Below are 72089 nucleotides of genomic sequence, written 5' to 3' on the forward strand. Positions count from 1 at the left end.
TATTAAAATGATTCCATTATGACACATATGTAAGGAAGGGGAGTTCTTTAAAGGAGGTGCATATTTCACATAAGATGAAGAGTTGAAAATGTACAAGGTTTATTAGTAAAAAACTATGAGCAATATTAAAATGATTCCATTATGACACATATGTAAGGAAGGGGAGTTCTTTAAAGGAGGTGCATATTTCACATGCTTGAATGAGTTTTAAACTCATAAAAATTGAGATATTTCATCTCTCCTCTCTCCTCATTCAAGTCTAGTTCCAAAAAGTTAGCTTAACTGACCTAAAAATGGTCAAATATTGACCAAACTGATTTAGAAAATTCTAGAATCAGTTTGTTTGGTTAGGAGCTCAATTTTTCCTATAAATAGAAGCCTCCCCCTTGTTGAAAAATATATAGTGTTTATGCATCGTTACTCTACTCCACCTAAGCCAAGAACAATGAATTCATTAATAATTCACTAGTTTTTGGAGCTTCCCTCTTTCTTCAATCCCCATTGGTGGCTCCATCAACATACTTAACCAATTGATTGGTTGGGGGCCTCTACCGTGAACAAAGAATCAAGCAATTTGTAAGGTAATTAGTGAATATTGTTCTTTTCTATAATTTCTCAATGTTTCTCTCTTCTCAATCCCTCTCACGCTTGAGAAGCTTAATTGGTATGGTTTTTTAAATGCTATTGAAGTTAATTGGTGAATAGTAGTGAAGAGTTACATAATTTAATAAATGCTATTGAAGTTAATTTTTATTTATGTTTAAATTCTAATGGTTTTTATGTAATTTCTCTCTCACTCAAGAAATGGTCATACTCATGACCCATTCTCAATCCAAATCAAGCTTTTCATAAAGCTTTTTCTTAACCCAAGATTAAGCTATGCTTGAGGCCAAATTAATGGCTTTTTTCTATGCTTTTAGTTTATGTATATTGATGATTCAATCCATTATGGATTAATGATCCAATTAGAGATCATTTTAATTATTTCCTTAATGATAAGCTTTATCTCTTAGAAAAATTGAGATTTATCAGTCATAGCAGCGGAGCAATGGAAAAAATTTTATAAAAATTATGCATAAAATAATTTCATTCAAAGCATAAAAAGAGAACGTCCTACCATATTCTAGGAATTATCATCCTAGATTAATTGAAAGAATTTCATTATAATCATGGAGAAATTGAATTTTAATAGCATGCATAAAGGATAAGTTTTTATATCAAAAGTGTTATTTTTACCATTTTTATTTCATGCATAGAAGTATGCATAATGGTTAAATTTTTATATCAAAAGTGTTACTTTTACCATTTTTATTTTCATGCATAGAAGTATGCATAATGGATAAATTTTAATATCAAAAGTGTTATTTTTATCAATTTTTATTTTCATGCATAGAAGTATGCATAAAGGATAAATTTTTATATCAAAAGTGTTATTTTTATCATTTTTATTTTCATGCATAGAAGTATGCATAAAGGATAAATTTTTATATCAAAAGTGTTACTTTTATCATTTTTATTTCATGCATAGAAGTATACATAATGGATAAATGTTTATATCAAAAGTGTTACTTTTATCATATTTGAATTTCATGCATAAAGGTATGCATGAAAGTTGATTATTTTATCATAAAAGTGTATCTTTTATTATATTGAATTTCATGCATAGAGGTATGCATAAAGGTTGATTATTTTATTATAAAAGTGTTACTTTTATCATAATTGAATTTCATGCATAGAGGTATGCATAAAAGTTGATTATTTTATTGTAAGAGTGTTACTTTTATCATATTGGATTTCATGCATAGAGGTATGCATAAAAGATATTCTTTTTATACTAAAAGTGTGATTTTTCTCATAAATGGATTTTATGCATAACTTAGATGCATAAGAGAAATTCTTTTATTCTAAAAGTGTAATTCCTACCAAATTGAATTTATGCATAAGAAGATGCATAAAAGATTGATTTTAATTTCGAAAGTGTTAGTCTCCTTAAATGGAATTTATGCATAAATAAATGTGTAGAGAAATCTTATATCAAATATAAGAATTCTCTTAAAAAAGATATGAAATGTGATAAGATGTGATAAGAGGTGTATGAGATGTGATAAGAGGTGTATGAGATGTGATGAGATTTGATAAGATGTGTATGGAAAGTGATAGGATGTGATAAGAGGTGTAGGAGATGTAAAAAGATGTGATAAGATATGTATGAGATGTGATAGAATGTGTTAAGATGAGTTAGGATGTGTTAAGATGTATATGGGATGTGTTAGGACGAGAATGGATGTAATATGGTTGTATGAATGTGATGTGGATGTATACATGTAGATGTATATGTATGAATGTGAATGTTGATGTGGATGTGGATGTATGGATGTAGATACGGATGTGTATGTATGTATGTGGATGTGTATGTATGAATGAGGATGTGAAAATGGATGTATGTATGTAGATGTGGATGTATGGATGTATGTATGTAGATGTGGATGTATGGATGTGAATGCGAATGAAGAGGTGGATGTAGATACGGATATGGATGTATGTATGTGAATGTGGATGTATGAATGAGGATGTGAAAATGGATGTATGCATGTGAATGTGGATGTATGAATATGAATGTGGAAATGGAGGTATGGATGTATGAATGTGGATGTGGATGTATGCATGTAGATGCGTATGTATGAATGTGAAATTGGATGTATGATGTGGACGTACGAACATGGATATGTATGTAGAATAATGAATATGAAGGTGTATGTGAGATAATGTGTAGTCTATATGAGTGAATGGATGATAACGAGTACACATTGAATGGAATGTGGAATAAGTAATGTGGTCCGAGAGTGGATAATATGGAAAGACAAGAGTTCGTTATAGAAACTGTATTTTGTGACTGTTTGTAAATGACTGTTTTATGTCAAGAATGCTGGAGAAGCATTTTGACCGTCTTGAGGATTAAGGTCATGAAGACCGAACTGATAAAGTTGCAACTGCTGACGGAGAGTCAATGGAGGACGTCTCGCGTAGCAAGGTCGATCGAGGTCTTGACCAGCCTCGGTTCGATTTAAATGGTGAGCTTCCGGTACGGTGGATGAGGGACCAAGGAAGCGGCCTATGAGTGAAGCGCTAGGTCACCTGCGAAGGATCCTAGAGGGTGCTGACCATACGGTGCTCGGGCTCTGGGTCGTCGAAGATACCCACACGTGCGTCGTGGAAGATATTGGAACAAGGAGTAAGAGTTGTTTTCTGAAACCGGGCATGAATCTAGTTGATTGACCTTGCTGGTCCTCAACGGATGAGTCCATGGCTCTTTTATATGGACCTGTGGGTTGATCTAGCTGATCTTCCACGGAGATTCCATTCTATTATATGAATATATTGCCGGTTACTATGAGCTAGGAACTATGGAAAAGGCCCCTGAGCGAACAGGTGGTGAGCGTTCTGGTTGCCAATGATGCCATAAGTATACCAATGAATGAATGACTGGAAATAAGGATTCAACCAGAGACTTTGAGGATTGTCATCAGTGACATAATGGTTTTATTAAAGGATTGTTTTAAAGCTAGTTGATGCTAAGAAAAAGGCAATTTCATATTGGGTGTGTAAGTGGTGTGACTAGTTTTATGTTTGCATGAACTTCCGGCTAGGGGGCCTTGGAACTCTTTTCCTTGGTACCCGGGACAAAACCTAACCAAATTCTTAATTGGATCCCATCACTACAGTGGTTGGGCGGTTGGCTAACCCATGGGACTGGATGGGGTTAGGCTGGACTGATGGATCCGTAAATCGCGATTTAATTTCTATTATTACGATAGATGAAGTAAATCCCGGATAGAAATTGTTCTATGGATAGGAATCAACGGCTGTGCCTCTTGATGGGGAAAAAAGCGTTGATCCCAATGATCCAAGTGCAAGTTTCTTCCTTGATTTGACCAAGTACCGTTAAAGGTGCAGTCAGATCAGTTAATCCGTAATGATCTTGACTACGTTAGAGTAAAGAGTTATCCTGGTGGAATCGCCCATGCTTTCCGGGTAAAGGAAGTTTTTCCGGTTTCGGTTTTGGACAAACCGACGGATTAGTCTCTTGTCCGGATATCTGTGGGCGAGGCCCCGAGTGTGAGACCCCTACCCACGCATGATATGCTACTTCCGCTGCTAGTACCCCGAATCCGTTGCGCGGTGGAGACCGGGATCTCACAAAAAGCGTTACTTTTATCATTTTTATTTTTATGCATAGAAGTATGCATAATGGATAAATTTTTATATCAAAAGTGTTACTTTTATCATTTTTATTTTTATGCATAGAAGTATGCATAATGGATAAATTTTTATATCAAAAGTGTTACTTTTAGCATAATTGAATTTCATGCATAGAGATATGCACAAAAGATGAATATTTTATTATTTTATTATAAAATTGTAAAGAAAAAAAATGATTATTTTATTATAAAAATGTTATTTTCATCATATTGAATTTCGTGCATAGAAATGAAAAAAATAAATAAATTATTATTTTATTATAAAAATATTACCAAAAAATTATTATTTTATTGTAAAAGTGTTACTTTTATCACAATTGAAATTCTTGCATAGAGGTATGCATAAAGGATAAGTTAGGATATGATAAGAGGAGTTAGAATGTGATAAGAGGTGTATGAGATGTGATAAGAGGTGTATGAGATGTGATAAGATGAGATAAGATGCATATGAGATAAGTTAGGATGTGATAAGATGAGTTAGGATGTGATAAGAGGAGTTAGGTTGTGAAGAGGTGTATGAGATGTGATAAGATGAGATAAGATGCATATGAGATAAGTTAGGATGTGATAAGATGAGTTAGGATGTGATAAGAGGAGTTAGGTTGTGATAAGAGGTGTATGAGATGTGATAAGATGAGATAAGATGTATATGAGATGAATTAGGATGTGATAAGATGAGATAAGATGCATATGAGATAAGTTAGGATGTGATAAGATGAGTTAAGATGTGATAAGAGGTGTATGAGATGTGATAAGAGGTGTATGAGATGTGATAAGATGAGATAAGATGTATATGAGATGAATTAGGATGTGATAGGATGAGATAAGATGCATATGAGATAAGTTAGGATGTGATAAGATGAGTTAAGATGTGATAAGAGGTGTATGAGATGTGATAAGAGGTGTATGAGATGTGATAAGATGAGATAAGATGTATATGAGATGAGTTAGGATGTGATAAGATGAGTTAAGATGTGATAAGATGTGTATGGGATGAGATAAGAAGTGTATGTGATGAGATAAGATGTTTATGGGTTGTCATAAGGCGAGAATGGATGTGATGTAAAAGAATAGATGAGAAGGTGTATGGGGCTATATGAATGGGAAGGGAAAAAAAATAGATGTATGTATGTGGAGTATGGATGTGAATGTGCATGTAAATGTGGATGTATGGATGAAGATGCATGAATGTGCATATAGATGTAGATGTACGAATGAGGATGTGGATGTATGCATATGGATGTGTATGTATGGATGTATGCATGTAGATGTGGATGTATGCATGTGGATGTGTATGTATGGATGTATGTATGTGGATGTGGATGTATGAGTAAGGATGTGAAAATGGATGTATGCATGGATGTGTATGAAGAATAATGAAGATGAATGTGTATGGAAAATAATGTGTCGTTGATATGAATGAATGGGTGAGAATGAGTACATATGAAGGGAATGTGGAATAAGTGATGTGGATTGAGGAGGGATAATGTGGAAAGATGGAATTTGATATAGAAACTGTATTTTGTGACTGTTTGTAAATGACTGTTTTATGTCAAGAATGCTGGAGAAGCATTTTGACCGTCTTATGGATTAAGGTCATGGTGACCTAACTGATAAAGTTGCAACTGCTGACGGAGAGTCAATGGATGACGTCTCGCGTAGCAAGGTCGGCTAACGGAGAGTCAATGGATGACGTCTCGCGTAGTAAGGTCTTGACCAGCCTCGGTTCGATTAAAATGGTGAGCTTCCGGTATGGTGGATGAGGGGCCAAGGAAGCGGCCTATGAGTGAAGCGCTAGGTCACCTGCGAAGGATCCTAGAGGGTGCTGACCATACGGTGCTCGGGCTCTGGGTCGCCCAGGATACCCACGCGTGCGTCGAGGAAGATATTGGAACAAGGAGTAAGAGTTGTTTTCTGAAACCGGGCATGGATCTGGTTGATTGACCTTGCTGGTCTTCAATGGATGAGTCCATGGCTCTTTATATGGATCTGTTGGTTGATCTTGCTAATCTTCAACGAGAGTCCATCTTGATAAGTGATTATATTGCCGAGTATTATGGGCTAGGAACTATTGAAAAGGCCCCTGAGTGGACAGGTGGTGAGCGTTCTAGTTGCCAATGATGCCATAAATACTCTGATGAAGGAATGATGGGAATTTGAATCAACCGGATAAATTGAAAGATTGTCACCAGTGACATAATGGTTTTCATTAAAGGATTGTTTTAAAGTTAGCTGATGCTGAGAAAAAGACAATTTCATATTGGGTGTGTAAGTGGTGTGACTAGTTTTATATTTGCATGAACTTCCGGCTAGGGGGCCTTGGAACTCTTTTCCCTGGTACCCGGGACAAAACCTAACCAAATTCCTAATTGGATCCCATCACTACAGTGGTTGGGCGGTTGGCTAACCCATGGGATTGGATGGGGTTAGACTGGACTGATGGATCTGTAAATCGAGACTCAACTTTTGTTATTACGATAGATAAAGTAAATCCCAGACAGTAATTGTTCTATGGATAGGAATCAACGGCTGTGCCTCTTGAATGGGGAAAAAAGCGTTGATCCCAATGATCCAAGTGCAAGTTTCTTCCTTGATCTGATCAAGTATCTTGAAGATGCAATTGGATCAGCTTGATCAGAAATGATCTTGACTACGTTAGAGTAAAAAGTTTTCCTGGTGGAATCACCCGTGCTTTCCGATAAAGGAAGTTTTTCCGGGTTCGTTTTTGGAACAACCGACGGATTAGTCTCTTCTTTGGATATCCGTTGGGTGAGGCCCCGAATGTGGGACCCCTGTCCCGTGCGAGAAGTGCTACTTCCGCTGCCAGTATCCTGAATCCGTTGCTCGGTGGGAACAGGGATCCTACAAATCTGACATCACCAGCATGTAGATCACGCTTGAAAACCCTTGGGGCCAAGAGGAATTATACCAATTCCTTATGTGTGAGTGTAGATCTTCAATTTTCCTCAAACATTTGGCGCCAACGATTTTGCAATTTTATGTAGCTCCCGATGGCGGTTTGGTGATTTGATGCAACTGGTTGATGCATGGGGAGTGTAGCTAGATGTGGCTAGTAGCTTGTTGCCTAATGTTAAGCCTGGAGGGAGATCAAGCCCCTCCACTAGGTGGGGGTGCAGAGAGCTTGTTGAAAAAGACTAAAAAAGTGATTATCTCTCAATCCTAATTAATAGGGTGATTAGAAAGAAAATAAGCTCATAAACTGGATGGACCCTAAGCTGGGCTCTAATACCATGTTAAAATGAAAGCAAAGTGATGAGCTATGGTGGATCAAATGCAAGAATCAACATCATTAGCAAAGTGATTAGATGATTATTAAGACAAGATTAGTGAGCAATTAACTGATAGCTTAATGTAGGCATGGATACTCAAAAACCAGCAGATACTCATTAGGCCAACGCCTCAATTTATAGTGTTTATATCCACAAGATGCCAAGTGATAGGCAAAATTTTGAAAGGTGTTTTGGGCTTGTGTACATATGGGATGCATGGCATGTAAAAAAGCTTTGCCCTCAATGCCCTGGCAGATGTACAGAGTGAATGGTTTGGTAGTAGGCTAGTACAGGCTTGTCCGGAGTGTGGTCTGCTGGAGGTGGTGTCAGTCATTCGGTTGCTCTGTATGTGTGCGCGTCCCAAAAAAATAAAATGGGCACTTGTAGGCTGTATTCGAAAGTGTGCATGGACATGAGGGCAATCAATTATTGAGGGGGCTAATGTTATATGTATATGAAAGGTGAAAATGTCCAGGGTTTAAGGAAATTCGAGAAGGTGGCCACGTGTATGCATGGCAGAGAAGGAAATGGCGCAAGAGCATTCGATAGAAGAAGGATGCCGATTTGGGCCAGGATGGCAGGTTCTTCCAGAACGAGGGCACGACGGCTGGCGAAGAGGGGAGCGTGTACGTCAACAATGAGAAGGGGGAACTGCAGAGTGCAGCGAAGGAGAGAAAAGCCGACTATGGGCAAAAAGGAGAAGGGAGTTTTCCCTGGTGGGCTTCCCCTCACTTCTCTCTCTCTCTCTCTCTCTCTGTTTGCAAGAGAGAAGCGATCATCAAGGTGTGAAGCTGAAGGTGGTTTGTTGAGGTAGTGATGGTGATTGTGTATGTGAGGTGGAAGACGATGCCAAGTACAAGTGGGGATGGCAGCACGTTTCAAAGGGATCTTGAGAGCAAGCTGCAGAGGTGTGAGTGAAAGTTGTTTTGTTGGGTTGCTGCTACTACTGCAAAGGAGAGAGGTGGTTGTTCTTGTTTGTATTATTGCCTCTGAGTGCAAAATATGAGTGTGTGTGTTGTTGGGATGCTACGGCTGGTGTCTGAGGGCTGCTGGAGGGCTGAGGTGATGATGTTCTAAGAAGAGGTGAGAGAGGGATTAGCCAAGATGAATGGGAGACAGCCTTGTGAGTATACACCTTGTGTGTTGATTTGAAAGTGTCGTGTATGTGAGGTTGTGTGAGGAAAATCTTCTGTGTCGGAAGTGTTGAGATATCGAGCCCTAGTGAGGTGGTAGACACTGATGACCCGCCTGGGGGATAGGCCCCACACTTACACCACTGGCATGGTTGGTGAGATCATGGGTGATATGCGGCCAGTGGGATGACAGAATATGTGACAGCCATTCTAGAGACTGGCATAGTTATAGCGCCAGCTCATTTAGTTGGGTTCACACTATAGAGAACCCGTGTATGTATTGGTTGAGTACCTTTCATATTATTGTGTACTCTTATCTTGTATATGGTGTGTTGAGTGTTGAGTGAAGAAGAAGAAGATTTTTAGCCTCTCGCCTTGTGTGTTCTCTATTAGGGTTTTGTGAGAGTGTGTGTGTGCTTGCAAGAGCTCAAGCTCTCTTCCCCCCTGCATCTTTTCATGGTATCAGAGCCTGGTTCCTGCTAAGGGCTGAGTTGCAAGCAAGAGAACCACAAGAAGCGGTACGAGGGTAAGAACTGCAACTACTCTTCCCTATTTGTGTTGGTGACTACAACCTTGTCGGGAGCTCTATGGGAGGCACCGGCAACGATCTCTGATTGAGGAGCTTTCTTCGCGGGAGTAAAGCTATAGGGCAACTATATTGTCCTATCGTGAATGCAGCATGTCTGAAAATGTTGAAGCAGCACAAAAAGATGATGTATGGTATGTGGATTCAGGTGCTTCGAACCACATGACAAGTCATGGGGAGTGGTTCAAGGAGATGAAAAACCCAAAAAGACCAGGTTTTGTGGAAACAGGGGATGACACTCCTCATCCAATTGCCCATGTTGGAGGTGTGCCATTGTCTATGCAGGATGGCAAAGTGAAGTACCTTGCAGATGTACTTCATGTTCCGAACATAATAATATGGTTTCAGTTGGCCAAATGATTGAGCAGGGTTTGCAAGTTCGGTTTAACCCTGATGATTGTTATGTTGAAAACTTTAAAGACAAGTGCAGGTTGGTTGCAAAAGGCAACAGAGTGGGCAGAATGTTTACATTAAATGTAGACATGCCTGAAATGAGTGCTGCGATGTTTGCAAATGGTTCAGGAATTGTTGCAGACACAGACATTTGGCATAAAAGAATTGGACATGTGAATGTGCAGCGAATGAAGTCTATGCAGACTAAAGGAATTGTGACAGGGCTGCCAAAGTTTAAAGTGGAAGGTATGCAGAGAATATGTGAAGCATGCCAATTTGAAAAGCAAACAAAGCATGTATTTCCATGTAATAGATATGTGAGCAGAAATGCACTAGATGTTGTGCATTCAGATGTATGGGGCCCTACAAAGACCATGCCTATGGGAGGCTGTAGGTATTATTATTATGTGACATTCATTGATGACCACACAAGGAAAGTGTGGGTGTATTTCATGAAGGAGAAGAGTGAGGTGTTCACTCACTTTCAGAATTTCAGAGTTTTGGTTGAAAAGCAAACAGGGAAATATGTAAAGTGCCTAAGGTCAGATGGAGGGGGAGAGTACTTCTCCAATGAGTTCTCTGAATTTTTGAAGAAGAATGGTATTCGGAGAAAATTTACATGCAGATACACTCCGCAGCAAAATGGAGTTGCTGAGCGGAAAAACAAGCACATTGCTGAGATTGCGCGAGCATTGATGGAAGAGAAAAATATGCCGCATAGCTATTGGGTTGAGGCTATTTCTACAGCAGTATACATCATGAACAGGACTCCAACTGCAGCCATACATGATGTAACTCAAGAGGAGAGGTTTACTGGCAAAAAACCTGATTTGTCTCATCTAAAAGTCTTTGGTGGATGCATTGCATATGTGCATGTGTCAGATGAGCTGAGAACTAAGCTGGATCTGAAAGCTGAAAAATGTGTGTTTATTGGATATTCCCTTGAGCAAAAGGGATACAGGTGTTATAACCCTGCTACACGTGAGTTGAGGGTAAGCAGGGATGTTGTCTTTGATGAGATGAGCAGCTGGTATGCTGCTGAAAAAGAAGCTGTTGGGACTGATGTGAGTGGAAGTGTGGTTGCACAGAATGCAGGTCAGCAATCACAGCCTTTGAGTGGACCAGGAGAGTCCTCATCTAGTGGGTCTATTGATAGACCATGGAGTGGCAGGCTGCGTCATAATACCAGTTCTGCAAATGTGATTAGTACATCACGTAAAGGAAAAGAGAAAGTGGTTGAGCCCCTTGGTATGCCTGACATTTGTACAGGGCATTCTCATGTTGATGGAGAGTCTAGTGGCTCAGATATGAGCCTTGATGAGGAGCTTGGGATCCCAGCTATGAAAACACCTGGTGTAAAGAAGGCTATGGAAGCCATGAATGAAAAGCTGCGAAGATCTGGGAGAGTGAAAAATCTTGTGCAAAGATTTACCTATGATGGTTATGTGGCACATCACTATGCATATATGGCAAAGGTTGTGCAGGTTTTTGAGCCCACATGCATTGATGAGGCTGTTAGAAATGTGTGTTGGGAGAAAGCTATGGATGAGGAGATGAATGCACTATGTGGAAATGAAACTTGGGACTTAGTGCAATTGCCTGAAGGCAAGAAATCCATTGGATGCAAGTGGGTATACAAAGTAAAACATAACAGTGATGGAAGCATAAATAGGTACAAGGCTAGATTGGTAACCAAAGGATATGCACAGACATATGGCATTGATTATGAGGAAACTTTCAGCCCAGTTGCCAAGATGGCAACAGTGAGAGTTGTGATAGCAGTGGCTGCGTCGAAGCAATGGTCTTTACATCAGATGGATGTAAAGAATGCATTCTTGCATGGGGATTTGCAAGAAGAGGTGTATATGTTGCAGCCACCTGGTTATGAGAGGATGTGAGTCACCCTGAGCATGTTTGCAGGTTGAAGAAAGCCTTGTATGGCTTAAAGCAAGCACCAAGAGCATGGTCTGACAAGATTTTTGAATGTCTTGTCATTATTGGCTTTCATGTAGCCAATGCAGATTTCTCGCTGTATGTGAGACATGGTGATAGAGGGGTTGTGCTTGTTGTCATCTATGTAGATGACTTGATCATTACGGGGGACCATGATGCAGAGATCTTTGATGTAAAGATCTTACTTAGACACAAGTTTGAGATGAAGGATCTGGGGGAGCTCAGATATTTCTTAGGCATTGAGGTGATTAGGTCACCACATGGTATTGGATTACTGCAGAGACAGTATGGCTTGGACATGTTGTCCAAGTATGGTATGATAGGCTGTAAGCCTATCTCAGTGCCATTGGATCAGAATGGCAAGTTGAGTGCAGATTCAGGAGAGATTTTGGAGGATCCTACTATGTATAGGCGCATAGTAGGAAGCTTGATATACATGACGATCACCATGCCAGATTCGAGCTATGCTGTTGGGTTTGTGAGTCAGTTTATGCAGGTTCCACGAAAACCGCATTTGGATGCATTGAGACGCATACTGAGGTATGTGAGGTCTACTTTGCATTGTGGACTATTCTATGAGACTGGGACAGAGATATGTGTACATGGGTACACAGATGCTGATTGGGCCGGTAGTATCTCAGATAGAAGATCTACTAGTGGATTCATGTTTTCTTTGGGGAGTGCTGCTGTGACTTGGAGCAGCAAGAAGCAGCCTACGGTTGCTCTATCCAGTACTACAGAGGCCGAGTACAGAGGAGCTGCTATGGCAGCATGTGAGGTAGCTTGGTTGAGAAAGCTACTTGCAGATTTGGGTCTATCAGTGTGGATAGACAAGTTGTCATTTTTTGTGACAACATTAGCAGTATACAGTTGGCCAGGAACCCATTTTTTCATGCTCGCACGAAGCATATAGAGGTCCACTACCATTTCGTCAGAGCGAAGGTCTTGGCAGGAGACCTTGACCTTGTTTATGTCAGCATAGAGGATCAGGTAGCTGACATCTTCACCAAAGCATTGGGTACAGAGAAGCTCTGCAGATTCAGGGCTTCGCTTGGTGTACATGAGATGGAGTTGAGCTCGAGGGAGTGTTGAGATATCGAGCTCGTCTAGTGAGGCGGTGGACACTGATGACCTGGGGGATAGGCCCCACACTTACACCACTAGCATGGTTGGTGAGATCATGGGTGATATGTAGCTAGTGGGATGACAGCCATTCTAGAGACTGACATAGTTATAGCGCCAGCTCATTTAGTTGGGTTCACACTATAGAGAACCCGTGTATGTATTGGTTGAGTACCTTTCATATTATGTGTACTCTTATCTTTGTATATGGTGTGTTGAGTGTTGAGTGAAGAAGAAGAATATTTTCAGCCTCTCACCTTGTGTGTTCTCTATTAGGGTTTTGTGAGTGTGTGTGTGCTTGCAAGAGCTCAAGCTCTCTTTCTCGCTGCATCTTTTTAAGATGGAGATGGGTATTTATTCATATGAAGGTGTTGTGTCTGCAAGGGATATGTGTAAGATTCCTCCTTAGCCTCTCAAAATGTCCAACATATTCCCCTGTAATCAATTCCCTCTTCAGAAATATAAGAGATCTCGTCTCTGCCTGTTTTGACATAGAGAGAGAAAATATTCTAGAGAGAGAATATTCAGATTTTGAATATTTTTGGATAGAAAAATATTCAAAAAGAACTTTCCAATGTGCAATTAGAATTAATTGAAAATGGATATGAAGGACCTTAGCCTAAGGGTCTAGATTTTCAGAAATTTTTGGATTATGGTCCAATTAAGGTTCCTATGGGCCAATAGCATCAATCCATGTGTAGGGAGGAGATAAATCCAATTTTGTAAAAGAAGATACCCAAAAATGAGTAAATGCTCACATAAGATAAAGAGTTGACTATGTACAAGGTTTATTAGTAAGAAACTATGAGTAATATCAAAAATATGAGATATTTTGGGTATCCAAAAATGAGTAAATGCTCACATAAGATGAAGAGTTGAAACTGTACAAGGTTTAGTAGTAAAAAACTATGAGCAATATTAAAAATATGAGATATTTTGGGTATCCAAAAATGCGTAAATGCTCACATAAGATGAAGAGTTGAAAATGTATAAGGTTTATTAGTAAAAAACTATGAGCAATATTAAAAATATGAGATATTTTGGGTATAATGATTCCATTTTGACACATATGTAAGGAAGGGGAGTCCATTAAAGGAGGTGCATATTTCACATGTTTTAAACTCAAAAATAATGTGATATTTTTATCTCTCCTCTCTCTTGAACCAAACCAAATCAAAAAGGAACCAAACCAAATCAAAAAGGAACCAAACCGAATCAAAAAGGAATCAAACTAGATCCAAATCTAGTCCAAATTCAATCAAATTAAAATTGGAAAATTCTAAAAATCAGTTAGCTTTGGTTAGAGCCTCCCTCTCCTATAAATAGAACATGAATCCTTTGAAAAAAAAGGAGGAGAATTTTACTATTCTAGAACTATACTGAAATAATGCTAATATTTACTATTCTCTAAAATTCTCTCCAATTTGTAAGAAATTGGAGCTTCCCTCTTTCTTCAATCTCCATTGGTGGCTCCATCAACATACTAAACCAATTGATTGGTTGGGGGCCTCTACCGTGAACAAAGAATCAAGCAATTTGTAAGGTAAGTGTGGTGAATTTTGATCTTTTCTATATTTTCTCAATGTTTCTCTCTTCTCAACCCCTCTCAAGCTTGAGAAGCTTAATTGAAATGGTTTTTTTTAATGCTATTGAAGTAATTAATGAATGATAGTAAAGAATTACATAAATTTCCATTTATGCTTAATTCTAATGGTTTTTATGTAATATCTCTCTCACACTCAAGAAATGGTCATACTCATGACCATTTCTCAATCCAAATGAAGCTTTTCATAAAGTTTTTTCTTAATCTAAGATTAATCTATGCTTAAGACCAAATTAATGGTTTTCCCTATGCTTTTAGTTTATGTATTTCATGAATATTGATGATTCAATCCATTATGGATTAATGATCCAATTGGGGATCATTCTAATTATTTCCTTAATGATAAGCTTTATCCCTTAGAAAAATTGAGATTTATCGGTCATAGCAGCGGAGCTATGGAAATTTTTTTATAAAAATTACGCATAAAATAAATTCATTCAAAGCATGAAAAGAGGATTTCCTACCATATTCTAGGAATTATCATCCTAGATTAATTGAAAGATATTCATTGTAATCCTAGAGAAATTGATTTTTATATTATGCATAATTGATTTTCATGCATAGAGGTATGCATAGAAGATGATTATTTTATTATAAAAGAGTTACTTTTAGCATAATTGAATTTCATGCATAGAGGTATACATAAGAGATGAATATTTTATTATAAAAGTGTTACTTTTAGCATAATTGAATTTCATGCATAGAGGTATGCATAAGAGATGAATATTTTATTATAAAAGAGTTACTTTTAGCATAATTGAATTTCATGCATAGAGGTATGCATAAGAGATGAATATTTTATTATAAAAGAGTTACTTTTAGCATAATTGAATTTCATGCATAGAGGTATGCATAAGAGATGAATATTTTATTATAAAAGTGTTACTTTTAGCATAATTGAATTTCATGCATAGAGGTATGCATAAAAGATAATTATTTTATTATAAAAGTGTTACTTTTAGCATAATTGAATTTCATGCATAGAGGTATGCATAAAAGATATGGGAAGTGATAAGATGTGATAAGATGCATATGAGATGAGTTAGGATGTGATAAGATGAGTTAAGAAGTGATAGGATGTGTATGGGATGAGGTAAGAAGTGTATGATGTTGAGATATCGAGCTCGTCTAGTGAGGCGGTGGCCACTCTGATGACCCGCCTGGGGGATAGGCCCCACACTTACACCATTGGCATGGTTGGTGAGATCATGGGAGATATGCGGCCAGTGGGATGACAAGCTGTGTGACAGCCATTCTAGAGACTGGCATAGTTATAGCGCCAGCTCATTTAGTCGGGTTCACACTATAGAGAACCCGTGTATGTATTGGTTGAGTACCTTTCATATTACGTGTACTCTTATTCTTGTAGGTGGTGTTGAGTGTTGAGTAGAGAAGAAGAAGATTTTCAGCCTCTCACCTTGTGTGTTCTCTATTAGGGTTTTGTGAGTGTGTGTGTGTGCTTGCAAGAGCTCAAGCTCTCTTCCCCCCTGCATCTTTTCATGGTATCAGAGCCTGGTTCGTGCTAAGGGCTGAGCTGCAAGCAAGAGAACCACAGGAAGCGGTACGAGGGTAAGAGCTGCAACTACTCTTCCCCATTTGTGTTGGTGACTACACCCTTGTCGGGAGCTCTACGGGAGGCACTGGCAACGATCTCTGATTGAGGAGCTTTCTTCGCGGGAGTAAAGCTATAGGGCAACTATATAGTCCTTTGGACTGAAATTTTCGGGCCGAAAACGCGTTTCGGGCGCGTCTGGACGTCCGTTTTTCAGAAAGCAGGCGATTTCGAGCACTGCGGGTAAGTCATCGATTCTCTGCAGAACTTTGTTTTAAGTACTGCAGGAAGACAGATTGACTGTGCAGACACTGTGGGTGCTGCAAAGAGGTCTACAATTGCCATTGGGTGTATGTATGCACATTGAGGTCACTGGTTGTGACATTTGAGTGGACTGCAGTACCGCTGTGCAGAAAATACAGTAGTTGTGCAGGAAAAACCAGAGTGCAGTTTCTGGTAAAATTGTGTGTTTGGCAAGATGTCTAATGATGGCATAACACAGATTGTGGCTGAGAAACTGGATAAGAATAACTTCCATGCTTGGAGGTTCAGGTTGACAAATTTCCTGATGGGAAAAGGCTATTGGGACTACATAGAAGGTGAGCATGAAGAGGCACCGGAGATACCGGATATAAATCCGACTGCTGCAGATGTGAAAGAGTTTAAAGACTGGAACCAAGGAGCCAGGAAGGTTATGTATTGGCTTTCCATTAGTATACAGGACACCATGATTGGGCACATTCAGGATGCCAAGTCCCCCAAGGAGGCGTGGGACACCTTGGTAAAGCTTTATGAAACAAATACCAAGGCTCATAAGATACAGTTGAAGAATGAACTTCATACTGTGGAGAAAAAGAGCATGTCTGTGAATGACTATGCGCTGAAGATAAAGGGTATTGTGGAATCCCTTGCATCTATTGGTGTGTCAGTAGATGATGATGACAAGGTGGAAGTCTGTCTACGTGATCTCGGGCCACAATACAAGGCGTTCAAGACGTCTATCCAGACTCGGGAAAACATTCCCAACTTTACAGATTTGGTGTCTATGCTGATTATCAAAGAGAAGAATTTGGGTGAAGACCAACAGTCTTCACAAAGTAAAAACAGTTCAGAGCAACAGGCCTTCTACATGAGTTCAGGAAGAGGACGAGGTAGAGGAGGCCGTGGACGCGGTCAAGGAGGTGGCCGAACAAGTAATCAGAATTATGGCCAGCAGCAGCAGCAACAACAACAGTCCCAGAACCAACAACAACAACAAAAACACATAGGTAGAAGAGACAAATTCTCAGAGGCAGGGGGAGTCAAAGAGGCCGTGGAAATTGGCAAAGGCAGTATAATGATGCATGTGAATGTTATTATTGTGGTAAGCCTGGACATGTGCAGTCAGAATGTTATAAGAAGCAGGCTGACATGCAAAATGGAAAAGTGCAGCAAAACAACTATGCATCCTCAAGCAGAAATAATGAGGATAATGAAAGGTTGTTTGTTATGCAGCATGTTGTGAATGCCATGTCTGAAAATGTTGATGCAGCACAAAAGGATAATGTATGGTATGTGGATTCAGGCGCTTCAAACCACATGATGAGTCATGGGGAGTGGTTCAAGGAGATGAAAAACCCAGAAAGACCAGGTTTTGTGGAAACAGGGGATGACACTGCTCATCCAATTGCCCACATTGGAGATGTGCCATTGTCTATGTAGGATGGCAAAGTGAAGTACCTTGCAGATGTACTTCATGTACCGAACATAACAAAGAATCTGGTTTCAGTTGGCCAGATGATTGAGCAGGGTTTGCAGGTTCGGTTTAACCCTGATGGGTGTTATGTTGAAGATTTTAAAGACAAGTGCAGGTTGGTTGCAAAAGGCAACAGAGTGGGCAGAATGTTTACATTGAATGTAGACATGCCTGAAATGAGTGCTACGATGTTTGCAAATGGTTCAGGAGTTGTTGCAGACACAGACATATGGCATAAAAGAATTGGACATGTAAATGTGCAGAGATTGAAGTCTATGCAGACAAAAGGAATTGTGACAGGGCTGCCAAAGTTTAAAGTGGAAGGTATGCAGAAAATATGTGAAGCATGCCAATTTGGGAAGCAAACAAAGCATGTGTTTCCACGTAACAGATATGTGAGCAGAAATGCACTAGATGTTGTGCATTCAGATGTATGGGGTCCTACGAAGACCGTGTCTATGGGAGGCTGCAGATACTATGTCACTTTCATTGATGACCACACAAGGAAAGTGTGGGTATATTTCATGAAAGAGAAGAGTGAGGTGTTCACTCACTTTCAGAATTTCAGAGTTTTGGTTGAAAAGCAAACAGGGAAATATGTAAAGTGCCTAAGGTCAGATGGAGGGGGAGAGTACTTCTCCAATGAGTTCTCTGAATTTTTGAAGAAGAATGGTATTTGGAGACAGTTTACATGCAGATACACTCCGCAGCAAAATGGAGTTGCTGAGCGGAAAAACAGGCACATTGCTGAGATTGCGCGAGCATTGATGGAAGAGAAGAATATGCTGCATTGCTATTGGGCTGAGGCTGTTTCTACAGCAGTATACATCATGAACAGGACTCCAACTACAGCCATACATGATGTAACTCCAAAGGAGAGGTTTACTGGCAGAAAACCAGATTTGTCTCATCTGAAAGTCTTTGGATGCATTGCATATGTGCATGTGCCAGATGAACTGAGAACTAAGCTGGATCCGAAAGCTGAAAAATGTGTGTTTATTGGATATTCCCTTGAGCAAAAGGGATACAGGTGTTATAACCCTGCTACACGTGAGTTGAGGGTAAGCAGGGATGTTGTCTTTGATGAGATGAGCAGCTGGTATGCTGCTGAAAAAGAAGCTATTGGGGCTGATGTGAGTGGAAGTGTGGTTGCACAGAATGCAGGTCAGCAATCACAGTCTTTGAGTGGACCAGGAGAGTCCTCATCTAGTGGGTCTGTTGGATAGACCATGGAGTGGCAGGCTACATCATAATACCAGTCCTGCAAATGTGATTACTACATCACATAAAGGAAAAGAGAAAGTGGTTGAGCCCCTTGGTATGCCTGACATCTCTGCAGGGCATTCTCATGTTGATGGAGAGTCTAGTGGCTCAGATATGAGCCTTGATGAGGAGCTTGGGATCCCAGCTATGAGAACACCTGGTGTAAAGAAGGCTATGGAAGCCATGAATGAAAAGCTGCGAAGATCAGGGAGAGTGAAGACCCCTGTGCAGAGATTTACATATGATGGTTATGTGGCACATCACTATGCATATATGGCAAAGGTTGTGCAGGTTGTTGAGCCCACATGCATTGATGAGGCTGTTGGAAATGTGTGTTGGGAGAAAGCTATGGATGAGGAGATGGATGCACTATATGGAAATGCAACTTGGGACTTAGTGCAATTGCCTGAAGGCAAGAAAGCCATTGGATGCAAGTGGGTGTACAAAGTTAAACATAACAGTGATGGAAGCATAAACAGGTACAAGGCTAGATTGGTAGCCAAAGGGTATGCGCAGACATATGGCATTGATTATGAAGAAACTTTCAGCCCAGTTGCCAAGATGGCAACGGTGAGAGTTGTGATAGCAGTGGCTGCGTCAAAGCAATGGTCTTTACATCAGATGGATGTAAAGAATGCATTCTTGCATGGGGATTTGCAAGAAGAGGTGTATATGTTGCAGCCACCTGGTTATGAGGATGTGGGTCACCCCGAGCATGTTTGCAGGTTGAAGAAAGCCTTGTATGGCTTAAAGCAAGCACCAAGAGCATGGTCTGACAAGATTTCTGAATATCTTGTCACTATTGGCTTTTATGTAGACAATGCAGATTTCTCATTGTATGTGAGACATGGTGATAGAGGAGTTGTGCTTGTTGTCATCTATGTAGATGACTTGATCATTACGGGGGACCATGATGCAGAGATCTTTGATGTAAAGATCTTGCTTAGACAAAAGTTTGAGATGAAGGATCTGGGGGAGCTCAGGTATTTCTTGGGCATTGAGGTGATTAGGTCACCACATGGTATTGGATTACTGCAGAGACAGTATGGCTTGGACATGTTGTCCAAGTACGGTATGACAGGCTGTAAGCCTATTTCTGTGCCATTGGATCAGAATGGCAAGTTGAGTGCAGATTCAGGAGAGATCTTGGAGGATCCTACTATGTACAGGAGCATAGTAAAAAGTTTGATCTACATGACGATCACCAGACCAGATTTGAGCTATGCTGTTGGGTTGGTGAGTCAGTTTATGCAGGTTCCACGGAAACCGCATTTGGATGCAGTGAGACGCATACTGAGGTATGTGAAGTCTACTTTGCATTGTGGACTATTCTATGAGACTGGGACAGAGATATGTGTACATGGGTACACAGATGCTGATTGGGCTGGTAGTATCTCAGACAGAAGATCTACCAGTGGATTCATGTTTTCTTTGGGGAGTGCTGCTGTTACTTGGAGCAGCAAGAAGCAGCCTACGGTTGCTCTATCCAGTACAGAGGCCGAGTATAGAGGAGCTGCTATGGCAGCATGTGAGGTAGCTTGGTTGAGAAAGCTACTTGCAGATTTGGGTCTATCAGTGGATAGACAAGTTGTCATTTTCTGTGACAACATTAGCAGTATACAGTTGGCCAGGAACCCAGTCTTTCATGCTCGTACGAAGCACATAGAGGTTCACTACCACTTCTTCAGAGAGAAGGTCTTGGTAGGAGACCTTGACCTTGTTTATGTCAGCACAGAGGATCAGGTAGCTGACATCTTCACCAAAGCATTGGGAACAGAGAAGCTCCGCAGATTCAGGGCTTCGCTTGGTGTACATGAGATGGAGTTGAGCTCGAGGGGGAGTGTTGAGATATCGAGCTCGTCTAGTGAGGCGGTGGCCACTGATGACCCGCCTGGGGGATAGGCCCCACACTTACACCACTGGCATGGTTGGTGAGATCATGGGAGATATGCGGCCAGTGGGATGACAGGCTGTGTGACAGCCATTCTAGAGACTGGCATAGTTATAGCGCCAGCTCATTTAGTCGGGTTCACACTATAGAGAACCCGTGTATGTATTGGTTGAGTACCTTTCATATTACGTGTACTCTTATTCTTGTAGGTGGTGTTGAGTGTTGAGTAGAGAAGAAGAAGATTTTCAGCCTCTCACCTTGTGTGTTCTCTATTAGGGTTTTGTGAGTGTGTGTGTGTGCTTGCAAGAGCTCAAGCTCTCTTCCCCCCTGCATCTTTTCATATGTGATGGAATAAGATGTATATGGGTTGTGATAGGGTGAGAATATGGATGTGAATGTGGATGGGTATGTATGGATGTATGCATGTAGATGTGGATGCATGAATGTGGATGTATGGATGTGAATGAGGATGTGGATGTGGATGCATGGATATAAATGTGGATGTGTATGTATGGATGTATGCATGTAGATATGAGTGTGAATGTGGATGTATGGATGTAAATGAGGATGTGGATGTAGATGCATGGATGGGATGTGGATGTATGCATGTAGATGTGAATGTACGCATATAGATGTGGATGTATGGATGTGAATGTGCATGTAGATGTGGATGTATGGATGAGGATGCATGAATGTGCATGTAGATGTGGATGTGAAAATAGATGCATGAATGTAGATGTGGATGTATGGATGTGAATGTGGATGTGGATGTGGATATATGTATGGATGTGAATATATGATATGGATGTGAATACATGATATGTGATGTGAAGGAATCTGAAGTGATGAGATGGAAAATGATGTGATGGGATGAGTACACATATAAATAGAATGTGGAATAAGTAATGTGGATTGATGAGGAATAATGTGGAAAAATGAGAGTTAATATAGAAACTGTATTTGTAAACTGTTTGTAAATGCTGTTTGTAAATGACTGTTGTATGTCAAGAATGCTGGGAAAGCATTTTGACCGTCTTGTGATTAAGGTCGTGGAGACCTAAGTGATAAAGTTGCAACTGCTAACGGAGAGTCAATGGAGGACGTCTCGCGTAGCAAGGTCGGCCGAGGTCTTGACTAGCCTCGGTTCGATTAAAATGGTGAGCTTCCGGTGTACGGTGGATGAGGGACCAAGGAAGCGGCCTATGAGTGAAGCGCTAGGTCACCTGCAAAGGATCCTAGAGGGTGCTAACCATACGGTGCTCGGGCTCTGGGTCGCCTAGGATACCCACGCGTGCGTCGAGGAAGATATTGGAACAAGGAGTAAGAGTTGTTTTGTGAAACCGGGCATGGATCTGGTTGATTGACCTTGCTGGTCTTCAATGGATGAGTCCATGGCTCTTTATATGGATCTATTGGTTGATCTTGCTGATCTTCAACGAGAGTCCATCTGGATTTTTATAAGTGATTATATTGCCGAGTATTATGGGCTAGGAACTGTTGAAAAGGCCCCTGAGTGGACAGGTGGTGAGCGTTCTAGTTGCCAATGATGCCATGTATGGTTGTGAAGAGATGCCTATTTTACAAGAGTTGGAAGTGCTTGTGGACACTGCTGTTGGAAAGGATCTGGATTTTTGTGTGTATAAAGGTCAGAATGTTGGAACTTGGCCTTCACTGGTATTGATGAATTGGATGCTAGATGTTGCAATGCCACAGGTTTTGAAGACAAGGAGGTTTGTTGTGAGTAAAGTGTTCTTTCATGATTTATTTGAAGAGCAAAGGCTTGAGGGTGATGCTGCGTGGTCAGAGTCTTTGAATGTTTATCAAATGATGGACGGAAATGATTTTATGACACATATAGTTGACGTTTGGTATGTAGTGATGCAGCCATTTTGTTTCATAAATGTTGGGAAATGGGATGGTGAGTTATAGCAATTTCTTTTTGATCCTGGTGGATAGCTATTGGACTTTATCTTTTTACTGCTGAGCATAAATGCTCTAGCAGACATGGGGGTTGGCAAAGTATGATAGGCAAAATTTTGAAAGGTGTTTTGGGCTTGTGTACATATGGGATGCATGGCATGTAAAAAAGCTTTGCCCTCAATGCCCTGGCAGATGTACAGAGTGAATGGTTTGGTAGTAGGCTAGTACAGGCTTGTCCGGAGCGTGGTCTACTGGAGGTGGTGTCAGTCATTCGGTTGCTCTGTATGTGTGCGCATCCCAAAAAAATAAAATGGGCACTTGTAGGTTGTATTCAAAAGTGTGCATGGACATGAGGGCAATCAATTATTGAGGGGGCTAATGTTATGTGTATGAAAGGTGAAAATGTCCAAGGTTTAAGGAAATTCGAGAAGGTTGCCACGTGTATGCATGGCCGAGAAGGAAATGGCGCAAGAACATTTGACGGAAGAAGGATGCCGATTTGGGCTAGGATGGCGGGTTCTTCCAGAACGTGGGCACGACGGCTGGCAAAGAGGGGAGCATATATGTCAACAATGAGAAGGGGGAACTGCAGAGTGTAGCGAAGGAGAGAAAAGCCGACTATGGGCAAAAATAAGAAGGGAGTTTTCCCTGGGGAGACGCCTCTAGTAGCGGACAGTCTTGGAGGTATTGCTGGTTGGCGCGATGGCTACAGTGAAGTAGAGTGAAGAAGATGATGCCGACTACAGTGAAGCAGTGAAGGAGGGGGAGGCACGTTGACAGCAGAGAGGAAGCAAGAGGTGGTGTCGACTGCAACGAAAGAAAAAAGAAGAGCACGTCAGCCAACAAAAGCGCAGTAGAGGAGGGGAGGAAGGCGTCCACTGCAGCAAAAAAGCAAAGCTAAAGAAGTTGGCGTACTGCAGAGAAGAAGGGAGCATGTGGACTGCAGGCAAAAGCAGAGGAGAATTGGTGGCGGCGATTGCAAGCCAAGAGCGAGGATGAGTAGTGGAAGTAGGTCGCTGTGGGCTTCCCCTCGCTTCTCTCTCTCTCTCTCTCTCTCTCTCTCTCTCTCTCTCTCTGTTCGCAAGAGAGGAGCGATCATCATGGTGTGAAGTTGAAGGTGGTTTGTTGAGGTAGTGATGGTGATTGTGTATGTGAGGTGGAAGACGATGCCAAGTACAACTGGGGATGGCATGTTTCAAAGGGATCTTGAGAGCAAGCTGCAGAGGTGTGAGTGAAAGTTGTTTTGTTGGGTTGCTGCTCTGCTACTGCAAAAGAGAGAGGTGGTTGTTCTTGTTTGTATTATTACCTCTGAGTGTGCAGAATATGAGTGTGTGTGTTGTTGGGATGCTACGGCTGGTGTTTGAGGGCTGCTAGAGGGCTGAGGTGATGATGTTCTAAGAAGAGGTGAGAGAGGGATTAGCCAAGATGAATGGGGGATAGCCTTGTGAGTATACACCTTGTGTGTTGATTTGAAAGTGTCGTGTATGTGAGGTTGTGTGAGGAAAAGCTTCTGTGTCAGAAGAAGCTTGTATGGAAGTGTTGACTGGGAATTCAAGGATGAATGCTTGGTGATGTATCTGGCTATGGTTGTGTATTGGTATCCTCTGTGTGTTGATTTGCAAGAGAAGGCGTGATTGACATGTTTGATGGTGTAGTCCATAGGTTTACACTCTCACAGCGCACCTTGTGCTAGCCTTCGATTACCTCGTCATGCACACGGTGGAAGTGTATGTGTTTGCTGGGTGTTTACTTTGACTATGGTGCCCCTGTTTTGTGCTAGTGATTTCAAGGATTGGGGGAGTGGGAAGCTATAGAGGCCTGTTCCCGTGTTCTTTTTTCCACTCCACACCAAGGATCTAATCCCATTTATCTCTCCTTGATTCACTCCACCTCTTCACTTTTCCGAGAATATCTCCACACATCCTAGAACTTCTCATGCTACCCTTTATTCTCTCACAGTAGATATCTCTCACCTTTTCACTCCTACTCACTCATTTATAGACTCTCTTTTATAGCCTCTTGCTAAGGGCTTGTCCCACACACACCCATTCACTTGTATATTTCAACATATTCTAGGAGACTAGGCCAGTGGCTCTGCCTTGCATGGTTGCGAAAAAACACGTTGTCTCTAGGAATCAAGATTAGTAGTTACCCAAATTATGATCAATTACCGTATGGGTGATTTGATTTTTAGAAGACCACACTCCCCCTGCGGGATAGAACTAGGTCTTACCTATGAATCGTATCCTTGAGCCGCTGCATGGTCAAGGTGTTGATGAGTAGGAAATTTTCTCCAAGTTAAGACTTAGTAGACTATCTTAAGTGTTTCCCCTATTTTGGAAGGGGGGAACCTTACAATTGGATCAAAGCCGATCTTAGCTCCTAGGACTTGCCATTTAAGGACTGTTGGGCAATGTATGTTTTACCTAACATAATGCTAATTAATAAAAACACCTTACTAAAAACAAGTTAAAATGATGTTTGAATGATTATAGGAAGAGGAAGATGCCTACTCAAAGTTTCTAGTTTCCCAGTGCATCTTCGAGACTGCTAGTCACTCCTCAAATTTCGAGTTCCATGACACCATGGTGCAGATACTAGAGAAGATGTCCCTCCCCCATTTCTCTCGTATTGAAAGAGGATGGGGTGGTAGAGATTTTTGGAGTCGCAGGCCGAGATATTTCTTCATCCAAGCGGATCGAGTTGGGAACCTTACCACCACTGACCTAAAGCGGTTTCGTTGGATTGAAAAGTATGGTCCGTTTATTTTGAATCGTGGGTACTCCCAAGCCGTCGCCTGACACCTCTGTGACTATAGACGGGATTTACATACCTTAGGATTGCTGGGTGTATGACCGAGTGATGTAGATCTTACATGCCAATAGAGTAGCTATGTTGGGACCTACCCCAATCCAGAGTCTACCACCCTTACCATCAGTTTTTTGAGTCTTAGAAACTACAACGGAACCCCCATACTTCACTTATGTGGACCGCTCTACCATTATGTCATAATCGAGCTTAGGAATTTCCCTTCAAATAAGACTAATTATATTAGTCTCAGATCTTTGTAATAAAACTTGTCCTTTGTAAATATTTATAAATAAAATGATTTCAATGTTTTACTTTCAAAAAAATCTTAAGTGTTGTGCAAAGTACAAATCTTGTAATCTTAACATTTTAATCTAATAATGGTGGGCCACGATGATCAGCCTCCACTTCCCAATGCGCTTTACACTAATATCCAGGAGAAGAAGCTCCTCCTCAAGCAAATGCAACCTCCCTCCTTTAAAGGAGAAGGTTCAAAGATTGAGAAGGATGCTGAATTCTGGATTGAAGCGATGGACAATTATTTATCCTGCTGGGGCCGATACTGGAGCAGCAAATCAGTCTATTCTTGCACGGTTTCACCTCACCGGAGATTCTAAACTCTGGTGGAAACAATGGTGCTGGGAAGACATCAAGCAGGCTGTGAAGGAAAGATATCTTCCCCCATCCCGTGAATCCATAAAGATGAATGAGTATTTTAGTCTCAGCAATAGGTAGTACAACTTAACTCTTGATAAGGATTACTATTCCAAATTTATCACTCTTCGGAAGTATGCCCCAGCTATGACTACTTCCCAACAAGTGGCTCATTTCTGCCAAGGGTTAAATGAGCCCTTAGATTCCCGCCTCGAAGCAATGAGGATAAGCACGTTACAAGATGCTCTCATACGAGGAAAGCCCCTTGTGAAAGAAATGAGGAGGACTGATAAAGCTAGGCCCCAAAAGAGATCTTACCCTGAGGCAAACCCTAAAGATCAGCCCTACAAGAAACCCCAACAAAATTTCCCCTACTACAACAGAGGGCGGCAAGGTAACTCTTTTGTCCCTCGCTCATATGCTGCTTCTTCCAGAGAGAAGGCCCTCTGTGTTTTGAATGCAATGAGCTGGGACACTTTAGGGCCAACTGTCCCAAGCTGGCAACATCATTTTCGCAAAGGTGGCAGAGGAAATCAAGGCCATGGAACCCCTATCCACCAAGGTGCAAGAGGCGGTGGGCGTGGCAAAGGCCGCGAAGAAGCAATTGCTAGAACCGCCTATACTATAACTAAAGAACCGACCTTGGAAATGTCTGAAGAAGAGCGTGCCACCGTCCATGCGGTAATAGAACACCAAGGTCCAAATCAACAATTTGGTGTAATCCAAACCCAGCCACTCATCACGGTAAGCCATTCCAGCTTTTAATTGATTGTAAAGTACCCATTCATTTCTTTCTCCTAGATGTTTGGCAAAAATTGAACTTGGGTCAAAAAACAACTAGAAGAATGATTGTAGAATTAGCTAGTGGAAAAGAAGTAGTATCTCGCTACTCTATAAGGAAACCTTGAATTTGAGCTGGGTAATGAGCAAAATCATGGGTGGCCGCTTTAGAGTCTTGCCACATTAGGAATTTATGATGGAATCCTTGGGATGGACTGGTTAATTTCAAACAAAGCTAGCATTCACTCTATAACCAGGGGAGTATCACTTTTGAAAATGAACATGGCCAAGTAGTATCCGTTCAGGGGAAAACAGGTAAACCTAAATCTAGGGTAGTCAAGGAAAAACATCTTCTCAAGGGAGCACGTAAGGGTTAGCAAGTTTTCATAGTCAAGCTCAACAAATCCATTAAACCTAGTAGACAGAACCCTCTTGACTACAAGAATTCTCCTGACATCTTTCTTGACAAGCTTACAAGCCTACCGCCTCCTCGAGAAGTTGATCATGAAATCAAGGTGATCCCTGGAGCTCAACCCATCTCAAAAATGCCATAGAAAATGTCCCTCCCCAAAGCCATTGAAATTAAAGAGCAACTTTCCCAACTCATTGAGCAAGGATTTGTACACCCGAGTAGCTCTCCTTGGGGAGGGCACCTGTTCTTTTCCAAAAGAAGGACGGAACTCTCTGCCTCTACATAGATTATCGAGGGTTAAATCAAGTCACTGTCAAGAATAAATATCTTATCCTTCGCATCATCGAACGAGCTTCTTGACAGGCTTCATGGGGCTAAAGTTTTCTCAAAAAAAGATTTGAAGTCTGGTTACTATCAGATCAGAGTCAAGGAAACAGATATACCAAGACAACCTTCAATACCTGTTTTGGCAGCTATGAGTTTACTGTAATGTCATTCGGGTTAACCAATGCTCCTGCAACCTTCAACCGCCTCCTAATCCAAGATATATTCCATCCGTACTTGGATGAATTTGTGCTTGTCTTTTTTGATGACATCTTAGTCTACTCCAAGTCAATGGAAGAGCATGAGGAGCATTGTGTAGGGTTTTGCAATGCTGCGCAGACATAAACTCTATGCCAAGAAGAGAAAACATACCTTTTTACTCATCAAATTGAGTATCTTGGGTTCATTGTCTCAAAAATGGCATCTCAGTAGATCCCGCCAAGGTCAAATATATACTGGAGTGGCCACCCCCAAATTGAGCTCATGAAGTTTGTGGGTTTTTGGGAATCAAAGGATGGTATAGGATTTTTATCAAAGATTATGCCTTGATAGCTGCACCCTTAACGAATCTTCCTAAGAAGGATTGCAAAATAGTGTGGCTACCAATACATCAAAACAGCTTTGATCAGCTCAAGGCCATTATTACTTCTACCCCAGTCCTAAAACTTCCTGATTTCACCTAGGAATTTGAATTGGTTATTGATGCTAGTAGTCTAGCTCTTGGTTGTGTCTTAGGCCAAGAAGGAAGACCAGTCGCTTATACTTCTCGCAACGTGAAGCAATATGAAGCAAATTATACCACCCATGATTTGGATATCTTAGCAAATGTTCATTGACTAAAATTATGGAGACATTATCTCTTAGGGGGAAAATTCTAGCTTATAACTGACCACAAAAGTCTAAAGTGGATCTTCACTCAACCTAACCTCAACATGCGACAAAAGAGATGGACTGAGATTCTATAAGAATATGACTTCAACATCAAATTCCGCCCTGGGAAAGATAATGTGGTAGGAGATGCACTTAGCCGTAAATCTTTCTTAAGTGAAATTTTGATGCCAAATGAATCCTCCATGAAGCTCGTGATAGTCCCGCTAGGCACCCAGGCTATGCAAAAACATTAAATGCCATAAGGAGGAGCTTTCATTAGGCAAGCTTGAAAAATGATATCCTTCGGTACTTGAAGCAATGTCTCTCATGCCAAAGGATCAAAGCTGAAAGGGTCAAAATTCGTGGAAAACTTCAACCCTTAGATATTCCCCAAATGAAGTGGGAGTGCATTAGTATGGATTTTCTCACAAGTCTCCCTATTGTACAAGGAAGATATGACTTCATTTTGGTAGTAGTGGACTTACTTAACAAAGTATCTCATCTTATACCAGCAAAGAAGACCTTCAAAGCTTCTGATGTTGCTTAATTATTCATCAAGGTAGTCTTCAAACTTTATGGTCTCCCAAAGAGGATAGTAAGTGATCGGGATTCTGACTTCACTTCAAAGTTCTGGAAATCCTTATTTTAAGCCTTGGGAACTCAACTTTACTTTAGCACAACTTATCATCCAGAGAGACTGATGGCTAGACTGAGAGAGTCAATCAGGTAATTGAAGAGATTATCAGAGCATATTGTGGACGTGAACCAAGAAGATGGATTCAATACCTTCCTCTGGTAGAATTTGCATACAATACATCTTATCATCAGAGGATAGGAATGTCACCATTCAAAGCACTCTATGGACAATAATGCTTACATCTCCTCCAAGATGGATTCAATACCTTCCTCTGGTAGAATTTGCATACAATACATCTTATCATCAGAGGATAGGAATGTCACCATTCAAAGCACTCTATGGACAATAATGCTTACATCTCCTCCAAGTTTATCTGATCCGACCATAAGAGTTGAGGCATCCAAAAAAATGCTCGAAGATATGGAGGAATAGACCAAGGCAATCGAAAAGGATATTAAAACTGCTCAAGATCGGCAAAAGCATAATGCTGACACACCAAGAGGTTTAAAAGGATCTTCAAGAAAGAGGAGACAAAGTTCTTCTACGAGTACAATCCAAACGAAGTTCTCTATCACTTGGGAAATATAAGAAGCTCAGCCCTAGGTATTGTGGTCCCTACACAATTATCAAGTGTCTAGGTAAAAGTGCCTATAAACTCCAACTCCTAGCCCTTATCAAAATCCACAATGTATTCCATGTAAGTTTGTTAAAACCTTATGTACCCAGTCTCAATCATATTCTTGATGATGAACAAGTTGTAATCCCTACTCAAGGAGTCCTTTAATTACAGCCCAGTAGGATCATAGATTCTAGAGAAAGGCAACTCTGAAATAGAACTCTTGTAGAACATCTAGTACAGTGGAAAGATTACCCTGAAGAGGATGCAACTTGGGAAGATGAAGCTACACTCTTAAAGGATGCAACTTGGGAAGATGAAGCTACACTCTTAAAGGATTATCCCCAATTCATGAGACGAGATGAGGACATCTCGATTTCTTTTTTAAGGGGGGGAAGGATGTAACATGCCCATCTTCATTAATAAAGAAATGTCCATGCAATAGATGAATTTATGAGTTTTTATATGTAAAAATCAATGATTTTATTAAACGAGCCATTTCTACTTAGAATCTTCATATTTCAAGTCCAAATATAGAATTTACGTACGATTCTACCCTAGTATGGGATTTTACAGCATCCAAAACAGACATCGGATGAAGCTTATATGCAAAATTTAGCTATTTTTACTTAAAAAACGACGGCCTTCAAACCTTAATAAATGCATGACTGGGTGTCTGATTGATGGATGGTCTCTGCACCCCAAGGACCAGGAAAACATCCTGGACATTTTCGCTGAAAAATATTTTTCACCCCCCCGGGCGGTCCGGCACGCAAATCCAGGCCGATGCCCAAATTTGGGGACCCCACCCCAAAAACGGACCGTACACACTCACCAGGGCACCCGTACAATGGCCGTGTAAGGACCAAAGTGTTAAAACCCTAAGATCTCTCTAGATAATTGTTATGCATAAACATGCATAAATCAGGCATAAGTCAAGCACCCAACCACCCCCGAGCCCAAGGGATGCACACATGAATCATAAATGAAATACATCATACCTCTACCTTGATGTCCCATACCATCAAGAGGTATAAATCCAATCCAATAGCATGTAGCTAAAGTGTGAAATGGTAGATGAGTAGATATGGACCTCTACACAAGAGACCATAGCATAAGCCTCAAGCTTCCTAGCCTCCAAGCCCCCTTGAGTGTGCCCCATGCCCCTATTATATAGGAGGGCCCTCAAGTGACTCTTGACTTTCCATTCCTCATGTGTGACCCTTGGATGCCTGACCCTAACCTTAACCCTTAAGGTTAGTCCTAACCCATGCTCCACTAGAGCTTGTTCCCATGCTCCCATGCTCGCAAGCCTAATGTGGATTAGCCTCCTAGTATATGCACACATAATGTGTATATAACATAGCACACATAATGTACATATCACATACTTCCCCTCTCTCAAAACATTGCACTCTTGCAATGAAAAGAAGGAGAACTGCGCTGAACAATCTCAACTGACTCCCAAGTCGAATCCTCAATTTCCCTATCTTTCCACCTAATTTTAACCTCAGGGATTAGTTAACTACAAAGTTTCTTTTCCCTGAATTCAAGTACCTTGTCAGGTTCATGTGGAACATAGGATAAATAATCGACTTCAACGAGTTCTGGAGGAGTAACTGTGTTATCCTCACCCAAAAGTTTCCCTTTCAACCTATTGATATGAAAGACTGGATGAACTCTAACAATTGGAGGTAGTTTTAGTTCTTACTATGCAACCGTGCCAATCCGATGCATAACTCGAAATGGACCACAATATCTAGGAGATAAATTCGAGCATTTTTCCATTGACCAAGTCTGAGAATCTTTAGGAACATTAAAATAAACCAACGCTCCTGGTTCAAAAGACCGAGATGAGCGTCCCCTATCAGCATAAAACCGTGCCCTATCATGAGCACTCCTGATAGAATCCCAAGCTTCGGTCAACATTTCCTACATATCTCGCAAGAAATCCCTCGATGCATCAAGCTCGATGTCCCTAAGACCGACATCAATAGGTGCCATGGGTTAATACCCATACATAAGTATGCACGGACTAAAATAATAGCCGTAAATTTAAAACTATCATAGGCAAATTCCATCATTGGAAGATATTTTCCCAATACGATGATTTTCTAGAGACATATGCACGAAGCATATACACTATAATCTGATTCATACACTCTATTTGCCCATCAGACTAATGCGGATGATCAGAGCAATTCACATTCAAAGTAACTTTCTCGTAAACCTTTCGAAATAAAGTAGGAAAACATGGCATTATAACAGTAGAAACCAGGGATTCATCGGCGCCCCGACATATCCACATCTGCATATGGAATAATCGACGTCTCGAGTTACCCATATCAACATAGAGAGTCATCAACGTCTCGATGAGTCACATATATCCATCCGTAAACCTATCAGGTTGATTGTGTAAATCACCTAAAGTACAGAACTAGAGAAAGAAATGCCAACAAAGAAAAAATCCAAATTTCCTTACCCGAACACAACAAGATAAACTTGTTTGAACTCTAAAGAAAGAGATTTCAACAATTGAAAATGCCGACGAGATTTTCCTCATCAAAACATGCAGGCTATAGATAAAAGTCTAAGTTTATCTAGAGAATGCCCACACTATAACTTCTAGTGAATTTAGAAAATAAGATTGTCTTTGAATGTTGAGGTCAACATGCTAAGTGATGTAAGCAAAGCAACAATCTTGAGCCCAAATTATCCCATAAGATAATATAAGATTGTCTTTGAATGTTGAGGTCAACATGCTAAGTGATGTAAGCAAAGCAACAATCTTGAGCCCAAATTATCCCATAAGATAATATATGTGAGGGATCACTAGCGTCCCATACCATCATGATACCACCCATACATACCTTAACAATTTGAAACTCCCTAGTATGCCATCTAGGAAATATGAAAAAAACTCCTGTATAAAAGGAATAAGATGACCTTATCCAAACTTTCACATACTAAAACCTGTCTCTATATACTTGAGACTACATTAAGGAATAACCCTTATCGAGTACATCATTAGAAAAGAATTTTGAATTATTGGTGCCTTTCTAATGATAACTACCCAAAACACAATAAAGTTAGGGTAGAAAAATAACTCACCTAGATATATAAGCAACTAGGTATCCGAGTTGGAATATATATAAGAGTATAAGAAATATACTCCAAAATTATGTGCAAAAAACGAAGGCCAATGCTACCTTCAAAGCACATGTAATGATTCAAAAGATCAAAAGATCCTTATAAAACCATGGATAAAAGCATAGAAGCTCCTTAAATCCATAAAAACCATAGTTGATCATAAAAATCAATGCATACCATCTAATGGACATAAATCATGCCAAAAGAAGCATTAAAATTGATGGCCAACTCATCAATCCGGAGTATATGAATGTTGTGTTGTTCAAATAAAACTCCAAAGTAAGAAAGTGAAACACATGTGTGTAACACTCAATAAAAAACCCCTAGACACAAGTGATCTAGGTAGAACCTAATGAGTCCATATAAAACTTGGAAAACATCTAATATAATAAAAATCCACCAAAACAAACCGATCAACTAACCCATGATAGAGGCTTAAAAAATTAAGCATAAACCACACTTAAATAAGTGCAAAATAAATTATCATGGAAAAGTGTCAAAGGTGAAACACACTTTAAACGTAAATTATAGCCATCAAAAGAAATTAAGGAACATGTCCAAAAAGAATGGCTAAACAATGGTGAAAAATCATGAATATATCGTTTAGAATTGATCCAAACATAAATATTCATTAATACGAGGTATAATCGTATTAATAATATGCGAATAACCCGCATCTATCTAATGTCAGCACGAGAAAACATACTTCAATATTAAATAACCCTCGAAAATATTAAATTCTCGAGAAAAATAATTATCATGATTTTTTCTTAATTTTTTCTAATTTTATAGGGTCTTAAAATATAATAATTTTGAATTCCACCAAACCTATCTCATGGCATTCCAAACCTATATTTTTCTAGAAAATTTTTAGCAATTTAATTTGCCAAAATACCATTGATATTTTAAAAATACCAATTATTAGGATTTCTAAAAATAATATCTAGAATATTCCCAATTTTACCCGAGAATCCCATCGTTCACGAAATTTCCAATTCCGCCCAACAACTCTCAAATCCAATGAAAATTTTTAATTTTAATGTATTTTTTTTTTAAATTTTTTGGATCAAAAATTATATTTTTAAAGGAATTTGAATGGTCACAGACGCCCGAATGGACACACCACATGCCAAACACCAACCCCACATTTTCCCAAAATTTAAAATAACCTATGTCTTATTTTCCACTAATTTTCAAGAATTTTTAAAAAATTTTAAATTACCCCGAATGCATTTAGAATACGAACGGTCAAAAAATTTTCAGAATTCCAACGGTTTTCCCGGAATACGGAAAGCCAAAAGTTTTGGGAAAATGAAAAGACAAAAAAAAAATCGGAATGTGAAAGGTCAAAGGTTTCCGAAATACGGAAGGTCAAAAGTTTTTCCGTAAATTCGGAAAGCCAAAAGGTTTCGGGAAAACGGAAAGCCAAAGGTTTTTCGGAAGACGAAAAGCCAAAAAATTTCAAGAAGAAAGAGAATTTTCAGAGATTTTTTCCTCAAATCCCGTAATTTTCAGGCTTTTTCCAAGCTTTTTTTTGAAATGAATTCAAAAGCTTTTTTTTAAATAATAAACTTATTTTTTTTAAATAAAAAAATAAAGAAAAGCTTTATTAAGCTTTTGGTTTTTGATTTTATTAAGGGGGGGGGGATTTTTTTCACCCGGCTGCAGCGCAGCCCCCCCCTCCCGAGTGAGGCAGTGATTCTAGAGCCGAGTTGCTCTATGTACATATTGTAACTTTTATATAAATAAAGTAATGTTTTCTAGAGAAAAATTTCCTATTGTATAAGTGATTGTTTACTGATGATCTGATAAAGAAAAATCTGTTATCGGACATATGTCATAGATCTCCACCAATAAGATCATTGTCTTGTTTAAGAAATTGTTTTTCGAACCTCTTAAGTCTTAGGATCTCGTGGATGTTTTAGAGAGAGGGTCTGGTTGACGGCCACAGTTTCCTCGTCTCATGATTCTACAAAAAATTTACATATTATTAAATTTTTAGATTGGAGTTGTAAAAGGGTAGACACTACCCTTGAATCTTGAATTGGATCAAGAGGTAAGACCCCCTTCACATTATCATGAGCACTGCATAAGAAATAGCTAAATTTAACGGGGAGCAGTTCCATACATGGCAAACAAAGACCATGTATTTACTCATGACTCATTGCACTTAGCTTAAATGATGAAATCATTCACACATTGCAGGGATACATTGAGCTAAAATTGCATGTGATGAACTTAACAAATTATTTGGCACTCAAGCGAAAAATTCAAAGATAAATCTGATAATGCAATTCTACAAACTTTACATGAAGGAAAGTGAATCTCTAACCACACACTTGAACAAATAAAAAAGCATTAAGCAACAACTCGCAGCCATTGGGAAGAAGGTAGAAGATGACGAGGCACTAGCAGTGCTTCTGAAGAGTGTGGACAAGGGAGAGTATGAGAACATTGTGGCAAGCTTAAAGAATGTACCAAATTTAAAGTTGCATGAGATAGAAGGGGCTCTACTAGCGCAAGAGAACAAGGTCACATAGAACCCAGCAACTGGAGAGGAGAAAGCATTCTACACCCGAGGAGGACTCTCACAATGACGAGGATGAGGAAGAGGCAAAGGGGGAGGAGGAAGGACCTTCACTTGCCACAACTGTGGTGGGAAGCCACAACATATGGCTAGAGACTGCTACTATAGCAAAACCAAATATAGAAGGATCGACATCGAAAAACTTCATGGAGACTCCTAAGGTAAAGGAGTCAGAACATCTTTTATGAGAGAGGAAGAGAGAGAGAGAGAGAGAAACCCCACAACCCAATGTAGCCTTCCCCAACATAGTAAAAACCTCCCATTCACATCTTCTTGCATCCCATTTACATCTTATCACATCCATTCACTTCCTATCACATCCCATTTACATCTTATCACATCCATTCACATCCTATCACATCCCATTTTTACATCATATCACATCCCATTTACATCTTATCACATCCTATCGGATCCCATTTACATCTTATCACATCCATTCACATCCTATTCCTATTTAGTAGCTTTTTCTACCTCGATATCGAGAATGGGACTTTTTCTAAATTTCTGCCAATTGCTTGGGCTAGATAAAGTTTCTTTTTCTTGATGACTATTTCCATATGCTTTCTTAATTTCTCAAATGAATTATATTCAATATTCCTCTTTTGAATAAAAGAATTCATGGGATTTACAAAAATCAATTCTACCCATATTTCCACTTTTGATAAATATTCATAAATTGAATTATACTAAAAATGCCTCTTTTTTATCATAAAATAAATTTATCTAAATTTTCTCTTTTAAATTTAGATAAAATATCCATTAATTCCAATATACCAAGATTTCCACTTTTCCAATTTAAATGATTGAATTCCAATGTAATGGGAATTCCTCTTTTATAATTTAAATATTTCTCATACATAAAATAAATTTATCTAAAATTTCTCTTTTAAATTTAGATAAAATATCCATTAATTTCAATATACCAAGAATTCCACTTTTCCCATTTAAATGATTGAATTCCAATGTCATGGGAATTCCTCTTTTATCATTCAAATATTTCTCATACATCAAATAAATTTATCTAAAATTCCTCTTTTAAATTTAGATAAAATATCCATTAATTCCAATATACCAAGAATTCTACTTTTTCCATTTAAATAATTGAATTCTAATATCATGGAAATTCCTCTTTTATCATTTATATATTTCTCATACATAAAATAAATTTATCTAAAATTTCTCTTTTAAATTTAGCTAAAATATCCATTAATTCCAATATACCAAGAATTCCACTTTTTCTATTTAAATAACTGAATTCCAATGTCATGGGAATTACTCTTTTATCATTTAAATATTTCTCATACATCAAATAAATTTATCTAAAATTTCTCTTTTAATTTAGATAAAATATCCATTAATTCCAATATACCAAGAATTCCACTTTTCCCCATTTAAATGATTGAATTCAAATATCATGGGAATTCCTCTTTTATCATTTAAATATTTCTCATACATAAAATAAATTTATCTAAAATTCCTCTTTTAAATTTAGGTCAAATATCCATTAATTCCAATATACCAAGAATTCCTCTTTTCCCATTTAAATGATTGAATTCTAATATCATGGGAATTCCTCTTTTACCATTTAAATATTTCTCATACATAAAATAAGTTTATCTAAAATTTCTCTTTTAAATTTAGCTAAAATATCCATTAATTCCAATATACCAAGAATTCCACTTTCCCCATTTAAATGATTGAGTTCCAATGTCATGGGAATTCCTCTTTTATCATTTAAATAAAATTACCTCAATATCATCTTTTCTTAATTATTTAATTATGCATAAACTTTAAATTTTAGTTTTCCATTGATTGTGATGAAAATCATTCTTTTAGCCTAGGATATTCAATCCTAGGATATGATAGGAAGTCTTCTTTTCACGTTATGCATAAGAATGAATTATGTATCAATTTCTTAAAAAATTTGCCATAGCTCTGCTGGTATTATTGGTAAATTTTAATATTTTTGAAAAGAATAAGACATAGTAATGTAATTATGATAGTATAACTATCTTTTAATCTTAAATCCAATTTATGGATTTATCTCATAATATTACCATAATTTTCAAGCATATAAGTATAAAAAAACCCTTTTTCTTAACCTCTAGCTTCACAAGCCTAGAGTTTGAATTAAGAATTTCTCCATGAGAAGCATCAATGGAATAGAGAATTGGTCATAGGAATGACCATCTTTTGGGGGAGAGAGAGATAAACATAAAAGCATTCTAATTTAAGCATAAATATAAACTTTTCTTAATTATTCATTACAACACTTAAGAAAAGCTTGATTTGCATTATAAACACTTAATTAAGAAACTTCTCAAGCTTAAGAGGGGTTGAGAAGTGAAACATTGAGAATAGTAGAGAAAAACCATAAAATTACACTTTACCTCTTGTTTTTGCTTGCTTCTCTATCATAGAAGAAGCCCCCAACCAATCAATTGGTTTGTGTGTTGAAAGGAAACCTCCAAGGATGGTTGAAGAGAGAGAGAGAGAGAGGCTCCACTCTCTCCAAAAGTAGAGGATTTTTAAGGGATAATAAAAAATACCATTATTTTAGAATAATACTGGCATGGTATAGTTCACAGATTTTCTTACAAAAGACTAAGGATCTATTTATAGGTGAGGGAGGCCTCTAACCAAGTCCAACTAGGTTCTAGAATTTTCCAGGTTCAGTTACTCTCAATTTGGACAAGCTTTGGACCTAGTTTGGCTCCCTTTTGATTTGCTTTGATCCAGAGAGAGGAGAGATAAAAATATCACAATTTTTTTGAGTTAAAAACTCCACCACATGTATGAAATAGGCGCCTCCTTGAAGTCCCCCCTTCTCCTTCCAAGATGTCAAAAATATATCATTATACCAAGGTGTCAAAAATGTATCACAAAGATAGATCTCAAATCAGGGTATTATCATATCAGGATTAATGAGCAAGATATCCCAAAGACAACCATCAATACTCGGTATGGGCATTATGAATTCACTGTCATGCCATTTGGATTGACAAATGCCCCAGCTACATTCAATCGCCTAATGCAGGACATTCTCAGAGAATACTTGGATGATTTTGTTCTTGTTTTCTTTGATGATATTTTGATTTACCCAAAGAATGCAGCTGACCATGAAGCTCATGTCAGAAAAGTTCTTGAGATTCTAAGGAAGCACTAAGTCTTTGCAAAAAAGAGAAAATGCACTTTCTCTGCCGACCATGTTGAAACTTGGGCTTTCTGGTATCAAAAGATGGAATTTCTCAGATTCCGCAAAAGTGCAAGCAGTCATAGATTGGCCTGAAACCAAGACACTGAAAGAAGTTAGAGGATTCTTGGGATTGACTGGTTGGTATAGAATTTTTATACCAAAGTATGCTCTCATAGCTTCCCCCCTCACAAATCTTCTCAAGAAGAATATCCCGTTTCAATGGTTTGCCAGGTGCCAGCATGCTTTTGATAAGCTGAAGACTGCCTTGGTAACTAATCTCCTTCTGGAGCTGCCAGATTTCTCTCTACCCTTTGAGGTAGTAGCTGATGCTAGTGGTTTTGCCCTGGGAGGTGCACTCATGCAGGAAGGTCATGCAGTGGCCTATGAATCCCGAAAACTCAGAACGCATGAGAGGAATTATGTTGTCCACGACATGGAACTACTTTCTCTAGTATATGCCCTGAAGTTGTGGAGACATCACCTACTGGGTCAAAGATTCACTTTGATGACACATCATCAGAGCTTAAAGTGGATCTTCACTCAGAAGGATCTCAACATGCACGAGAGAAGGTGGATGCAGACCCTGCAGGAATTTGATTTTGAAATCAAGTACCGCCCAGGCAAAGAAAATGTTGTAAGATCCCTGTTCCCACCGAGCAATGGATTCAGGGTACTGGCAGCGGAAGTAGCGCTTCTCGCGCGGGACAGGGGTCCCACACTTGGGGCCTCGCCCACGGATATCCGGATAAGAGACTAATCCGTCGGTTGTTCCAAAACCGAACCCGGAAAAACTTTCTCTACCGGAAAGCACGGGCGATTCCACCAGGATAACTTTTTACTCTAACGTAGTCAAGATCATTTCTGATCGAGATGATCCGATTACATCTATAAGATACTTAGTCAGTTCAAGGAAGAAACTTGCACTTGGATCATTGGGATCAACGCTTTTTTCCCCATTCAAGAGGCACAGCCGTTGATTCCTATCCATAGAACAGTTTCTGTCCGGGATTTATTTTTTTTTTTTCTATCGTAAAAACAAAAGTTTGAGTCTCGATTTACGGATCCATCAGTCCAGCCTAACCCCATCCGATCCCATGGGTTAGCCAACCGCCCAACCACTGTAGTGATGGGATCCAATTAAAAATTTGGTTAGGTTTTGTCCCAAGGAAAAGAGTTCCAAGGCCCCCTAGCCGGATGTTCATGCAAAATAAAACTAGTCACACCACTCACACACCCAATATGAAATTGCCTTTTTCAACCAGATTCAACCAGTTTAAAATAATCCTTTAATAAAACCATAGTATCATTGATCACCATCTTCCAATTTATCCAATTGATTCTTAATTTCCCATCATTCCTTCATCAGAGTATCTATGGCATCATTGGCAACTAGAACGCTCAGGAGCCGTTTCGATAGTTCCTAGCCCATAATACTTGGCAATATAATCACTTAACATGATGGACTCTCGTTGAAGATCAGCAAGATCAACCAACAGATCCATATAAGGAGCCATGGACTCATCCATTGAAGACCAGCAAGGTCAATCAACCAGATCCATGCTCGATTTCAGAAAACAACTCCAACTCTGTTCCAATATCTTCCTCGACGCACGCGTGGGTATCCTAGGCGACCCAGAGCCCGAGTACCGTATGGTCAGCACCCTCTAGGATCCTTCGCAGGTGACCTAGCGCTTCACTCATAGGCCGCTTCCTTGGCCCCTCATCCACCGTACCGGAAGCTCACCATTTTAATCGCACCGAGGCTGGTCAAGACCTCGGCCGACCTTGCTACGCGAGACGTCCTTCATTGACTCTCCGTCAGCAGTTGCAACATTATCAGTTAGGTCTCACGACCTTAATCACAAGATAGTCACAATGCTCCCCCAGCAATCTTGACATAAAACAGTCATTTACAAACAGCATTTACAAACAGTTTACAATACAGTTTCTATTTTTACTTTCATTTTTCCACATTATCCCTCATCAATCCACATTACTTATTCCATATTCCATTTATATGTATACTCATCCCCTCCCATCATTTTCCATCTCAACACTTCATATTCCTTCACATCACATATCGTATATTCACATTCATACATATATTCACATCTCCACATCCACATCCACATTCACATCCACACATCCACATCTACATCCATACATCTATTTTGACATTCACATCTACATGCACATTCATGCATCCACATCCATACATCCACATCTACATGCACATTCACATCCATACATCTACATCTATATGCGTACATTCTCATCTACATGCATACATCCACATCTCTATGCATACATCCACATCCACATCCACATTCACATTCTCCTCCTACATCTACATCTACATGCATACATCCACCTCCACATTCACATCCACATCTATATATCTACATCTACATGCATACATCCATCTCCACATCCACATCCACATCTACATCTACATGCATACATCCACCTCCACATCCACATCCATATCTATACATCTACATCTACATGCATACATCCACATCCACATCTATACATCTACATCTACATGCCTACATCTACATCTCCATTCACATCCACATCTATACATCTACATCTACATGCATCCATCCACATCTCTATTTACATCCTCATCTAAACATCTACTTCTACATGCATACATCCACATCTCCATGCATACATCCACCTCCACATTCACACTCACATCCATACATCTACATCTACATGCAAACATCCACATCTCCATGCATAATAAAATTCTTTTAATTAATCTAGGATGATAGTTCCTAGAATATGGTAGGAAGTCCTCTTTTTATGCTTTGAATGAATTTATTTTATGCGTAATTTCTATAAAAATTTTGCCATAGCTCCGCTACTATGACTGATAAATCTCAATTTTTTTCTAAGGGATAAAGCTTATCATTAAGGAAATAATTAGAATGGTCTCTAATTGGGTCATCAATCCATAATGGATTGAATCATCAATGTGCGTAAACTAAAAGCATAGCAAAAAGCCATTAATTTGGCCTCAAGCATAGCTTAATCTTGGATTAAGGAAAGCTTTATGAAAAGCTTCATTTGGATTGAGAATGGGTCATGAGTATGACCATTTCTTGAGTGAGAGAGAGAAATTACATAAAAACCATTAGAATTTAAACATAAATGGAAATTAACTTCAATAGCATTTATTAAATTATGTAACTCTTCACTACTATTCACCAATTAACTTCAATAGCATTTAAAAAACCATACCAATTAAACTTCTCAAGCTTGAGAGGGGTTGAGAAGAGAGAATCATTGAGTAATTATAGAAAAGATCAAAATTCAATATACTTACCTTATAATTTGCTTGATTCTTTATTCACGGTAGAGGCCCCCAACCAATCAATTGGTTTAGTATGTTGATGGAGCCACCAATGGGGATTGAAGAAAGAGAGAAGTGTCAAAAACTAGTGAATTATTAAAGAATTCACAGTTCTTGGCTTAGGTGGAGTAACAAAGCATAAGACACTATATATTTTGGCTTAGACGGAGTAGAGTAACAAAGCATAAGACACTATATATTTTGGCTTAGGTGGAGTAGAGTAACAAAGCATAAGACACTATATTTTTTTGGCTTAGGTGGAGTAGAGTAACAAGGCATAAGACTCTATATTTTTTTGGCTTAGGTGGAGTAGAGTAACAAGGCATAAGACTCTATATTTTTTTGGCTTAGGTGGAGTAGAGTAACAAGGCATAAGACTCTATATTTTTTTCAACAAGGGGAGGCTTCTATTTATAGGAAAATTTGAGCTCCTAACCAAACAAACTGATTCTAGAATTTTCCAAGTCAGTTTGGTCACTTTTTGACCATTTTTAGGTCAGTTAAGCTAACTTTTTGGAACTAGACTTGAATGAGGAGAGAGGAGAGATAAAATATCTCAATTTTTATGAGTTTAAAATTTATTCAAGCATGTGAAATATGCACCTCCTTTAAAGAATTCCCCTTCCTTACATATGTGTCATAATGGAATCATTTTAATATTGCTCATAGTTTTTTACTAATAAGCCTTGTACATTTTCAACTCTTCATCTTATGTGAGCATTTAAGGGACTCCCCTTCCTTACATATGTGTCATAATAAAATCATTATTCCCAAAATATCTCATATTTTTAATATTGCTCATAGTTTTTTATTAATAAACCTTGTACATTTTCAACTCTTCATCTTATGTGAAATATGCACCTCCTTTAAAAAACTCTCCTTCCTTACATATGTGTCATAATGGAATCATTTTAATATTGCTCATAGTTTTTTACTAATAAACCTTGTACATTTTCAACTCTTCATCTTATGTGAGCATTTAAGGGACTCCCCTTCCTTACATATGTGTCATAATAAAATCATTATTCCCAAAATATCTCATATTTTTAATATAGTTTTTTACTAATAAACCTTGTACATTTTCAACTCTTCACCTCATGTGAGCATTTACTCATTTTTGGGTATTTTCTTTTTACAATTTGGATTTATCTCCTCCCTACACATGGATTGATGCTATTGGCCCATAGGAACCTTAATTGGACCATAGTCTAAAGATTTATGAAAATCTAGACCCTTAGGCTAAGGTTCTTTATACCTATTTCCAATTAATTCCAATTGCACATTTGGAAAATTCTTTTTAAATTTCTGTTTCAGGGAAACTCATCTGAATTATAAGAGATATTTTTCTATCCAGAAATATTCAAAATCTGAATATTCTCTCTCTAGAATATTTTCTCTCTCTAGGTTAAAACAGTCACAAACAAGATCTCTTATATTTCAAAAAAGGAATTGATTACAGGGGAATATACTAGACATCAAAAAGGGGGTTGGGGGAGGAATCTTACATTCTACCCCACTTAAAAAACGCGAGATGTCCTCATCTCGCAACTTGGAATAATTTCGCAAGATGCACAAATATGAGACTTAGAGAAAAATTTTAATCACGATTAACCACCAAGAAAAGTCTTAAAGAGAGCAAGATTCAAAATAAGAACAAGATTTAAACTTTATTCATTCTCGGAATTTATACAGTAAAGATAGAGAAACTCTTTACACTTCCATAAGCCCGTCCATCATATGGTCACAAAAGCAGTCCTCACAAGCTGCACAAGTATAGGGTAACTCATCTATGGGAATGATTCTGCTGGTTATTGCCGCACCCATCTCAGTGGTATGAGGTGATCTAACAAAAGGACCTCTGAGAGGCAAGCCAAAAACGGGGTAAAGGCATATCTTCTCATGAGGAAGAAAACATGCCAGTAAGAAGACCCGCTCAGAAAACCCAAGATGCCTTGATCTCATGACACAGTAGTATCGGGGACCCAAACCCAAAGCTTCAATAACCATGGCCAAGCGGACATTGTTACGAAAGTGTTGCTGACCCCAGGGTGTTACCCTAGTTATGCTTTGATAGGTCCGCCATTTGGTCTGCGCTACAGAAGTTCCTAGGTGAGGAAAAAGTGAGCGCTCATACTGTTCTATAAAGTCTTTCTTCACAGACTCTCTTGCGTCTTGAAGGTGAGAAATCATCATGGATAAAACTAGTTCTTGTTGCCAAGCCATGAAGGAGATTAAGAAAGAAAGGAGATTGATGGGAGTAAGATTACTGTGAGCGACAAGTAAAAGTTATGACTTATATAAAGAAGGAGCTAGCGTAACCTAGAAGCCAACGGTAACTTGCCACTGAAGTTTTACCGTCTTTCCATGATTTGAGTTTGACACATTTTCCTATAGAAGGCATTAAGAATTTTGAGATGAGGAGATAAAAGAAACTTGTAGGCTAAGTCACCTACTTTCATCGAATTCAGATATAAGGATCACAATATCTGGGGGATAACTTCTTATACTCCCCAAGAGATAAAGAACTTCTTTTGGGCCGTACTCGAATGAAAACCAAAACCTTGGTATCCAAAACACCGATTTACACTTCTGAACTCATTGTTCTGAATCCTTAAAATAGGCGTGACTCCTGAGAAGTATTCTAGGAAAAGGGTCTTCCTTTTTTAAACAAAAATTTTCTTTTATTTTTGAGAGGGAATAATTATAAGATCAGAAAGGGAGATTCTTTCTCCTGTATACCTCGAAGGCTGGGGAGGAATCTTACATCCTACCCCACTTAAAAAGTGCGAGATGTCCTCATCTCGCAAGGTAGAGGACAACTCTTTTTCTTAAGATCCAATTTTATTCTGGGGTTCCTTATATTCTGGTCAACCCAACAGAATACTGGAATAAATATCCCTTATATAGAACTCATAATTAAATAACAATTCATTCAGATCTTATCATTCATATCTTTAACATGATAATGGTCCATTAGACCGAAAAATTTCCTTCTGAACATTCCTTCACGAGAATTTCAGTTAAGCTAATCCTCAATTTGACATCCCTTAACTTGATCTACTGATCAAGTATTAACAGTAGCAATCTGACAGCACAACCCACTAATCTCATAGTGATTTGCTGAATTCATTATCATCATTCTAGTTATGAATATCATCACAGGGACTCGTCCCATTCCCCCTCATTGTGGTTTCATTATATTTCCACTGATTTTTTAAAAATCATCATTTTTCAATCAGAATTTTCAATCAGAATCCAAATCAATTCATCCATTCTCAAACAGAATTAAAAATCATATCAATCACATTCGAAATCATCATCTAGATAGCATTAACGCTTATAATTTCAAGTCTTAGATTTACTCGTATATACTGTCAGTAAAGAGCTGCAGTATACTCTCTGTATATACGGGTAGTCACGGCCCTTGGAATTATAAGGTAAATACCATCATGTCTAGGCCTCAAGCAAGTCAGGGATTTTATATAATTGCGGTACTTCCATTTGAAGACCCAATTACCAAATTATGAGTTTCAGTTTGAATATCAAATTGTATGAATTATATCACACAATTATAACCTTTTTGTCTTTCTAGATAAATTTTTGACATATTTGTCTTCTCAGTTGATCTTTATTAACCAAATGCTCTGATACCAACTGTAAGATCCCTGTTCCCACCGAGCAACGGATTCAGGGTACTGGCAGCGGAAGTAGCGCTTCTCGCGCGGGACAGGGGTCCCACACTCGGGGCCTCGCCCACGGATATCCAGATAAGAGACTAATCCGTCGGTTGTTCCAAAACCGAACCCGGAAAAACTTCCTCTACCGGAAAGCACGGGCGATTCCACCAGGATAACTTTTTACTCTAACGTAGTCAAGATCATTTCTGATCGAGATGATCCGATTACATCTATAAGATACTTAGTCAGTTCAAGGAAGAAACTTGCACTTGGATCATTGGGATCAACGCTTTTTTCCCCATTCAAGAGGCACAGCCGTTGATTCCTATCCATAGAACAGTTTCTGTCCGGGATTTATTTTTTTTTTTTTCTATCGTAAAAACAAAAGTTTGAGTCTCGATTTACGGATCCATCAGTCCAGCCTAACCCCATCCGATCCCATGGGTTAGCCAACCGCCCAACCACTGTAGTGATGGGATCCAATTAAAAATTTGGTTAGGTTTTGTCCCGGGTACCAAGGAAAAGAGTTCCAAGGCCCCCTAGCCGGATGTTCATGCAAAATAAAACTAGTCACACCACTCACACACCCAATATGAAATTGCCTTTTTCAACTAGATTCAACCAGTTTAAAACAATCCTTTAATAAAACCATAGTATCATTGATCACCATCTTCCAATTTATCCAATTGATTCTTAATTTCCCATCATTCCTTCATCAGAGTATCTATGGCATCATTGGCAACTAGAACGCTCAGGAGCCGTTTCGATAGTTCCTAGCCCATAATACTTGGCAATATAATCACTTAACATGATGGACTCTCGTTGAAGATCAGCAAGATCAACCAACAGATCCATATAAGGAGCCATGGACTCATCCATTGAAGACCAGCAAGGTCAATCAACCAGATCCATGCTCGATTTCAGAAAACAACTCCAACTCTGTTCCAATATCTTCCTCGACGCACGCGTGGGTATCCTAGGCGACCCAGAGCCCGAGTACCGTATGGTCAGCACCCTCTAGGATCCTTCGCAGGTGACCTAGCGCTTCACTCATAGGCCGCTTCCTTGGCCCCTCATCCACCGTACCGGAAGCTCACCATTTTAATCGCACCGAGGCTGGTCAAGACCTCGGCCGACCTTGCTACGCGAGACGTCCTTCATTGACTCTCCGTCAGCAGTTGCAACATTATCAGTTAGGTCTCACGACCTTAATCACAAGATAGTCACAATGCTCCCCCAACAATCTTGACATAAAACAGTCATTTACAAACAGCATTTACAAACAGTTTACAATACAGTTTCTATTTTTACTTTCATTTTTCCACATTATCCCTCATCAATCCACATTACTTATTCCATATTCCATTTATATGTATACTCATCCCCTCCCATCATTTTCCATCTCAACACTTCATATTCCTTCACATCACATATCGTATATTCACATTCATACATATATTCACATCTCCACATCCACATCCACATTCACATCCACACATCCATATCTACATCCATACATCTATTTTGACATTCACATCTACATGCACATTCATGCATCCACATCCATACATCCACATCTACATGCACATTCACATCCATACATCTACATCTATATGCGTACATTCTCATCTACATGCATACATCCACATCTCTATGCATACATCCACATCCACATCCACATTCATATTCTCCTCCTACATCCACATCTACATGCATACATCCACCTCCACATTCACATCCACATCTATACATCTACATCTACATGCATACATCCATCTCCACATCCACATCCACATCTACATCTACATGCATACATCCACCTCCACATCCGCATCCATATCTATACATCTACATCTACATGCATACATCCACATCCACATCTATACATCTACATCTACATGCCTACATCTACATCTCCATTCACATCCACATCTATACATCTACATCTACATGCATCCATCCACATCTCTATTTACATCCTCATCTAAACATCTACTTCTACATGCATACATCCACATCTCCATGCATACATCCACCTCCACATTCACACTCACATCCATACATCTACATCTACATGCAAACATCCACATCTCCATGCATAATAAAATTCTTTTAATTAATCTAGGATGATAGTTCCTAGAATATGGTAGGAAGTCCTCTTTTTATGCTTTGAATGAATTTATTTTATGCGTAATTTCTATAAAAATTTTGCCATAGCTCCGCTACTATGACTGATAAATCTCAATTTTTTTCTAAGGGATAAAGCTTATCATTAAGGAAATAATTAGAATGGTCTCTAATTGGGTCATCAATCCATAATGGATTGAATCATCAATGTGCGTAAACTAAAAGCATAGCAAAAAGCCATTAATTTGGCCTCAAGCATAGCTTAATCTTGGATTAAGGAAAGCTTTATGAAAAGCTTCATTTGGATTGAGAATGGGTCATGAGTATGACCATTTCTTGAGTGAGAGAGAGAAATTACATAAAAACCATTAGAATTTAAACATAAATGGAAATTAACTTCAATAGCATTTATTAAATTATGTAACTCTTCACTACTATTCACCAATTAATTTCAATAGCATTTAAAAAACCATACCAATTAAACTTCTCAAGCTTGAGAGGGGTTGAGAAGAGAGAATCATTGAGTAATTATAGAAAAGATCAAAATTCAATATACTTACCTTATAATTTGCTTGATTCTTTATTCACGGTAGAGGCCCCCAACCAATCAATTGGTTTAGTATGTTGATGGAGCCACCAATGGGGATTGAAGAAAGAGAGAAGTGTCAAAAACTAGTGAATTATTAAAGAATTCACAGTTCTTGGCTTAGGTGGAGTAACAAAGCATAAGACACTATATATTTTGGCTTAGATGGAGTAGAGTAACAAAGCATAAGACACTATATATTTTGGCTTAGGTGGAGTAGAGTAACAAAGCATAAGACACTATATTTTTTTGGCTTAGGTGGAGTAGAGTAACAAGGCATAAGACTCTATATTTTTTTGGCTTAGGTGGAGTAGAGTAACAAGGCATAAGACTCTATATTTTTTTCAACAAGGGGAGGCTTCTATTTATAGGAAAATTTGAGCTCCTAACCAAACAAACTGATTCTAGAATTTTCCAAGTCAGTTTGGTCACTTTTTGACCATTTTTAGGTCAGTTAAGCTAACTTTTTGGAACTAGACTTGAATGAGGAGAGAGGAGAGATAAAATATCTCAATTTTTATGAGTTTAAAATTTATTCAAGCATGTGAAATATGCACCTCCTTTAAAGAATTCCCCTTCCTTACATATGTGTCATAATGGAATCATTTTAATATTGCTCATAGTTTTTTACTAATAAGCCTTGTACATTTTCAACTCTTCATCTTATGTGAGCATTTAAGGGACTCCCCTTCCTTACATATGTGTCATAATAAAATCATTATTCCCAAAATATCTCATATTTTTAATATTGCTCATAGTTTTTTATTAATAAACCTTGTACATTTTCAACTCTTCATCTTATGTGAAATATGCACCTCCTTTAAAGAACTCTCCTTCCTTACATATGTGTCATAATGGAATCATTTTAATATTGCTCATAGTTTTTTACTAATAAACCTTGTACATTTTCAACTCTTCATCTTATGTGAGCATTTAAGGGACTCCCCTTCCTTACATATGTGTCATAATAAAATCATTATTCCCAAAATATCTCATATTTTTAATATAGTTTTTTACTAATAAACCTTGTACATTTTCAACTCTTCACCTCATGTGAGCATTTACTCATTTTTGGGTATTTTCTTTTTACAATTTGGATTTATCTCCTCCCTACACATGGATTGATGCTATTGGCCCATAGGAACCTTAATTGGACCATAGTCTAAAGATTTATGAAAATCTAGACCCTTAGGCTAAGGTTCTTTATACCTATTTCCAATTAATTCCAATTGCACATTTGGAAAATTCTTTTTAAATTTCTGTTTCAGGGAAACTCATCTGAATTATAAGAGATATTTTTCTATCCAGAAATATTCAAAATCTGAATATTCTCTCTCTAGAATATTTTCTCTCTCTAGGTTAAAACAGTCACAAACAAGATCTCTTATATTTCAGAAAAGGAATTGATTACAGGGGAATATACTAGACATCAAAAAGGGGGTTGGGGGAGGAATCTTACAAATGTGGTAGCGGCGGATGCCCTCAGCAGAAAAGCCTCCTTGAATTACTGTAGTGTCAAATCCTTTGATTATTGAAGCAAGCGAGAAGATCATGCGGGATAGATTCTTTGGCCCTAACTGGTGTTTTGGATGCCATGGTTTTGGTCACTAGCTGAAAGACTGCTCGACTCCTGCCATGTCAAGGGGACAGGGAAGTCAAGGACCGAGAGTGCAGAGACCAGCCCCTTCCGGTCAAGGTCCATCTCGCCCAAATCAAGGAAATCCTAGGAGAACTCCAGCTCAGCCCATCTGCCTCTGTTTAGAGTAGCCTCAAAACTCCTTCCCAGAACTAGGGCAACCAAAGAGAAAGAGTTCCGCCTCTCAAACTGCAGGCAGCCAGAGCAGTCACAATTGCAGAAGTAGTGGAAGAGGAAAGAGGATAGATTTATGTTGCAATTGAAAACCAAGGACCAATTTGCCAATTCTCCGTCATTCATACTCCAGCTGAGTATCAGGGTAAGCCTTTTAAGCTTTTGATTGATTCAGGCAGTACTCATTCTTTCATTTCCCCTGGATGCTTGTGTAAGCTAATCTTATATCAGAAATCAGGGAAACCTATGCAAGTTGAATTTGCAAGTGGGAAGATTCTTTTCACTCACCTTGAGACAGATCTTATTCAGTTCAATCTAGATGGGAATCTAACTGACTGACAGTTCAGAGTTATACCTTTGGGAGTTTTTGACGGGATCCTTGGAATGGATTGGCTCCACAAAAATCAAGCTGACATTCACTGTCATAATGGAACCATTTCCTTCCATGACCTTCACGGAAACAAGGTTCAAGGAACCAGAATTTTAAGATCCCCAAATCTGCAGTTATTAGTAAAGGCTTCTAAGTTACTAAAAGGACTTAGAAAGAAGCAGTGCATTTATCTTGTCAAAATGAATCCGGTAGACTCAAAGTTAAAAGCTAAAGAACCTGAATGGTTAAGTGATCATGATGATTTATTCCCAGCAGAGCTAACAGAGATGCCTCCAATTCGGGAAGTAGATCACGTGATAGAATTGACCCCCGGAGCTCAGCCAGTAGCCCTGCGCACGTACAAAATGCCAATTCTTGAAGCCATCAAACTCAAGGAACAGCTTAGACAGCTGTTAGAACAAGGGTTTCAAAAGACCTAGTGTTTCACCTTGGAGTGTGCTAGCTCTCTTTCAGAAAAAGAAAGATGGAACGCTTATACTCTGTGTGAACTACAGAGGTCTCAATCAGCTAACATTTAAGAATAAGTATCCTATCCCTAGAATTGATGAGCTTCTGGACAGGCTAAGTGGAGCCCAGATCTTCACAAAGATAGATCTCAAATCAGAGTATTATCAGATCAAGATTAATGAGCAAGATATCCCGAAGACAATCCCATCAATACTCAATATGGGCATTATGAATTCACTCTCATGCCGTTTGAATTGACAAACTCCCCAGCTACATTCAATCGCCTAATGCAGGACATTCTCAAAGAATACTTGGATGATTTTGTTCTTGTTTTCTTTGATGATATTCTGATTTACCCAAAGAATGCAGCTGACCATGAAGCTCATGTCAGAAAAGTTCTTGAGATTCTAAGGAAGCACCAACTCTTTGCAAAAAAAAGCAAATGCACTTTCTCTGCCGACCATGTTGAATACTTGGGCTTTCTGGCATCAACAGATGAAATTTCTCCAGATTCCACAAAAGTCCAAGCAGTCATAGATTGGCCTAAACCCAAGACACTAAAAGAAGTCAGAGGATTCTTGGGATTGACTGGTTGGTATAGAATTTTTATACCAAAGTATGCTCTCATAGCTTCCCCCCTGACAAATCTTCTCCAGAAGAATACTCCATTTCAATGGTCTACCAAGTGATAGAGTGCTTTTGATAAGCTGAAGACTGCCTTGGTAACCAATCCCGTTCTGAAGCTACCAAATTTCTCTCTACCCTTTGAGGTAGTAATAACTGATTAACTGATGCTAGTGGTTTTTCCCTAGGAGGTGCACTCATGCAGGAAGGTCATGCAGTGACCTATGAATCCTGAAAACTCAAAACGCATGAGAGGAATTATGATGTCCGTGACCTGGAACTACTTTCAGTAGTATATGCCCTCAAGTTGCAGAGACATTACCTACTACTGGGTCAAAGATTCACTTTGATGACAAATCATCAGAGCTTAAAGTGGATCTTCACTCAGAAGGATCTCAACATGCGCCAGAGAAGGTGGATGCAGACCCTGCAAGAATTTGATTTTGAAATCAAGTACCGCCCAAGCAAAGAAAATGTGGTAGCAAATGCCCTCAGCAGAAAAGCCTCCTTGCTTGCAATTACTGTAGTGTCAAATCCTTTGATTATTGAAGCAAGTGAGAAGATCATGTAGGATAGATTCTTTGGCCCTATTGCTACCCTACTTATGCAAGAAAGCAAAACTCCACACGAGTTGAATCGAGTTCAAGGGTACAGCCTGGATGATGGAATTATGTATTAAAATCGCAGGCTATGCATTCCCAATGATGAGGAAACTAAGGGTCAAATTCTAAATGAAGCCCATGACAACCTTATTGCAGGACATCCAGGTTTCATCAAAACCTACATGTCTGTGAAGAAAAGATTCTTTTGGCCTGGTCTAAAAAAGGTGTACTTAATCATGTACGTCAATGTCTGACACCTGTCAGAAAATCAAGGCGAAGAGAGTAAAAATGCCTGGGAAGTTACATCCATTAGATATCCCCCAGATGAAGTGGGAATGCATCAGTATGGATTTTATTACTAGATTACCTTCATTGCAATCAGGTTACAACTCCATCTTCATGGTAGTTGATAGAATAACCAAAGTTGCCCATCTGATTCCAGTAAAAGAAACCTACACTGCAGTGGATGTGGCCAGAGTGTTCCTCAAAGAAGTCTTCAGATTGCATGGCCTACCCCCAAAAATAGTAAGAGTGATCGAGATCCTAAATTCACGTCAAGATTCTGGACTGCATTTTTCGAAGCAGTAGAAACTTTCTTGGATCTTAGCACAGCTTACCACCCTGGGACCAATGGTCAAACAGAAAGGGTAAACCAAGTAATCAAAGATATACTTTGATCATGCTATGGCAGGGAGCCCAAGAAGTGGCTAAGCTATCTGCACCTAGTCGAGTTCACCTACAATGCTTATTATCACAAAAGTATTGGGATGAGCCTTTTCAAAGATCTGTATGGACAAGATTGCTTAACTCCATTAACTTGGTCCGACCCATTGATTAGGGTCGAGATATCCACACAGATGCTTGAAGCTGCCCAGGATAGACAGAAGCTGTATGCAGATAAGAAGAGGACAGACAGAGAAGCAACGAGATCCAGACAAATTACAATAAGTTTCTCGTCATCATACATATATATCTTCCACGACATACGCATGGGTTTCCTCGGCACTGTGAGCCCGTGCATCACCTGGTCAGAACCCTCTAGGATCCTCCTTAGGTGTCCTGACACTTCACTTAGGGACCACTTCGTCTCGGCCCTCGTCCATCGTACCGAAAGCACACCATTTTAACCATACCGAGGCTGGTCAAGGCTTTGCTGCGTGAGCCGTCCTTTGAACACCGCCAGCTGTTGCAACCAAACTTCCCTTAGAACACACATATACCAAATGCTCCCTCCAGCATTCTGGCATAAGACAGTCCTTTAAGAAAATAGGGTTTCTATGCAAGTTTTCAATTTTGATCTTCTTTTGAATACAATGAGTATATCTTAATTCCGTATCCCAAGACTTCTAAATCACAGGTCTGGATTCCCAAACAGAATTCTTCGAATTCAATAATCTTAATCCTCAGATCAAAATCAAAGGTCTCAACTTAGTTTCAGATTCAGTGGGTGGTTTGAGTAGATTACTGAACTCGTCACATCATCATTTTTTGAAACTGACAAAGGAGTTACGTCTTGGTCATAGTCTGATTCAGGGTTTGAGTCTGGAAAGGTTCTCCCTGAACTATCTTTCTCGAAGGTAATATTTCAATTACTACTTTACTGAATTCAAAACTAAACACAAATTCCTATGAGGAATAAATTAGTCATTTATCTAAAATTCCGACTTCGATAGTTTTTCTGAATTTTCTCATTACCATCCTAGATAATATAAAACGGTATAATTTTCCTTCACTGAGTATTTACTTATTCATTTTTTCAATATTCATGGGATTTAAACATAGGATTAAAATGAACACTTATTTTGATATAAAAAAATCTTTTATGCATCATTTTATGCATAAAAATCAATATTGGTGAAAGCGACACTTTTGTAATAAAAACAAAATCTTTCATGCATCATTTTATGCATAAAAATCAATATTAGTGAAAGAAACACTTTTACAATAAAAAAATTTTCTTTTATGCATCATTTTATGCATAAAAATCCATTTTAATGAAAGTAACACTTTTATAATAAAAATATTCTTTTATGCATCTATCTATGCATAAATATCCATTTTGATGAAAGTAACACTTTTATAATAAAAAATATTCTTTTATGCATCTATCTATGCATAAAAATCCATTTTGATGAAAGTAACACTTTTATAATTTTAAAAAAAATATTCTTTTATGCATCTATCTATGCATAAAAATCCATTTTGATGAAAGTAACACTTTTATAATTAAAAAAATATTCTTTTATGCATCTATCTGTGCATAAAAATCCATTTTGATGAAAGTAACACTCTTATAATAATAAAAAATATTCTTTTATGCATCTATTTATGCATAAAATCCATTTTGATTAAAGTAACACTTTTATAATAAAAAAACATTCTTTTATGCATCTATCTTTGCATAAAAATTCATTTTGATGAAAGTAACACTTTTATAAACAAAATATTCTTTTATGCATTTATTTATGCATAAAATCCATTTTGATGAAAGTAACACTTTTATAATTAAAAAAATATTATTTTATGCATCTATTTATGCATAAAATCCATTTTGATGAAATTAACGCTTTTGTAATAAAAATAATAATCAATATGCATCTTTCTATGCATAGAATTTAATTCTATTGAAAATCACTCTTTTATAATTAAAAAAATAATCAATATGCATCTTTCTATGCATAGAATTTAACTCTATTAAAAATCACTCTTTTATAATAAAAAAATAATCAATATGCATCTTTCTATGCATAGAATTTAATTCTATTAAAAATCACTCTTTTATAATAAAAAAATAATCAATATGCATCTTTCTATATGCATAGAATTTAATTCTATTAAAAATCACTCTTTTTTAATTAAAAAAATAATCAATATGCATCTTTCTATGCATAGAACTTAATTCTATTGAAAATAAATCTTTTTATAATTAAAAAATAATCAATATGCATCTTTCTATGCATAGAATTTAATTCTATTAAAAATCACTCTTTTATAATTAAAAAAATAATCAATATGCATCTTTCTATGCATGAATGAAAATGACACTTTTAGAATACACAAATGATGGGGATTACTCTTTTTTATTAATAAAAGATAAAATTTATTTCACAAATTTTTAAAAAATTTTGCCATAACCTCCTTTGTATGGCTGACCATTTTTCAAATTTTCTAACCTTAATCTACTTAGTTTAAAGCATTCTAAACTAATCAATTTTCACTTTTAAGAGAGAAACAATATGAAAAGTTTAATTCCAACAATTAGATCACTTAACTAGGACTGATTTTAAGAATGAGAGAGGGGGAAAGCCTTTCCAAGAAGGCATAGCATCTGTTTATCATTTTAAGATAACAAACAATTTAGAAAACCATTAAAAGAACAAGAAAAAGTAAGATTTCTTACTTACATGAAATTCTGGGAGCTTTCCTTTGGCTTGATGGTTTGAGGGATCTATTCTTGTTTGCAACGAGAGTGGCCACCAATTCTTTAGAAGAGGGAATGGTCAAAAACTAGTGAATTATTAAGAAATTCACAGTTCTTGGCTCTTGGGAGGAGTAGAGTAACAGTGCATAAAACACTATTAAGCTTCAACAAAGAGGGAGGCTTCTATTTAAAGGAAAAAGTGAGCTTCTAACCAAGCAAATTGATTCTAGAATTTTCCAGATCAGTTTGGTCAATTTTTGACCATTTTTAGGTCACTTTAGCTTACTTTTTGGAACTAGACTTGAATTAGGAGAGAGGAGAGATGAAATATCTCACTTTTTGATAATTTTAAACTCCACCACACATGTGAAGTAGGCGCCTCCTTCATGAGGGGGGAATTCCCATTGTGAGGTGTCAAAAATCCATTTTTTTTTAGTAATTCCTTTGGTCCTTAGTCCACTCTTCATCTTATGTGAGTATTTACTAATTTTTAGGGGGGATTTTCTTTATTTCTTCTATTTATCTTCTCCACACATTTGGATGAATCTGATTGGCCCCTCAAAATCTTAATTTAAAATTTTTCTCAAAAATCTGTATCCCTAGGATAAGGCCTCTTGAAAAGATTATACTTGATTTCTAATGCACCTTCTGAAAATCTTTTTGAACTTCTGTTTCTTCGGGGGAACTTATTTTAATAAGAGATATTTTTCCATCCAAAAGTATTCAAAATCTGAATAACCTCTCTCTAGAATATTTTCTCTCTCTCAGGTAGAAACAAGATCCTTTATATTTCTGAAGAGGGGATTGATTACAGGGGAAGATACTGGACATCTTGAGAGGATAGGGAGGAATCTTACAGGTTGATTGGCCTTGCTAGTCCTCAACGGATGAGTCCATGGCTTTTTTATATGGATTTGTTGGTTGATCTTGCTAATCTTCAACGGAGAGTCCATGTGGCTTTTTCTTAAGTGATTATAATTCCAGGTACTATGAGCTAGGAACTATTGAAAAGGCCCCTGAGTGAGCAGGCGGTGAGCATTCTAGTTGCCAATGATGCCATAAGTATGCTGAGGAAGAAATGAATGGAATACTTAATTATATTTTGGGGTACTATGAGCTATGAACTATTGAAAAGGCCCCTGAGTGAACAGGTGGTGAGTGTTCTGGTTACCAATGATGCCATAGGTACACCGATGAAGGAATGATTGAAAATTAGAATTCAAGCTGGATATTTTGGAGGATTATGATCAGTGATACTATGGTTTCATTAAAAGATTATTTTAAAGATAGTTGAATCTAGGAAACACGCAATTTCATATTGGGTGTGTAAGTGGTGTGACTATCTTGAAATTTGCTTGAAGCGGCGGCTAGGGGGCCTGGGAACTCTTTTTCCTAGTACCTGGAGTAAATATATCTATATTCCCTTAATACCCTTACAATCCTTCTCCAAACCGGTTTACAAAAGTAACAATCTCTCCTTCCTCCCCTTGGTACAACCTATTTAGGCCTTTCCCTTGTGGCTCTTCCCCAGCTAATCGTTCATCTTCTTCTTGTGTCCATAATCTTCTCATATCGAGATCAGATGTACTAAGAAATTCAGTTATATATACAAGTGATTCTTGAACAAGCCATCCCACTGCCATACTACCTTCAAGACAAGCTCTTTGACGAATAAATCCTTTAACTCTCCAAGAAAAACATCCATCGGCTATGGACAACCCCAACCATAGTAACTTCATCAACCACATGAACTAGCAAGTGCAATTGAATGGTTAAAATACTTGTTGGAAAGTATTTCTCAGCCATTGTAACAACCTTGATGGAGTTTAACCGTGCTGCTTCCAATGTGTCTCTACTAATCTCTTTTCTTGATATCCAGCACACCATTGCCAATTTTGTAAATTGTTTCTCTAATGTCATCGTTGAAGCAATCCTTGATGGCTATAGGAAGCACGAATTGTAAGAATTTGGGCCAATCATGACTCTTCAAGTCACTAAGCTCATCGTCCTTTGTAAATGCTCCCTTCAAGCAATGCATGCATCCTGTAGGGGTATGAAACTCACTAATGCACTTCTTTACACGCCGTTGCTCTTCCTTTGTCATTACCCAAGGTGCTTTTGGTAGCTTCACCTTCCCATCTGCTCTATTTTGGTCCCATAAGTGTTGCATGCGTTGAACCTCTTGTAAATCATCTTGTGGTGCCTTGCTCTCCTTTTCTCCTATGATGGTTTTCCAAAGCACCTCGGCTATATTCTTGAAAATGTGCATTGGGTCAAGAAGATTGTTCACTAGAAGGTCATTCCAGTATGGAAGTTGATGGAAAATGGATAGACGTTTCATTCCTCGAGGTGTGTAGGTTGGATCCAACTCCCATAAGCTCCTCCAATCACTGCTCTTCCATAAGCAAGGGATGGTTGTCAGGGAGATACTTCTTGTGGCTCTCGTATACTATCTTCTTCTTCATTGACTTTGAGTACCGAGCCTCAAGTTACGGCCTACATAATGGACATCCATTATACCCTGACATTGAAAGCCCTATAGAATATTAAAAACGATTGTAGCAGGTAAGTTTGGATGACAATCATGACTTAACATAATATGTTAACAAGCTATAGTATTACCAGAGCACTCTCCATAGTAAGGCCAATCATGCATAGTCCACATAAGTATTCCTCTCAATGTTAGCGCACGTTGTCCAAACCTCTTGGAAATATCATGAACTTCAACGCCCTCCCATAGAACACGAAGCTCCTCAACCAAAGGGGCTAAATACACATCCATGTTCTTCACCTTATACTTTCCAGGAACTATCAGAGACAATAAAAGATGCCCCTTTTTTTATCGCTAGCCATGGTGGAAGATTATAGTTAACTAGACAAACATGCCATGTACTCCATGATGAACTTCGTAGACCAAATGGATTCACTCCATCCATCATCGTCGCTAGTCCGAGTCGAATATGGCGAGCCTCCTCCTGAAAGGCTACCCACTTCTCTTTAATGTGCTTCCAGACAGGGGAATCTGCAGGCACACGCATTTAACACCATTCGTGGACCTAGTAGTACGGTGCCAAGTCATCAATCCTACAATGGATTTGCTCCATCCATCATCGTCTCGCTAGTCCGAGTCGAATATGGCGAGCCTCCTCCTGAAAGGCTACCCACTTCTCTTTAATGTGCTTCCAAACAGGGGAATCTGCAGGCACACGCATTTAACACCATTCGTGGACCTAGTATTACGGTGCCAAGTCATCAATCCTACAATGGATTTGCACTTTAACATTGTTTTAAAATCAAGGGATGATGGGAAGTGTAAGATTACTCCCTCCAACTTTTGAGGTGTGCAGGTGTAAGAACCTCCCCTTCTGATCTTATAATTATTCCCCTCTCTGAAATAAAAGAAAGATCCTGTTTTACCCTGTTTTGGCCTGGAGAGAGAAAATGTCTAGAGAGAGGTGATTCAAAATTGAGATATTATTGAATATAAAAATCCTCCTAGTGTCTAAAATGAATTCCCTTGAAATAGAAATTCAAAAAGAACTTTCCAATGTGCAATTGGAATTAATTGAAAATAGGGATAAAGGACCTTAGCCTAAGGGTCCAGATTTTTTTAAAAAAATGAATTATGGTCCAATTAAGGTTCCTATTGACCAATAAGATTAATCCAAATGTAGGGAGGAGATAAATTGAAGAATAAAAGAAAAACCCCCCAAAAATGAGTAAATGCTCATATAAGATGAAGAGTGTGGACTAAGGACCAAAGAAAAGAATTAAAAAACTGAATTTTGACACCTTAGAGTGGGGATCTCCCCTCATGAAGTAGGCACCTTTTTCTCATCATTACCCCCAATTTTTAATCTATAAAATGAGATATTTTCGTCTCTTCTCTCTCCTATTTCAAAACTAGATCCAAAAAGTAAGCTGAACTGACCCAAAAATGGTCAAAAATTTACCAAACTGATCTGAAAATTTCTAAAATCAGTTTGCTTGGTCAGAGGCTCACTTATTCCTATAAATAGAAGTCTCCCCCTTTGTAAAAGCTTAATGGTGTTTATGCATTGTTACTCTACTCCTGTCCTGAGCCATCTACATTGAATTTTTTTAATAATTCAATTGTTTTGGCCTAATCCTCTCCAAAGTGAATTGGTAGCCTCAATCCCTCAAGCCAAAGGAGAGCTTACAAGCTCTATGTAAGCTAATTTTCTTATTTTGTTTACAAATTTTAATGAAAAATCTATGGTTTTATTGATTTTTATGAATTACAGATGATTGAATTCAATTCAAATGCTATGCCTTTGATGAAAAGGCCACCCCCTTCTCTTCTTTACATTCCAATCTTTCTTAATCCTAGAAAGATTAACTAGGTGATTAATTAAACTCTTCTTATTGTTTACTCTCTTGAATTTAGAAAATTATATAGATTAGAGTTCTATAATTCTAAATTGGGTTAATTAAGTTAATTGTAGAAAGATAAAAATAAGAAATGGTCAGCCATATAAAAGAGGTTATGGTAAAATTTTCTAAAAAAGAAAGTTTATTTTTTATGTTATCCCAAAAGATATTCCCACCATTTTTTCATCTAAAAGAAATATTCTAATTACTCCATGTACATATTCACCTATGAATATGCATGGATATCACTGATATTAATTATTAAATTTAATTTTTATGCATAGAAAGATGCATAAAGGAATTTTTTTTAATTACAAAAGTGTTATTCTTATTAAATTTGATTTCTATGCATAGAAAGATGTATAAAGGAATTTTTTTATTATAAAAGTATTATTCTTATTAAATTTGATTTCTATGCAGCATAGAAAGATGCATAATGGAATTTTTTTTATTACAAAAGTGTTATTCTTATGAAATTTGATTTTTATGCATAGAAAGATGCATAAAGGATTTTAAATTATAAAAGTGTTATTCTTATTGAGTTTGATTTTTATGCATAGAAAGATGCATAAAGGAATTTTTTTAATTACAAAAGTGTTATTCTTATTAAATTTGATTTCTATGCATAGAAAGATGCATAAAGGAAATTTTTTAAATTATAAAAGTGTTATTCTTATTAAATTTAATTTTTATGCATAAATAAATTTTTTATTATAAAAGTGTTATTCTTATTAAAATTGATTTTTATGCATAGAAAGATGCATAAAGGAATTTTTATATTATAATATATTATTCTTATTAAATTTGATTTCTATGCATAAAAAGATGCATAATGGAATTTTTTTAATTACAAAAGTGTTATTCCCATTAAATTTGATTTTTATGCATAAATAGATGCATAAAGAATTTCTTTTTATTTTAAAAGTGTTATTCTTATTAAATTTGATTTTATGCATAAAAGGATTTTTTTAAAAAGTGTTATTCCCATTGAAGTTGATTTTTATGCATAAATAGATGCATAAAGAATTTTTATATCAAAATTAGAATTCTCTTAAATTCTATGTTTAAATTCTATGAGTATTTGATAAATGAATAATTAAATACTCTAAGAGAGAAATTTCTATCGTTTTATATTCACACGGATTGTGAAAAGAAAATTCAGGTAATCTATCGAGATCGAAATATTTAAATAAATGATTAATTTATTCCTCATTGGAATTCGTTAACTAATTTAGAAATCAGTTAAGTGAATATTCAAAGAAAGAAATTCAGTAAAATAGTAACTGAATTATCAAACCTTTTTGAGAAAGATAGTTCATGAAAAATCTTATCCGACTCGAAGAACCTTGAATTAAACTATGACCAAGACCAAACTTTCGAGAAAAGAAGGAGTGACCAGTTTAGAAAAATACACTCAAAACTCTCGCCAAATCTGAAACTAAGTTTGAGACCCTTCGAATTGATCTATGGATCAAGGTTATAGAATTCGAGGAATTCTGGTACGAAATTCAAAACTCTGATCAAGAAGTTTTGGGATACTGACTCAAGAAATACTCCTACTGTCTTACGCCAGAATGCTGGAGGGGACAGAGGAGTCTCACAGCTTATCTCCAAGCCACTAGACTCTCCATCAACAAGAGAATGCCCTACAGAAATATCAGGCATACCAAGGGGCTCAACCACTTTCTCTTTACCTCTATGTGATGTCATGTGAATCGGGATGTGATTGAATGAATAAATGTGAATGAATGGATGGATGGGATGTGATGTGAATAGATGTGATGATATGTGATGTGAATAGATGTGATGAGAATCAGATAAATGTGAATGAATGGATGGATGGGATGTGATGTGAATAGATTTGATGAGATGTGATGTGAGTCAGATAGATATGATGAAAATGGATGTGAATGTGTATGTGAAGAATGGATGTGAATATTTATGTGAAGAATGGATGTGGATGTGTATGTGAAGAATGGATGTGGATGTATGTAAAAGAATGGATGTGAATGTGTATGTGAAGAATGGATGTGGATGTGTATGTGACAGAATGTGATGTGATGTAAAGAGATGTGATGTGACATGAATATATATGGATGTGAAGATATGAATGTATGAATAGATGTGGGTAATCGTACATGTGAACGATTGGATGGATATGGATGAATGAGATGAGATGTGTATGAATGAGATATGAATTGGATAGATGTGATGTGATGTTATGTGGATAGAATGTATGTGATGGGATGGTGATGAGAATGAATGTGATGGATATGAATGAATGTGAGGTGATGGATGTGAATGGATGGAGGTGATGAGATGTGAAATGGATAGATGTGAGTGAATGAGATGTGATGTGAATCGGGATGTGAATAAATGAGATGTGATGTCATGTGAATCGGGATGTGAATGGATGATATGTGATGTGAATGAATGTGATGTGATGTGATGTGAAACGAGATAGATGTGAATAAATCAGATGTGATGGGATGTGAATCGGGATAGATGTGAATGAATGAGATGTGAGGTGAAATGGATGTGATGTGGATCGAGGTAGATATGAATGGATGAGATGTGAATGAATGTGATGTGATGAGATGTGGATACACTGAGTCATCTTGTGAGACTAGAGGGGGCGTAGCAACCTTGCTACTAGGAGCATCCTTATCGCAGAAGAATTCACATCCATGGGAGGCTGGTTTTTGTTATGAGCTATGAGTAAGAAATAATGTCACAACTTTCATATGTAGGATGTCTGTATATACTACTGAAAACCATGTTCTATAATCCTGTGTGCCATGAAACCATCCTAGTTTTAAACAACTATCATCTCCAATCCTGTGTGCCATAAAACATTTTCCCAGCCTACAATGAATTGACCATTCATGTGTTATAAGAATTCGCATCCATGGGACAGCTTTCTACAATCATCCAAGAAAATATATTAAAATACACATTAAAATACATATTGCACTTTTGATTGGTAAATCATAAAAGATTTTACAAAAATGATTTTAAAAGGAATCTTGGAAGGTATTGTTCTAGAGAAGTTCATTAACTCATCGATATACCCTCAGCCTCCCAGTCGGTATCTACCAAGGCCATCGGCTCCATTCACTTTTATGAATCTTCCTATTATTTACCTTTAATTGTGCCTTGCTAATATCCTCACTTCCTACGATTTGAAGGTGCTCCCTAACATTTAGGAGACTCCAATGTCTGCCAGTCTCTCGAATGGCTGTCACACAGCCTGTCATCCCACTGGCCGCATATCACCCATGATCTCACCAACCATGCCAGTGGTGTAAGTGTGGGACCTATCCCCCAAGCGGGTCATCAGTGTCCACCATCTCACTAGATGAGCTTGATATCTCAACACTCCCCTCGAGCTCAACTCCATCTCATGTACACCAAGCAAAGCCCTAAATCTGCGGAGCTTCTCTGTATTCAATGCTTTGGTGAAGATGTCAGCGAGCTGATCCTATGTGCGTCATAAACAAGGTCAACGTCACCTACCAAAACCTTCTCTCTGACAAAATGGTAGTGGACCTCTATATGTTTCGTGCGAGCATGAAAAACTGGGTTCCTGGCCAACTGTATACTGCTAATGTTGTCACAGAAAATGACAACTTGTCTATCCACCCACAGGTGATAGACCCAAATTTACAAGTAGCTTTCTCAACCAAGCTATCTCACATGATGCTGCCGTAGCAGCACCTTTGTACTCGGCCTCTGTACTAGATAGAGCAACCTTAGGCTACTTCTTGCTACTCCAAGTCACAACAGCACTCCCCAAAGAAAACATGAAGCCACTAGTAGATCTTATATCTGAGATACTACTAGCCCAATCAGCATTTATGTATCCATGTACACATATCTCTGTCCCAATTTCATAAAATAGTCCACAATGCAAAGTAGACCTCACATACCTCAGTATGCATCTCAATGCATCCAAATGCGGCTTCCGAGGAACCTGCATAAATTGACTCACCAACCCAACAGCATAGCTCAAATCTGGCCCGGTGATCGTCATGTAGATCAAGCTTCCTACTATGCGCCTATACATAGTAGGATCCGCCAAAATCTCTCCTGAATCTGCACTCAACTTGCCATTCTGATCTAATGGCAATGAGATAGGCTTACAGCTTGTCATACCATACTTGGACAACATGTCCAAGCCATACTGTCTCTACAGTAATGCAATACCATGTGGTGACCTAATCACCTCAATGCCCAAGAAATATCTAAGCTCCCCTAGATCCTTCATCTCAAACTTTTGTCTAAGCAAGATCTTTACATCAAAGAACTCTGCATCATGGTCCCCCGTAATGATCAGGTCATCTACATAGATGACAACAAGCACAACCCCTCTATCACTGTGTCTCACATACAGTGAGAAATCTGCATTGGCTACATGAAAGCCAATAGTGACAAGATATTCAGAAATCTTGTCATACCATGCTCTTGGTGCTTGTTTTAAGCCATACAAGGCTTTCTTCAACCTGCAAGCATGCTCGGGGTGACTCACATCCTCATAACCAGGTGGCTGCAACATATACACCTCTTCCTGAAAATTCCCATGCAAGAATACATTCTTTACATCCATCTAATGTAAAGACCATTGCTTTGACGCAGCCACTGCTATCACAGATCTCACTATTGCCATCTTGGCAACTGGGCTGAAAGTTTCCTCATAATCAATGCCATATGTCTGCGCATATCCTTTGGCTACCAATCTAGCCTTGTACCTGCTTATGCTTCCATCACTGTTATGTTCTACTTTGTACACCCACTTGCATCCAATGGCTTTCTTGCCTTCAGGAAATTGCACTAAACCCCAAGTCTCATTTCCATATAGTGCATCCATCTCCTCGTCCATAGCTTTCTCCCAACACACATTTCCAATAGCCTCATCAATGCATGTGGGCTCTACAACCTGTACAACTTTTGCCATGTATGCATAGTGATGTGCCACATAACCATCATAGGTAAACCTTTGCACAGGATTCTTCACTCTCCCAGATCTTCGCAGCTTTGCATTCATGGCTTCCATAGCCTTCTTTACACCAGGTGTTCTCATATAGTTGGTATCCCAAGATCCTCATCAAGCCTCATCTCTGAGCCACTAGACTCTCCATCAACATGAGAATGCCCTGCAGAAATGTCAGGCATACTAAGGGGCTCAATCACTTTCTCTTTGCCTTTATGTGATGTACTAATCACATTTGTAGGACTGGTATTATGATGCAGCCTGCCACTCCATGGTCTTCTTTACACCAGGTGTTCTCATATAGCTGGTATCCCAAGATCCTCATCAAGGCTCATCTCTGAGCCACTAGACTCTCCATCAACATGAGAACGCCCTCTTGCAGAAATGTCAGGCATACTAAGGGGCTCAATCACTTTCTCTTTGCCTTTATGTGATGTACTAATCACATTTGCAAGACTGGTATTATGACGCAGCCTGCCACTCCATGGTCTATCAACAACTGAATCACTAGATGAGGACTCTCCTGGTCCACTCAAAGATTGTGATTGTTGACTTGCATTTCTGTGGTGCAACCACATTTCCACTCACATCAGTCCCAATAGCTTCTTTTCCAGCAGCATACCAGCTGCTCATCTCATCAAAAACAACATCCTTGCTTACCCTCAACTCACGTGTAGCAGGGTTATAACACCTGTATCCCTTTTTCTCAAGGGAATACCCAATAAACAAACATTTTTCAGCTTTTGGATCCAGCTTAGTTCTCAGCTCATCTGCTGGCACATGCACATATGCAATGCATCCAAAGACTTTCAGATGAGACAAATCAGGTTTTCTGCCAGTAAACCTCTACCTCTCCTCTAGAGTTACATCATGTATGGCTGCAGTTGGAGTCCTGTTCATGATGTAAACTGCTGTAGAAACATCCTCAGCCCAATCGTTATGCGGCATATTCTCCTCTCCCATCAATGCTCGTGCAATCTCAGCAATGTGCCTGTTTTTTCGCTCATCAGCAACTCCATTTTGCTGTGGAGTGTATCTACATGTAAACTGTCTCTGAATACCATTCTTCTTTAAAAAATTCAAAGAACTCATTGGACAAGTACTCTCCCCCTCCATCTGACCTTAGGTACTTTACATGTTTCCCTGCTTGCTTTTCAACCATAATTCTGAAAATGAGCGAACACCTCACCCTTCTCCTTCATGAAGTATACCCACACTTTCCTTGTGTGGTCATCAATAAATGTCACATAATACCTGCAGTCTCCCATAGACATGGTCTTCGTAGGACCCCATACATCTGAATGCACAACATCTAGTGCATTTCTACTCACATTTCTGTCACGTGGAAATACATGCTTTGTTTGCTTTCCAAATTGGCATGCTTCACATATTTTCTGCATACCTTCAACTTTAAACTTTGGCAGCCGTGTCACAATTTCTTTAGTCTGCATAGACTTCATTCTCTGCACATTCACATGTCCAATTCTTTTATGTCAAATGTCTGTGTCTGTAACAATTCCTGAACCATTTGCAAACATCGCAGCACTCACTTCAGGCATGTTTACATTCAATGTGAACATTCTGCCCACTTGTTGCCTTTTGCAACCAACCTACACTTGTCTTTAAAGTCTTCAACATAACAACCATCGGCGGGGTTAAACCGAACTTGCAAACCCTGCTCAATCATCTGACCAACTAAAACTAGATTCTTTGTTATGTTCGGAACATGTACATCTACAAGGTACTTCTTGCACATAGACAATGGCCCATCTCCAACATGGACAATTGGATGAGCATTGTCATCCCCTGTTTTCATAAAACCTGGTCTTTCAAGGTTTTTCATCTCCTTGAACCACTCCCTGTGACTTTTCATGTGGTTCGAAGCACCTGAATCAACGTACCATACATCATCTTTATGTGCTGCTGCTTCAACATTTTCAAACATGGCATTAACAACATGCTGCATAACAAACAACCTTTCATTATCCTCATTGTTTCTGCTCGAGGATGCATAGTTGTTTTGCTGCAATGTCCCATTTTGCATGTTAGCCTGTTAGACATATATTAATTTAGTCCGAGGCACTTAGGCCTAGACCGGACATTACTAGTGTGTGCACGGGCAGGGGCCTAGTCACTAGGCCCCTGCCCGTGCACACACTAGTAATGTGTGACTAGGCCCCTGCCCGTGCACACACTAGTAATGTCCGGTCTAGGCCTAAGTGCCTCGGACTAAATTAATATATGTCTAACTAGGCCCCTGCCCGTGCACACACTAGTAATGTCCGGTCTAGGCCTAAGTGCCTCGGACTAAATTAATATATGTCTAACATAGCCCCTGCTTCTTATAACAATCTGCCTGCACATGTCCAGGCTTACCACAATAAAAGCATCCGCGTGTATCATTATACTGCCTTTGCCAATTTCCATGACCTCTTTGACTCCCCCTACCTCTGAATTGGCCTCTTCCACCTGTGTGTTGTTGTTATTGTGAATTCTGGGATTGTTGTTGTTGCTGCTACTACTGGCCATAATTCTAATTACCTGTTTGGCCACCTCCTTGGCTGCGTCCATGGCTCCTCTACCTCGTCCTCTTCCTGAACTTGTGTGTAGAAGGCCTGTTGCTCTGAATTATTTTTGTTTGGTGAAGACTTTTGGTCTTCACCCAAGCTCTTCTCTTGTATAATCAACATAGACACCAAATCTGTGAAATTGGGAATGTTCTTCCTAGTTTGAATAGACGTCTTGAACGCCTTGTATTGTGGCCCGAGACCACGTAGACAGACTTCCACCTTCTCATCATCATCTATACTAAAACACCAATAGATGCAAGGGATTCCACAATATCCTTGATCTTCAATGCATAGTCATTCACAGACATACTCTTTTTCTCCACAACATGAAGTTCATTCTTCAACTGTATCTTTCGTGCCTTAGTATTCGTTTCATAGAGTTTTACCAAGGTGTCCCACGCCTCCTTGGGGGACTTGGTATCCTGTATGTGCCCAATCATGGTGTCTTGTATACTGATAGTGTGAGATCCCAGTCTCCACCGCGCAACGGATTCGGGGTACTAGCAGTGGAAGTAGCACATCATGCGTGGGTAGGGGTCTCACACTCGGGGCCTCGCCCACGGATATCCGGACAAGAGACTAATCCGTCGGTTTGTCCAAAACCGAAACCGGAAAAACTTCCTTTACCCGGAAAGCATGGGCGATTCCACCAGGATAACTCTTTACTCTAATGTAATCAAGATCATTACGGATCAACTGATCTGACTGCACCTTTAACGGTACTTGGTCAAATCAAGGAAGAAACTTGCACTTGGATCATTGGGATCAACGCTTTTTTCCCCATCAAGAGGCACAACCTATCCATAGAACAATTTCTATCCGGGATTTACTTCATCTATCGTAATAATAAAAATTAAATCTCGATTTACGGATCCATCAGTCCAGCCTAACCCCATCCAGTCCCATGGGTTAGCCAACCGCCCAACCACTGTAGTGATGGGATCCAATTAAGAATTTGGTTAGGTTTTGTCCCGGGTACCAAGGAAAAGAGTTCCAAGGCTCCCTAGCCGGGAGTTCATGCAAACATAAAACTAGTCACACCACTTACACACCCAATATGAAATTGCCTTTTTCTTAGCATCAACTAGCTTTAAAACAATCCTTTAATAAAACCATTATGTCACTGATGACAATCCTCAAAGTCTCTGGTTGAATCCTTATTTCCAGTCATTCATTCATTGGTATACTTATGGCATCATTGGCAACCAGAACGCTCACCACCTGTTCGCTCAGGGGCCTTTTCCATAGTTCCTAGCTCATAGTAACCGGCAATATATTCATATAATAGAATGGAATCTCCGTGGAAGATCAGCTAGATCAACCCACAGATCCATATAAAAGAGCCAGGTCAATCAACTAGATCCATGCCCGGTTTCAGAAAACAACTCTTACTCCTTGTTCCAATATCTTCCACGACGCACGTGTGGGTATCTTCGGCGACCCAGAGCCCGAGCACCGTATGGTCAGCACCCTCTAGGATCCTTCGCAGGTGACCTAGCGCTTCACTCATAGGCCGCTTCCTTGGTCCCTCATCCACCGTACCGGAGCTCACCATTTAAATCGAACCGAGGCTGGTCAAGACCTCGATCGACCTTGCTACGCGAGACGTCCTCCATTGACTCTCCGTCAGCAGTTGCAACTTTATCAGTTCGGTCTTCACGACCTTAATCCTCAAGACAGTCAAAATGCTTCTCCAGCATTCTTGACATAAAACAGTCATTTACAAACAGTCACAAAATACAGTTTCTATAACAAACTCTTGTCTTTCCATATTATCCACTCTCGGACCACATTACTTATTCCACATTCCATTCAATGTGTACTCGTTCTCATCCATTCACTCACATAGACTACACATTATCTCACATACACCTTCATATTCATTATTCTACATACATATCCATGTTCGTACGTCCACATCATACATCCAATTTCACATTCATACATACGCATCTACATGCATACATCCACATCCACATTCATACATCCATACCTCCATTTCCACATCCACACATCCACATTCATATTCATACATCCACATTCACATGCATACATCCATTTTCACATCCACATTCACATACATACATCCACATCCGTACATCCACATCCACCTCTTCATTCACATTCACATCCATACATCCACATCTACATACATACATCCACATCTACATACATACATCCATACATCCACATCTACATACATACATCTATTTTCACATCCTCATTCATACATACACATCCATATACATACATACACATCCGTATCTACATCCATACATCCACATCCACATCAACATTCACATTCATACATATACATCTATATGTATACATCCATTTTCACATCCTCATTCATACATACATATCCACATACATACATACACATCCGTATCTACATCCATACATCCACATCCACATCCACATTCACATTCATACATATACATCTACATGTATACATCCACATCACATTCATACAACCATATTACATCCATTCTCGTCCTAACACATCCCACATACATCTTAACACATCCTAACTCATCTTAACACATTCTATCACATCTCATACACATCTTATCACATCTTTTTACATCTCATACACCTCTTATCATGTCTTATCACTTTCCATACGCATCTTATCAAATCTTATCACATCTCATACACCTCTTATCACATCTTATCACATTTCATATCTTTTTTAAGAGAATTCTTATATTTGATATAAGATTTCTCTACACATTTATTTATGCATAAATTCCATTTAAGGAGACTAACACTTTCGAAATTAAAATCAATCTTTTATGCATCCTCTTATGCATAAATTCAATTTGGTAGGAATTACACTTTTAGAATAAAAGAATTTCTCTTATGCATCTAAGTTATGCATAAAATCCATTTATGATGAAAATCACACTTTTAGTATAAAAAGAATATCTTTTATGCATACCTCTATGCATGAAATCCAATATGATAAAAGTAACACTCTTACAATAAAATAATCAACTTTTATGCATACCTCTATGCATGAAATTCAATTATGATAAAAGTCACACTTTTATAATAAAATAATCAACTTTTATGCATACCTTTATGCATGAAATTCAATTATGATAAAAGTCACACTTTTATAAATAAATAATCAACTTTTATGCATACCTTTATGCATGAAATTCAAATATGATAAAAGTAACACTTTTGATATAAAAATTAATCCATTATGCATACTTCTATGCATGAAATAAAAATGATAAAAGTAACACTTTTGAAATAAAAATTTATCCTTTATGCATACTTCTATGCATGAAAATAAAAATGATAAAAGTAACACTTTTGATATAAAAATTTATCCTTTATGCATACTTCTATGCATGAAAATAAAAATGATAAAAATAACCCATAAAAATTTATCCATTATGCATACTTCTATGCATGAAAATAAAAATGATAAAAGTAACACTTTTGATATAAAAATTTATCCTTTATGCATACTTCTATGCATGAAAATAAAAATGATAAAAATAACACTTTTGATATAAAAATTTATCCATTATGCATACTTCTATGCATGAAAATAAAAATGATAAAAGTAATACTTTTGATATAAAAATTTATCCTTTATGCATACTTCTATGCATGAAAATAAAAATGATAAAAGTAACACTTTTGATATAAAAATTTATCCTTTATGCATACTTCTATGCATGAAAATAAAAATGATAAAAGTAACACTTTTGATATAAAAATTTATCCATTATGCATACTTCTATGCATGAAAATAAAAATGATAAAAGTAACACTTTTGATATAAAAATTTATCCTTTATGCATACTTCTATGCATGAAAATAAAAATGATAAAAATAACCCATAAAAATTTATCCATTATGCATACTTCTATGCATGAAAATAAAAATGGTAAAAATAACACTTTTGATATAAAAATTTATCCATTATGCATACTTCTATGCATGAAATAAAAATGGTAAAAATAACACTTTTGATATAAAAACTTATCCTTTAAGCATGATATTAAAATTCAATTTCTCCATGATTATAATGAAATTCTTTCAATTAATCTAGGATGATAATTCCTAGAATATGGTAGGAAGTCCTCTTTTTATGCTTTGAATGAAATTATTTTATACATAATTTTTATAAAAATTTTACCATAGCTCCGCTGCTATGATTGATAAATCTCAATTTTTCTAAGGGATAAAGCTTATCATTAAAAAAATAATTAAAATGATCTCTAATTGGATTATTAATCCATAATGGATTGAATCATCAATATACATAAACTAAAAGCATAGAAAAAAGCCATTAATTTGGCCTCAAGCATAGCTTAATCTTGGGTTAAGGAAA

This window comes from Cibotium barometz, chromosome 42 (assembly GCF_041138505.1).
Source record: "Cibotium barometz isolate CiBa-2024 chromosome 42, ASM4113850v1, whole genome shotgun sequence".
NCBI lineage: Eukaryota > Viridiplantae > Streptophyta > Polypodiopsida > Cyatheales > Cibotiaceae > Cibotium > Cibotium barometz.